Source organism: Cornus florida, unplaced genomic scaffold, assembly GCF_030987335.1.
Source record: "Cornus florida cultivar Cherokee Brave unplaced genomic scaffold, ASM3098733v1 CherokeeBrave_3.0.0_Hap2_Chr02, whole genome shotgun sequence".
In the NCBI taxonomy this organism is placed as follows: domain Eukaryota; kingdom Viridiplantae; phylum Streptophyta; class Magnoliopsida; order Cornales; family Cornaceae; genus Cornus; species Cornus florida.
In genome coordinates this window covers 59,032,390-59,104,478 of record NW_026775572.1, presented here as the reverse complement: position 1 = coordinate 59,104,478, position 72,089 = coordinate 59,032,390, and the positions used below count along the sequence as shown (strand labels likewise).

Sequence of the window (72,089 nt, the reverse complement as noted above, 5' to 3'; positions counted from 1 at the left end):
TAAGCAAACACAATTAAATAAAAAATAATTTAATAAACAATTACCAAAAACAATCTAAGCAAAATAATTACATAACATGACTAATTAAACGAATAAACCATTAAGCAAATAATTAAATAAAACTATTACGCAAATAAGCAAATAAAATGCAAATAAACCATAAATTAAATTCCAGGAATAGCCTTTTAAAATTAGGGGTATTACATACCCCTAACTTGGCGACACGAGTGCTGGCATAAATGATGTCGTCATACCTGCACTATTAGGTGACGCTGTCAACGCCGCAGATGGGGTCGGTTTTGAAGCAATGACAGGGCAGGAAGGTGGGGCTGCCACCATCACCACCGCCCACCACCACCATATATGTTAGACACCCTGATTTTTGGGTTTTTTGTGAGAAAATAAGGGAAATTGTTGTCCATGTTCACCAAACATTGTCCGGATATGAAAAAATTGGAGTCCGAAAGAAATGATTTTTTGGTTCATGAAGAAGGGAGGGAGGCAGCAGGTGGGTAACAATTGAGCAGCCAGGTCTTTCTCATTGGTGTCGTTGTCATTTGCTTCTTCCTCACAGGAAAACTCCATTACCGGTCGACGAACCAGAAGTAATCTTTTTGGTGGGTGGTGGTGATGTGGCGGATAGAAGGGGGGCTTGGGTGAGCTTGAGCCCTCCCCAAAAAATAAAATAAAAAATACAAATTAGTAATAGTATTAGCCCTCCAAATATTAACCCATCCAAACAAACCCAATATCTAAGTCACAATTTTAAAACAAAGGCCCAAACCAAAGCAAACAAGCCCTAAACAAATTTTTTCCAACTATTTCATCTTTCAATCCCCATTAAGATTCACTCAATTTATGTTAAAGATTCATCTTTCAAATATTTATCTAGATTATGTTATATATAAAAATAAATAAATAAATAAAAAATGCTTATGAAATTGCGTTATTAAATTTATGTTTAATATTAGCCCCATTGACAATTCATGGATTCGCCATGTTGGTGGGTGATTGGAGTGGTGGAGTTGAAGTTGGGGTTGGGTGGTTAGTGGCGGTAGTGGTGGTTGTAACGACCCGAACACAAGGGTCCGAATCACTAATTGGGTGCTTACCCGAACCCGATATCAACTAAGGGCACTACCGTCCTTTCTTATGTCAATACATAATATACGTGTCATTCCAGGGTTTATAAAAATGAATAAATAATAATAATAAAATGAGATCATAGCTACAAAGTATGTCAAAACAGTCGACTAACCCAGCAAAACCTATGGAGGAGCATCGTTCGCCACTTCCTTTTCGTATCCTGAAAAATGTTAATAATAAGGGGTGAGCAAAATTACTCAATAGGTGGTGCCTAAGACACACCTCTTGTGACCCCGTGAATCTAAACAATTAATAGAAATAAAGGCAACAGAATCATGCTATGCCGGGGAAAAATACGATACAAGTTCAAGTCATAATGAAACAAAATTCATGCCATGAGATGCAAAGCCATGTATGTCGCTCCCTATTTTTTTTTTTTCCAAAATCCAATCCACTACTTTTTAAACCGTTAACATAACCCGTCCCTCAGTGACTCCTCGGCGACATGAGACGATTGACTACTGTCCCTGACCCTTAGTACCCTGCAACGTCATTTAGGGCCAGATGACTCAACCACGCTAGGGTGATTTCCCTAGTTCCCTCTAGGTCATATTAACGCCATGGATCCTCGGTACCTCCTCGGCGTCTGGGTTTTCACAAAACCACTTACAAAAAAAAAATCTTTCCCAAAACCCCTTTTCATTTCAAAACAATTCTTTCCCATTTTTCCTTGCCCAATGCTATGCATGAATGCATCATGCTTTTCTATGTCATGTCAATGACCACTATCATACATCCAATTTAAGTTCAAGTAACATAGCATAATTTTACAAGAACTCCCAAAGGATATATCATGCTCTCACATCATGAAATTTGGCAAATTCTAAACGTAATAGGCATAGAATATTATCAATTAAGCATGTTTTTCATATAAATCAACTACTACACATAGTCATGAACTTCATATGCCACATTTAAATCATTTTAAGAATAATCAATATGAATTAAGCATGCTTGACAACAAATTACATAGAATTAATTCACAAAAGCACAAGAATACATGGATGATAGACCCCTACCTCTTAAGATGCAAAAACCCCCCAAAATGGGTCCTAAATTCGAAATCCCTAGAGTGCACCAAACAAGGAATTACTTATATCAACGCGTAGATCTCGCCGTGCTCTCTGATTTGCCACAAACAGCACCCAAAAATTCCAAGAATTGAAGAAATAATTGAAACTTGAAGTTTAAGATCAAAAGAAAAAGAAAAAGAGAAGAAAAATGAGAGGAAGATAGGGGTGCACACGGTTCTGGTTCTCACGGTTTCGACTGGAACTGGAACTGGAACCGTTCACGACGGTTCCTTGAAAACTGTATAGCATGGAACCGTTAACTCTCAGGCAAGCACGGAGCTTCAGATAGGTTAGGACCGTTAGGTTTCAACATCGGAAAGAGATGAGCTTGAGAGCTTCGTCGCCGATGCTCGTAGATCTACGATCACATTTCAGAGAGAGTTTAGTCACCGCATCGAACCTCGAAAACAGAAACGAAACCACCGAGAGCAGATCGGCTTGAGCGTTGAGAGAGAGACGGTGACGGCTCTGTCCCTCAATCAGAAACCACCGACGACAGACGAGAGAGCATCGTTTCTAATTACCGGAGCCAAGCAACTGGAATATACAAGCTAAGCACTCGTCGGGAAGGTTGGAGATGTAGTCGGGGAGATAAGGAGTGTCGGATAATGATGTCCTCAATTGACCAACATGCCGGCGTCGGTTAACTCTCGGCAAGCACAAAGCTTCAGACGGGTTAGGTTTCGACATCGGAAAGAGATGAGCTTGGTACATCTGTACTAAATTACTAATCCCAGCTTTTCATCTCTACTGCATAATCTTGAATCTTCCACCTCATTAAATGAAGGAGCCTCGCACCCAAGAGCTGATCTATCAGTATCATCTCTCAAACCACTAGATTTTGTAGTTTACAGACTTACAGTTGCAGAAAGAGAGAGGGCAAGTTCATAGTCGAGAGAATAGAGATAGAGATTAGAGGCGACTGGGGAGGCTGAGGCTCAAATTAGGGCAAAAAACTAAAAAAAAATAGGTATATATATATATACACACATACGTTTCCGGTTCTTACCGTTCCCACGGGCTGGAACCGGAACCGTATGTACACAGTTCCTAAAGTCGGAACCAGAACCGTGAAAACCGTGAAAAACGGTTCTGGTTCCAACGGTTCCGGTTCCGGTTCCACGGTTCCGGTTTTTTTGTGCACCCCTAGAGGAAGAGAGGGATTAAGTGGAGAGAGAAGAAATGAGACCAAATTGGTCTCTAAGCCACAAATAAATGTTAGTGGTGGGTCCCGCCACAAATAAATGTTAATCTTTTTCATTTAATTTTCTACCACAATTTATACATATATGCACACAACCATATAAAATAGCACATAACCACATTAAATATACACAAAATAATTATGCATGGCATGTAAATGACCTGAGACACAACTCCCGATAGCGGGTCTCACACGAGACCGTTCGGCCAAAAAATTGGAAAAATGCCGAAATGGCAACCGGTGCATTCCCAAGAATCCTGAACTTAAGGAAATATCCCGACTAACTCTCAGACACACCCAGCATATCTTACGGTGTCTAGTACGCAAAACGGAAAAAAACAAAAATGTCCTTACAAAAACGAAAAATTCCAGAAATTGGAATCATTACAGCGGTGGATGGTGGGGATGGAGGTGGGTGGAGGTGTGGTGGTGATGGTGGGTATTGGTGGCAGTGATGGAGGTGGGTGGTGGTGGTGGTGGTGATGATGGGTATTGGTGATGGTTGTAGTAGAAAGAGAAAGGGGATGGATGGAAAATTAAAAAGTAATGAGGGTAATTTGGACAAAAAAAAAAAAAAAAAAAGGTATAATTTCTTATTTGATAATTATTTTAGTTTAGTAGCTCTTACACGGATATAATATTTGAATACGATCATTTTTGTAAGTATAAGTAGTCATTATTTAAATTTCCCTTAACTATACGTTAAAGAACATGATTAATAGCAGTAACAAGTTATATTTCCCTTAACTATACGTTAAAGAACATGATTAATAGCAGTAACAAGTTATATTACTGTTTTTGAATTATGATAGGATTGCTTTAATAATAATAAATAAATAAAAAGGAGATGGATGGAAAATTAAAAAGTAATGAGGGTAATTTGGACAAAAAAAAAAGATATAATTTCTTATTTGATAATTATTTTAGTTTAGTAGCTCTTACACCGATATATTATTTGAATACGGTCATTTTTGTAAGTATAAGTAGTCATTATTTAAATTTCCCTTAACTATACATTAAAGAACTTGATTAATAGCAGTAACAAGCTATATTACTGTTTTTGAATTATGATAGGATTGCTTTAATAATAAAATATAAATAAATAAATAACCCCCCCTCCCCCACCCCAAAAAACAAGGTCTAGGTTATCAATGAGTAAACTATAGAACACAAAGTTGAGAGAACACTTAATAAATAAATAAATAAATGACTACGATAATCTGAAAGTTTTAAGTACATATTTCTTCTACATGTCATTAATTTTCAAAGAATAGCACTTTCAATAAAGAGTCAATTCACAACATTATAGACATTAGTTCAGATAGTATAATCTTTTTATTCAAAGAGAAAGTTGAGTGTTTGACACTTACTTTCAAAAAATAAATAAATAAAATAAAATAAAATTACAGGGGTTTGCCAAATTAGATCACAAGCACTCCTTTTGTTGAAGGCAGATAACTATGAAATCACAATGCATAAAAAAGCAACAGCTCACAAAGTTCACAAAAAAATGGTGTGAATTAATCACTCTAGTTCCTACATCAAACTTACAATTCCAGCCAACTCTAATAAATGAATGAACAATGCTCAAGCTGCATCAAAATAACCATTAAAAAAAAAAGAAAAAAAATAACCCTTATCTATATCTATTCAATACAATATATATATATAAATAAATATATATATATGTTATAGCAATCGGTGAAGTGGTTCAAATGTGATTTGGAACTGCTATTGAGCAGCATTAAGCAGGCCCAGGGAAAAATTTTAATCCCATTCTCAGGCCATGTCCGGACCACTAGGCAGCGATTCATAACCATCGTGGTGCTTGACAGTGTCTGTATGTTCAGAGGGCTTTCCAACGGGGATGCACTTGAGGATGACCGCGACAATTAAGCTTACAGCCCCAATTAGTATGCTGAGTAGCCACAACTCCCAGCTTAGCGGTACAGTATCTGCAAAAGCGCCCAAAAATTCGACTATTATGATTTGGAAAGCCACCGTGGAGATGATGATGAGCATGAATAAGCTGCTGCTGAACATCCCTCGAAATATATTTATCTTCTCCATATCGCGGCTGTTTATTTCGTTGAAAACCTGCCATATCAAAAACAATTCAAAGAAATCTTTAGTCGGTGTTTCAAAGCTATTATGGTTTTCAGACACTAAAGTTCATGCTCAAAAACATTGGTAATCTGAACCAACCTTAAAAAGATGTGTTTTTGGCTTTATGAACAATTGAACATGTTAATTTTTTTTACCACTTCCCTCCATTTTCTCGATTCAATGAATCTTTTTTTTTTTAAGTGTTTACACCATAATTATCAGCCACTTTTCAGTGGAAGGCTGCCCTGGTCGATTCCAATGGAAGAGGTACTACGACGTTCAGGGGGAAATCACTTTGACTAAAAATCAATCAAAGTTGGACACGTGGCTTAATAAAAGGGCCACAACTATAACTATTCAATGAATCGTTTTTTTAAGTATACATGAAAATATGAGGTAACGCGAATTGCTTTGGCAAATATCAGTTGTGGATTATTCAAAGCAATAGTAAGAAACAGTTTTATGCTATAAAAGAGAGAATTTAGCAGCAGTGAGTAGATGGTACCTGGCAAAACACGAAGGTATTGAATATGAATGTATTGAGAATAGAAGTAGCATCTGAACCGCTGAGCTTTAGAAGCCGCTTGCCGTCAAATTCGAAAACCCCTAGGACAGCCAATTGAAAAATACTCTGACCGATAATGTTCCTCCACATGACCTTAGTTATAAAATTAACATTCCTTCCAATAGGCGGCCTTTTCATCAGCCCATCATGTGGAGGTTCTGTAGCCAGTGCTAATGCACCGAGAGTGTCCATTATCATGTTCACCCAAAGCAACTGAACAGTCGTAAGAGGAGCAGACCCTGAAAATTTGCTTCCAAAGTTTGTTAGCCATCCAAAATAGAACAATGCAAGTCTTCGATTTTGTTTGAAACAGAGGACACAGCCTAATAGATGAATCTTTATAGTGGTGAGTCAGTCCATGAATGAACGTACCTGAGGAGCAGGCGGATACAAAATTGATCATGAGAGCAACGACGTTAACTGTCAACTGGAACTGCACAAACTTCTGAATGTTGATGTAAACTGAGCGACCCCATTTAGCAACATTCAATATGGTTGTGAAGTTATCATCCAATATGACGACATCAGCATTTTCTTTCGCGACCTGTAGGTAATATTTGACCATCATGACATTAAAAATGCATGAAGCAATGCCTCTCAATATGTATTCCACAACAAAAACAAGAATTATGTTTTAGTCTTGTGTCATGGAACCTTAAAACTAAAAAATTTCCTCCTTGCTTTTATTAGATGGATATTGACGCGAGTGTTGGCGTCAAACACAGATATATGAATGAAGAGCATATAAATATAGTATCAAACATGATTTTAAGCATCTTGAAAGAATTGCAGCCAATCAAGACTGAGAGATCAAACAGAATATAAGCAATCTGTCCATGGATGAAGAAAAGAGAGAGTCATAGATAGGAAAACAAAATATATTTTCGTCACTCCTAAGGTCATCTAATAGAACTCATGGGACATTTTCTTGAATCATGTTAGAGAGATCTCAATAGTGCCTTCTCATGGACATAACAGACAGAGAGCAGCAATTGAAGTATCGATTGTAAGGATTCTCAGGAATATATGACTAAAATGTAAAACAAACCTCTGTTCCTGCAATACCCATAGCTAGTCCAATATCTGCCTCATGCAAAGCAGGAGCATCATTGGTCCCATCACCAGTCACTGCCACGACTTCTTTAAACTCGTTTCTCAACAGGGTTACCAGCTTGTGTTTATCCAAAGGTAATGATCGAGCCATCACCTGCACGGTTCAAAGGTAATCCAAGCATTTAGAAACATACATCCAATCACCATTACAAATATACTTACGAAGGTATTGTTGAACCTGAAGTTTCGGTAAAATCTGTCCCATCTCATGGGTACTTTTGTTACGGAAGTCTGGCCCTTCTATGGCCAGACCATCATCGGTCAAGATGCCACATTCTTTAGCTATGGCTTTGGCAGTGTTAATATTGTCACCAGTGACCATCCGCACGATAATCCCAGCATCTAAACAAGTCTGAACAGCTTCCCTTACCCCAGGGCGAACCGGATCCTTAATTCCAACAACTGCTATTAGTGTGTACTTATCATCAGGAATACTATCTGCGTTAGAAGTATTTTCTATATCCTTGAAAGCCAGGCAGAGAGTTCTTAGAGCTTCACAGGCAAAACCATTTATGACATCTGTGATGTTTTTCCTCTGTTCGTCAGAGAGAGGCACGCATTCGCCATTGCTATTAACAATGTTGTCACACATACATAAAATGATTTCTGATGCGCCTTTGCAGAATGCTCGATGCCCACCACCTGGAACAGCCACGAGCACAGACATCTTTTTCTTGATCGAATTGAAAGGCTCCATTTTCACTATGTTAAAGTCCTTTGTGTGAGCACCAAAATCACCCCCAAAAAGCAATCCGAACTCTAATAATGCGGATTCAGTAGGAGTACCCAATATGTTAGTCTTTCCATCCTTACCTTTCACCACCTCGGAGCTAGTGTTTTGAAATATAGACTGCAAAAGTATGCTCAATACACTTTCTGAGATAGAAGACTTCAATGTATCTCCATTGTCGTTACCTTTTATCTCTTTAGCTTCTCCGGTGATCCATATTTTAGTGACAACCATATGATTTGTTGTCAGAGTTCCCGTCTTGTCTGTGCAAATGCAAGTAGCGGAACCCATTGTCTCACATGCAGAGAGATGTCTCACAAGTGCCTTATCGTTCATCAATTTCTTCATTGCAAACGCAAGACTTAGTGTCACGGCTAATGGTAGCCCTTCCGGTACTGCAACTACGAGTATAGTCACTGCAATGGCAAAGAAATTCAGAAGCCTCAGCGCATCACTTGTGGACCATATCGCAATCTCATTGTGAAGTGCCTTCACTACTAGAAACCGTGTAGTGAGTACCAAAAACGTCAGCACAGCGAAAGCCAAACCAATCTTCCCTATTATAGTTGCTACTCCGTTAAGCTTCACTTGCAGCGGTGTCTCATCTTCTCCTCCCTCGCTCAGAGTTACCATCAATCTTCCCCATTCGGTCCTCATTCCAACTGCTGTAACCAGCATTTTAGCAGAGCCATCTTGAACTTTGGTCCCTGATAAAAGAAAAGGTCTGTCTTTGTCTACATTCACCGGTTCACTCTCACCCGACAAGCTTGATTCATCAATTACTAAACTAAAACCCGATATGAATAGCCCATCTGCTGGAACTACATCTCCAATCGACAGGTGAACAATGTCTCCGACCACCAAATCATAAATGGACACCTTCTGCCTGCTCCCATCTCTAGTGACCTGAAGAATTATGTTTTTCTTTTCCTTGTCTAAATCCTTGAATTGCAAGGACTGCTTGTAGTCACTGATTGCAGTAACCATCACCACTAGGATAATACATAGTAATATTCCTAACCCATCATACATACCTTTTGGCCATCCTTCTGTGGCAAGTCCAACACCTACAGAGATCACACCGCATACGATGAGGACGATTAGAGTCAAGTCTTGTAAGGCGTCCCATATGAACATCCAAAAAGGTCTAGAAGGTTTCTCAGCGAATTGATTGAAGCCGTAGAGTTTCTGTCGAAGGGGTACATCACTCGAAAGAACACCATTTTCCAGTGCTACAGACACTTCTCTTGCATATCCTTCGACGCCTCCATGGCGTTGCAGGGTCTTGATATCATGAGAACGGACAACAGAGGCTAGATCATCCGGTTCAATGCTGAAACCAGCTCGCGTAACCTCCTGAGAGACCTTTTGCGGAACATGAGTACTGGCTGTACCGGCTGTACTAAATAAGAACATGAATTTGAGAAGGAAGACGAAGTTTAGATGAACAAATGGGGATGATTTAATGAAAAGTCTTACCGTCAATGAAATGAAATGCTGCTTTCTGAACATACAAAGCCACTCTTATTTTTTCCTGGACAACAATATAATGACAATGTCAGGCTAATCAAACTCATGTATTCAACAGACGGTAGCAGAATTGGGAGTTGTCAGAAGCATCAAGCTGACATTGCCATGACCAGGTAGCTGGGACCGGTGTCCTCTGAGTGGCTGACCATTTTATGATCAAATTGATTTTCATATTGTCATGCAATTTTTGATATACTTGAAAAAAAAAAAAAAAAAAAAAAAAAAAAATTACAATTTTGAAGGACAAAAACAAAACTGTATGCGAAGATAAAAAATAAAAAATAAAAATAAAAATAAAATAAAATAAAGGAATTGAAATGAAGAAATAGAAATTGAGAGATCAAACCAGTATGCAAGTTTTCATCTGGTCTTTATCAACTTCCAAAAGAACAAATCAATACAACTTGGATTGAAAATTTTAAAGTTCTATCTTTTCAATTTATGGTTCAAACAGTAATTTTACTAGGAACATGTAATATAGCAAGGGAAGCTGTTTGATCATGTGTATCATGTGTAAAAAGCACATCCGAGGTTCTAGATCTTTATCCTCTGGATCAATCGTGAGGCCAACACAAATTAGCTACCAACAAGGTACCCTTTTCATACACAATTTATGGTCATAACTATTAACTTTATAAATGAAAATAAATTAATATAAAGTACTCAGTTACAGTCCAAGGTAGTAAGTGCCTACTTGGTACAAGTGGTGTTTTTGGCGTTTTGATTTATTCCAGAACAAAACAAGTGTTTTGTTGTAGGGTGTTTTGGGTTGAAAACAGAAATATGTTTGGCAACACAAATTTGCAGTGAAAATTTTAGAAGTTGAAACATATATATAACATGTTTGGCAACGCTTCTCATTTCAAAAAATTTGAAAACAAAATATGTTTAGCAGAGTCCAACCGTTGTCAAGATTAGTTAAGAAAAAAAAAAAAAAAAACACTTTTGATAAAGAGTGTTTTTGTATTGTTATCCTGATTCTCTGGTAGCCCTTGATACTATTTTATAATCTTTATAATGATATTGAAGTCACCTTTCAGCTGGTTGAACCAACATGGAACATCAATCAAAATTAATCAAACAGCTGTCATACACAATAAAAACTCTGTGGTCTAACAACATTTCAAGAAAGTTTCTAATCTTAATGGTGAAATCAAATGTGTAATAATTTATAATTGACTCAGTAATTAAATTTTTGTCTACTTGCCAAAATTAGAAGAACTACAAGCCATTCCCTAACAAAACAATAAAAGATAAAGATTAAAGTGGAGAATGGATTTACTGATATCATTGGGCTCTGTTTGGTGCTATTTGACTTCTTTGATGCCTTCTTTCAAACACCATGAATGTGGTGAAATAATTCAATAATGGTGTCAGGCAGACACAAAAAAAAAAAACAGAATGATCAGAGGGAAATTATGCAACTGATTAGGTAGGTGGTCAATTGACTTCCTAATTGTGATGATCATAAAAAGTGACTTCTATAAAACATAGCAAAATTAAAGATAGGGACAACTGACCTCACTCAAAAGCAAAAGAAAGAAGAAAAGTAAAAATAAAATAAAAATAAAAATAAAAATGAAGAAGAAGAAGATAGATTTATGTAGAGGACAAGGCTTTGTGAATTGTGATATTTTACCACCATTCCTTTTTCATACTCACTAATCATCATCACATCTCCTTTCTCATCCAAATAATTGAACTGAAGTTTCAGCGAAGAAACTACGCATATGTACACGGGTATAAATATCAATAAATAAATAAATAAATAAGTAGTGATAAAAAATACGGATATATTTATAAATTATATGTTGTGTATATATGTTACAATTTATATTATAATTAATTGTGTTTGCATAGTAATTAATTGTGTAGATATCCCTTTTACTTTCTATTCAAATCTTAGTATATAGTTTGAATAAAAAGTAAGTATAATTATATAATTGAATTAATTTATTACAACATTTAAGAAAATATCTGGATACACCTGGTGAGACATAAAATTATTAACTTTCTAGTTGAAAGAGATAATAAAATAATAAGAAAAGTTACGAGTTATATCACCATAATTGTGTACGATATTCAAATTTCATAATTCTGTCTCTATGATATGTTAAAGGGCGATGAAAACTTTTTACAAAAACAGTAAGTATTTTTCACGGTGTATGATATGCAAAATGTTTAACATATGCATTACACGATTCTACTAAAAAGTACAAGTATTAATTGTTAAGTTTGAAATTTGTACAGCAAGTATTATTTATTTATACATATGTACATGTATTATACACGTATATCAAAATTGAACTTTGCCTCGAATCTATAGTCAATCACAGAGCAAAAACGCCACTGTAATTATAAGTACAAAATAATCAAACATCAAACTGTTTGAGTATTGGGGATCCCCCCATGTTTTATTCTTTTAATGATATTTTTGCAAAGCTTATGTCCCACCCATCTTCCTCTTATATCATCCACTCGTTCATATAAGAATGAGACCCATTATATATATATATTGAAAGGTATTGAGATTCATTATATTGTTGGTATCAAATACCAGCCTTTAGGTCCTCAATAAAGGGAAGTGGATTGTTTGGAGGGTCTTGCACGTCAAACTATGTCGTTTTGGTGTAAAAGCATAAAGCTCAACACGAATTCAGCGTTGAGGCTCCGTGTGAACCCAGTTTAGGCTCCCTATTATGCACCAAATCAACATAGTTTTAGTGCACAAAACCCCTCCAACAGGAGAGGATCCACTTCCTATTGGGGAGGGCCTCAAACACTGGTATTTGGTACTAAAAACATAATGAATCTCAACACCTTTCAAGAAACTATATATATAATGAGTCTTATTTCTATCAGCAAAGTCAAAGTTACTTTATGTTTTACTTCTACTTTCAACAAAACTATTAGTAGATTCTGTGATCCCACGTTCTTCATTTGCACTATTCACAATTTCTCACACACAAATAAATGAAATAGCTCTTTCTTTTTTTAACAATTTGTTGATGTGGTTCTTGGAAAAGTGTGAAGATCGTTTTACATGTGTCAAGAAAGATAAGATCAGTGTCTGAGTGGAGATCCGTGCTACACGAGCAATTTTCCCTTGAGAGACATTAAGAGAGAAAAGGCAGTTGCTTAGTACCCGGATAGCTCGAACTCTCGTGGGTTATTGCTTTCCTCTAATGGTCAATTACTGCTCCTATTTATACTACGTACCTTTCTAACTGGGTAAAGACCCTGGGTCACTGGGGTGCATTCCCTTTTAATGGATGGTTCCTCTAATGATCCTTTTTGGTAAATGGGACATCAGCAGATGGTCCAAGAAAAGCCTCGGACCTCTGATCGAGGTGGTGACGGTAGCCTGTATTTAATGCAAGTTTTGTCAATGGGTTGGTGCATTTACTGCACCATCCAAGGGCTAAACTAGCATAGGCCCGGGGGGCCCATGCCTCCCCTGGGCCCATGCTGCCCCATTAGTTTTAATTACAAAATAGCCTATAATTTATAAAAGTTTTCAAAATATCCCCCTAAAATAATTTTTTTCAAAAAAATTGGCCATTAATTTTTATTACACATAGGCCAATAATTTATAAAAAAGTGTAAAATGCCCCACTGAAATAATTATTTACCCTTAGGCCAATTAATTCTTATTACAAATAGGCCTATAATTTATAAAATTTTACAAAAATGCCCACTAAAATAATTATATTTTTTAAATATCTTTAATTTTTCCTTTCTTTTCATTCTTACTCCTCCTCTTCTTCTTCTTCTTCTTTATATTCTCTTAAAAAAAAAAAAAGTTGCATTCCTTTATTCAATTTTTTTTTTTTTTCTCTTCAAAGTTTAGTAATTAAATTTGTTACTAACAGGACTCTTAAGGTATATTTTATATTTTTATTTTTTTTAAATAATTATTTTTCAAATTATTAAATACTATTATTCTACCATTATTACTGTTCTATTTTTTGACTTATTGTCTTGCATTACTATTTGGTTGAAAAAAATATAATTTATCATCTTTACTAAGGCACCCCCTGAAACAAATTCCTGGCTCCGCCCCTGGCACCATCTAACCTTTCTATGGATGGAACTCAACCTTGGGTACTAAGCATTCCTCTCCCCCTTAGTATAGATCTCATGGCAGGGTAGTCCCTCGACTTTCCGTCGGGAATGAGCCTCGTCATTCATGGTGAGATGATTCCTCAAATCTCAGCCTCCCTTCTACTATTTCTCAGATTCCCATAATCCAGAAAGGAGGAGAAGGAATTGCTTATGACTTGCCTTCCTTAGTCCTAAGCCTCCCTCCTCCGCAGCTGCTCGAGCTCTCCCCTTCCAAGAGGTTGCTTGCGGGTGCATCAGTTATGATAGTCGTGATTTAGCCACGGTTATCCGTAGGGAGGAAGGCTCGATCGCAAGTGCACAGGAGGACCCATTCCACTGGAGCGGGGCACTCACGTGACTAACGAAGGAAGGAACGAGGAATTTTTAAAACAAGTTCTCGCAGTATGAGTTCCACAGCTTAATGAACATTTCGTGGGCTGCCACATGGGATATTGGCGTGGCTGGGCCACCCATAGCCACGTGTGCTTATTTATGGCAGGTCCATAACAGGTGGACCTCGACGAGGGTGACTAAACACAATTATATGATAATAAAAAGAAAAATCTAAATGCGATATGTTCACATCATTATTTTCACCTTTACTAATTCTATAATCCCACGCTTTCATTATTTTTTTTCCAGCTAAAGTTGAGAAATATTCAAAAATATTTTTAAATAATTATTCAATCGTCAAAAAAATTACCAAAAAAGATACAACAACAAAAGTTCAAAACTATTAATATAGAAGTCCCTACAAAAAAAAAAATTACAAAGGGTATTTATAATGTTTGCTATATTGACTAAAAGACAAGTATTAGGAATTTATGAGAAGTATAGTGAATTAAATGGAAAATAAAAAAAGAAGGGTTGTACAACCGAAGATTCATCCAAATGTATATCAAAATAAACTGAAATAGTTAAACAGATTGATAACTTAAATAGAGTCAAGTGTGACAAATTTAAAATTTCAAGCAAAATGCAATACTAAAAAGACATTGATCTCAAACTAAAAACTAAAAACTAAAAACAATACTACGGCTGCTCGTCACCCTCATTAGCTCAACAAAATCTTTAATACATGTTAAATTAGACTATAATTAGTCTAATAACGGCAATCCTACCACCTATAAAATATGTTTGAACAAATCACATGTGCATTCAATTAGTGATCTTGGTTCATTTGAAGAAAATGATTTAGAGTGAATATCAAATCATAATCCACATATGCCCCATAAAGAGGGAGAAAAAGGTTTTCTTTACAGAAAGTATATCACAAAGATGTTTTTCAATTTTGTGGTCCCAATGTACAATCTCATTCAAAGGCTGCTAGCTCTTTCAAACCTGAATGCCGTTATGGTACGTATTAATCTATCATTCGGGGCCTACATCGATTCTTCACCTGAATACCAAATATGGCTCGTTATAATCTATCATCCGGAGCATACAACGAGCGTTAATTTACCTATTTAAATATCTCCATCGCTACCCAAGATCCAAACATCACAATTCCATTTTTTGTCTAATTAGTAATTGTGATGTAAATGGACTTCTAAATATGGTATTTCCTTATTCACCCTTTGACCTTGACTTGTCAAATGAGTCTCAATTTCATATTTTCACATGTAATGATCTCTGTTTCACTAGCTATCATTTGTTGAAATGCAATATAAAAGGTGGACACGTAGTTTGAATCAGCTCCAAACGTGTATATCTATGATTTCATTTCCAAAATTAATATGATACTTTTAAAACTTCCCCATTATTCTGGTTCATGTCTCTAGCAGATAACTTCATGGCAATTGCCTCCAAAGACTTTCTAACCATTCCTGAGAAATGCCTCCCTCTCTACAAGTTATAAAGACTTTCTAACCATAACATTAGACATTCATGTGCATTCATATGGAAATATTAATGAACATTAAAAATTACATTTTGAGGAATTTTATGCTTTGATATTACCCAACTCATCTATGGGATAGAATTCTCTCAATTAGGACTTTCGGTTAGACTATTAGGCATCTCCTTATCCGAGGACAAATTCATCTATGGTATAGAATTATCTCAATTAGGGCTTTGGGTTAAACTATTAGGTCTAAATAACAAATTTTTGTATCTCGCCATACAAGGCTAACCAAAACAAATGTGTCAGCTTTATCTAAGCTTTATTCGAGACTAGAGTCTTGTTCTCTAGCTTGACAAAAACAACAACAAAAGAAAACAACTATAGACGTCATCAGATAAATATGAGTACATGCATGATTGATTAATCAAAAAAGTATGTGTGTATATATATATATATATATATATAAACCTGGAGTTTCCTATGCTTACGCACGGCTTCGGCGCGCTTGGCGAGGTCGGCGACCATGCGGAACCTCCGGCGAGGGTTCTTGACGAGCCAGACAGCAGATCTCCATCTCCTCAGAGTCTCTTCGGAGGGTCTCTTTGGTTCGACTTCGAAGTTGTTTTTCAGATACTTCTCCATATTCACTCAAGGCTTAAAGCTACAGGGACGAAGATTTGGCTTTTGAGTCTAGAGATTTTAGAGAGACAAAGACTTGGCTCCGACTGAGCGCTTTGTGTGATTCAGCTCACGGAAACTTTCAAAGGCTTCCCCTGTAAAACCGCCAAAACAAGTAAAAGACGAGAGATGCAGACCTCTCTTCCTTCTCAAAAATAACAAACTAATCATTTATATACATATAGGTTTCATACAGGGGTATTTTGGTAATTCGGATTTTTTTTTTTTTTTTCCTACTTTTCTTTTTGGGGTGGGGGTGAAAATTAATTCGGTTGATCTTTCCCATGAAGATAAATATACTGTGCACGGTAGTATTTACGGGACTCTATAAACATTTATTAATTTAAAAAATATAAGCATTTAAAAAATATAGGTGTCTTCGAGACTCCATAATTAATCACTAGATATCTATTAATTTTAAGAAGATGTGTGTCTTTACTTTTCAATACAACAATAGTTTACATAGGAGTCTAAACACGTGACAATTTTAAAGAGGAACACTTTTTATTCTTTTGAATCCCCATTTTTCACTCAATTTAAAAATAGTAAAAAGTTAAAACTAATACAATCTAATTTTCTTTTTTATTTGTGCTTGTGAATTAATTACTGCAACTTTATAATTCGTATTAAACTACGCATGCTAATGACTTAGGTATCAATTGCAGAAACACCACCCATGTGATTAGTCTCTCTGTATATATTTCGAAATTAATGATCACTTAATTTTTAATAATTTTAAAAAGGAAACAATTGCTTTTGCATCACCTAACTATTCAATTGATGACATTCTTGAAATGTTAATGATAGGAAAAATAAACATAACCTACTTTGATCAGCCGCCAGATTTCTTCGGTAATCAATGATAATATTTCATTATTAGAGGTAACGATTTACATGAATTAAAATAATGACAAATCTTATCAAGGATAAGATCTCCATGGGATAAGACCTCTATGGGATAAGTTCCATGTGATGATAAGGGAAGCGACGATAAATAAGACGACGACTCAGGAATAAGGTAAGACGAAAAAACTATTATTAAATCCCTACCTTCCTTTTTAGACCTTCGGTGACTAACTTGATCGTCGAAGAGCTCTTGGCAGGCACCACACCGGTGCTGTCAAGGTTAATCGATTTTCTCCTCTTTCCCTTGTAGGTAAACGGTGTCGTATCGGACCGTGCGGATTTCACCCTCAACAGTTGGCGCCGTCTGTGGGAACGACGATTCCCTTGAATCAATTAATTATTCGGTTGGGTATATATGTTTGCGGTTCGATATGGTTACCAAAGGAACACCGTCGCAGGGATCTGGTCAAAGGGTAGAGTCGGGTGAAAACCTAAACGTCCCAAACAACCAGACACGGTTTACAGCGTTAGAACTGCAGGTCCAAACTCTGAATCAGAGAATGGACCGGTTGATCCAGCAAAATGTAACGCTCCTGCAACATCTTGTTCCATCGGTTCAACAAAACTTGCCACGACAAGATCTCTCAAATTCAAACGGAAGGAATGGGAATCTTGCAAAGCAGGATAATCACCCCTCCCAAAATGAGACCGAAGTGGAACAAAGCCAGGTGGGAAACCGACATAGAGAGGTGGTACACCCATCTCTCTCACGAAATTCCCGACCTCAAGAAGGCACAGCTTTCTGTCTTAAGGAAAAAACAAATAAAGTTACCTATTTCGACCTGCAGGTCGAGGATCTCAAGGGGAAAATGGAGGGTGTAATGCAGGCTATGAAAAGGAAAGGTCTTACAGCCATAAATGACCTGGTACAAAGGACCCACTTGCCGTTCAGCCCTGCCGTTATGAAATGTCCACTGCCTAGCAAGTTCAGGATGCCCTCATTCGAAAGCTTCGATGGGACCAAAGATCCCCTCGATCACCTGAAAATCTTTCAAGCTCTTATGTATTTATACGCCGTACTAGAGGAAATTATGTGCCGAGCTTTTCCCACTACACTTAAGGGATCAGCAAAAGTTTGGTTCAACAAGCTAAAGCCAGGAACCATCAATACCTTCGAAGAACTGAGTAAGCAATTTGTGAGCCACTTCATTGCAGGTCAGAGGCATAGGAGGCCAGCCACCTACCTGCTTACCGTGAAGCAGCAGGAGGGCGAGTTGATACAGGAATACATCACCCGATTCAACACAGAGATGTTGCAGGCAGAAGAGGTGGACGACAAGGTGGCCTTGATCGCTTTCATAAGAGGACTCCAAACCTCTATATTCTTGTTTGCCCTATCCAAAGAACCTCCCACCAGCATGGCAGAGTTGTTGATCAGAGCGCAGAAACACATGAACGCTGAAGACGCTATGAATGCACAGAAAGGAAAGGAAGGAAAGGACAAGAAGAGGTCAGCCCCTCTCACCAGGGATGAGAAGGATACCAGTTATAAAAGGTCATTCTTCAGCCAAAGTGATAGGACATATAGTGAGGAGGACTCAGATAAGTATACCGATTAACAATTGCCTCATAGCTAGAATTAGCCTTATCAAGTTATTCAAAATAAAGACTGGGGGCATCTTAGTTCATCATTTCACATGTTTTTTTATTTTCCAATAAAGTCACCATCACCAATGAGGTGGATAACCCTCAATTTCTACGCAATAAAATATTATATTTTCAGTTCCCTACTACCTATGTGGTAATATTAAGCCCATGATAATCTATTTATCTCCTTAAAGGGCCAACTACATATTCTTCCCTTATTAAAGGGACAAGAAACCGACTACTCCTTATATACAGAAGGGTGAAATAATTAAAGCTTCCTTCATTTACTAGAGGGACGAGACGACTACTTCCCGTATTACAATGGACAGTAAATAAAGTTCTGTATTAAAAGGATCCGGGCTGAATGAATCCCGTAATCCATATCCCCGTACTATAAGGGATAGTAAATGAGTGTCATATATTACTAGGACCCGGACTGAATGAATCCCGTAATCAATATCCCCGTACTATAAGGGATAGTACATAAAGTCCTGTATTAAAAGGATCCGGGCTGAATGAATCCCGTAATCCATATCCCCGTACTATAAGGAATAGTAAATAAAGTTCTATATTAAAAGGATTCGGGCTGAATGAATCCCGTAGTCCATATCCCCGTACTATAAGGAATAGTAAATGAGTGTCCTGTATTACCAACACCAAGGCTGAATGAATCCCGTAATCAATATCCCCGTACTATAAGGGATAGTAAATAAAGTCATGTATTAAAAGGATCCGGGCTGAATGAATCCCGTAATCCATATCCCCGCACTATAACGGTTAGTAAATGAGTGTCTTGTATTACCAGAATCCGGGATGAATGAATCCCATAATTTATATCCCCATACTATAAGAGATAATAAATAAACATCCCTTATTAAAGGGACGAGTAAAACTCGTAAAGTTTAATTCCCTTATTAAAGGAGTGACGACCTGAGTGAAGCTCGTACAATTCAGGAGAAGATTACCCAGAGATATTCAAAAGAGTACCCCGGGGCAGAGTACCCAAGGATACCAAAAGTAGTACCCAGTGGCAGAGTACCCAAGGGTACCAAAAATAGTGCCAGGGGAAGAATACTCAAGGGAAGGATACCCGTGGCATTGTTCCCGGGAATACTACCGGGGGCAAAAAAAAAAAAAAAGTTTCATGTACTGTTCGTGTGAACAGTACCCGCGGGATACTATTCCAGGGCAAGGAAAAAAAAAAAAAAAAGTTTCATGTACTATTCATGTGAACAGTACCCGCAGGAGGGGTAATATTCCAGGGTAAGAAGAAAAAAAAAAAAAAAAAAAAAAAAAAAAAAAAAAAAAGTTTCATGTACTGTTCAAGGGCCAAAAAAAAAATATTATTATTATTATTATTACTACATTCCCAAAGTTAGACGAGCAAGCTTGGAAATGGAGGGCAACTGATAGGGAGAAATAAACCTAACCTACTTTGACCAGCCGCTAGACCTTTTGGGTAATCAATGATAATATTTCATTATTAGAGGTAACGATTTTCATGGATTAAAATAATGACAAAGCTTATCAAGGATAAGATATCCATGGGATAAGATCTCCATGGGATAAGTTCCATGGGATAAGGATGATGAAATTCCCTTATCAAGAATAAGGGAAGCGACGATAAATAAGACGGCAACTCGGGACGGTGCGGATTTCGCCCTCAACAGTTAACATTCCAATGGCGGTTGATTTTTGTTTTAGCTTGTTTGATTGCTCTTTTGTGTCTCCTTTTATTATGGTCTCTAATAGTTTGAACACTTTAAGCTTTATTTGGATAAAATGACTAGAAAATAAAAGAAAATATAACAATTTTTTACGAAAAGAAAAGAAAATATAGCAATAACATGAATTCATAGTTAAATAAAGTATGACAAATAATAATAATAATAATAATAATAATAATAGTATTTTTTAAAAATAATAATAATAATAACTAAATTACTATCATATTCTAACAAATGTAAAAAAATAATAATAATAACAAAATTACTATCATATTCTAACAAATGTATTCTTTTAATTTTTTAATTTAAAGGGGTTCTTATCCTTTAAATCTCTTCCAATGCTTTTTTTTTTCTCCTCTAAAAAAGTAACTCAAACACAAACCTTTCCTTTCCTTTCCTTTTCTTGCAAGTGAATCCACGTTTGTCGAGCCTCAAGTCAGGCCCCACTCAATATCTGCAAGATTTTATTAGGGGTTGATGAAAGTGACTTTCATGTAGTTGGTGAATAAAAAATTTCAATAGTTGTTGAGCCGACAACCGAACATGAGAAACCTGTTGATTTTCTGTCCCTTGGTTGGTTGCGGCATTTGAAAATTTAATAAGGGTAAATCTCTAAGACTTTTAGATGGTTTTATTCACGTAAAGTTAAGTTCACATACGCATATGTTATGTTTGGAAGTATCTAATTAATGTTTTAAATTTTGGATTGAAAAATTTTTAGTACAAAATTTGAATTACATTTCTTCCAATTTCAAATTCTGATTGCCTTATTTGTTGTTCCCAAACATAACAATATTCTATTTTATTTCTATCTATTTTATTTCTATCGGAACTCAAATACTTAACTATTTTATCCTTTAAAAATGAGAGTTCATGCCATTTAACCTTGTTATATTTAGTTTAGTAACTATCTAGCAAATAGAACTTTAATCTCTTGAAAAAATGTGTAATTACATGTTGGGCCTTAGCCCAAAGCCCATATGGCTGAAACAAGAACAAAGTCCATGGGAATCCCAAAACAAATAACGATAATTAACGGCTAAATTGTCGTTAATTGTGGTTGTCTGTTACACAATTCCGGTAGCAAACCCTAGTTATTAGGGAAAATTGATAAAACATGGTTTAGCCGAGAAATACGGAGAAACAATGGGTCTGCTTGTGTCAATTTTCTAAAAATAATTTTCTGTTTTTTTTTTAATTCAATTTTCTGTTTTTTGATAATTATAAATTAAATAATTGTATAGAAAGTTGTTTGCCGGTATTCCAGTATGTAAAGTACCTATTCTTCGTCGTTGACACGACCTAACCACTAATTTTTCATTTTCTTCAATGAAATTAGTTAACAGCGAAATGTTTTATGAAAATTCGGTTTACAAATATTTCTACCTTTAGATAATTATCTTTTATAATTATTTTAAAACGGTTTTTAGTTTTTTGAATTTTTAAGAATAATTATTTCAAAACTGTTTTTAATTTTCTGAATTTTTAAGAAATGTTTTGATGGGAATGACAAATCAAGCAGATCCAATTATTCAAATAATAATAATAATAATAATAATAAATTATTATTATTATTATAAGAAGGAAAAAAAAAAAAATAGACTAGCCAAAAAGGTTCTGACAGTGGATGAGGAAATAGCAATATTATTACTACGGTTGTGTAGAAAGAGAAACTTTTTGTTGTAAATAGTTAAGTGCCCTAAGCTGAGGGCATTTGTGTAAATAAAGTAAATGGAAAAAGAGATCGATCATGCGTAAATATATCATCTAGCAAGTATTTTTTGCTTAATATGAATGATATTGTGTAATTTGAGTTTGTAAATGTGAATAAAAGAATTTTCAAATTCAAAATTCTCGGTGGAAATTTGGCGCTCGACCGTGTCCCTCCTTATTAAGTATTAGTTATAATATTAATTAGTTAAATATATAATTATTTTTATTAAATTTATAATAGTTGTATTACTTATTTCTCTTTTACCATAGCAAGTAATATTACTATAATTACTTTTATATATTTAAATATGTACAGTATTAAATAACTTCTTACTTATATTTATATTACTAAACATAGTGATATCTTAATTATTTATAAGTATATAACTTATCAGAAATGATCTCTTACTTATTGGTAGTAATTAGTAAGAAGTTCATCGCACTATTGAGGAGGCCCCGGATGACATGGGCCAGATCCGACTCGCAAACATAGCATTCAGTCCGTACAGCTGGGCCAGCCCATAGAAGGACACTGCCATATGGGCCGAACGAGAGTAAGCCCATCAAAGGTGACCAAGGCTTACGAAGGAATAGGCCCAGATCCAGCAATTAGTAAATATCTTGTAAATATCTTGTAAATATCTATAAATAGGAGATGGAATGAAATGAAGGGGGATTTTTTTTGGGGTTGAGGTGTAAGAATTCTAGAGAGAGAAAGTGGAGAAGGAATTTCTTGCATCTTCAATTGGCGCCGTCTGTGGGAAACGCATGGAAGTTTGGTTGATCAATGAGGAATATCGAATGGATTCAAACCAATTCGGTTGATCGAGACTCGATCTTTGGGATTTGAATCCAGAGCTGAGCGATTGTGACCTGCTCTGGAGGAATTACAATTCTTGAAGCTTTGGAGTGACTTCAGATCTACGAGTTGTTTGATTGTGGCAGGATCTGACGGATTTAGAGTTCAGACAATTCAGATCTCGTAAACAGTGAGCATAATTCGGAGAATTAGAAGCCAGATCTAAAAAATTCCTACTCACGAAGCTCAGATCTACTCGCGAGCTTGAGATTAATGCCTTTACTCCGTTCGGGAATAATGATAGGTGAAAGCTCCAATCCGATGGAGGCTGTCCAGCAAACAAAGCTTGAAGAGTTGATGAACTTGATTGAAGCTCTCAGAAAAGAAAATGCAGAATTGAAAGCTGGACTACAACATCGGCAAATACCTGCGGTTTCGCATCCACCTCCGGTCGGAGAAGGAGGTGTTCAATCCAATATCGCGCATCAAGGCGATCAGAACGAGAACAATCAGTCAGCTCACCACCGTGATGAAAGGATGATGGACAATTTGCCGCCAAATGTTCGTCGAGTTGAAGATCACGAAGGATCGACTCACGTTGATCCGCAGCGGGAAAGGTTTGACCGAGAGGAAGTGATGGAGGTTGATCGCCGTCGAGTAGCGTCGCCTTGGCAAAGAGAGTTCATAGAGGAACGGTCGTTCGATCCGTCTTACCGGCCCTCCATGGTTACTGTCACTCATCACGGTTCGGAGGGCAAAACCGTAACTCACAGAGCTACCGCTGGACTCCAGAGAGAGAATGAAGCTCTCCGATCCGCAGCTCGGACGGTGGATTCACCATTCACCGACGAGATCTTGAATGCGCCGCATCCAAGGAAGTTTGCTATGCCAGTCTTTATTCTGTTTGACGGAACGACCGATCCGATCGATCATGTGTATCATATCCAGTTGAAAATGGCCCTGAATACGGAAAACGACTCTTTAATGTGCAAATGTTTCCCTACAAGCCTGGCCGGACCGGCGCTCAGCTGGTTCAAAAACTTGCCTAGGAGCTCCATTGGCAGTTTCAGGGACCTGTGCGATCGGTTCATAAGCCAGTACTATGGGAACAAACGCCCGCCGAAGGACATCTCGAGCCTGTTCACGATGCGGCAGCACAAGGATGAACGTCTCCAGGCCTTTCTTACCAGGTTTAATCTCACTAAGAGTATGGTGATCGAATGCCACCCTTCTACGGCAGTTCAAGCCTTCAAGTTAGCCATGACACGCGGAACTCCGTTTCACACCAGTCTGGTAGTGAACACGCCGGCTACCATGGATGAACTCAATGAGAGAGCCGATGGCTTTGTGCGCCTCGAAGAAGAGGAGGCAGCTAATGCTCGGACAACGTCGCTTGTGTCGACCGAGGAAAAGTCCAAGGCAAAGATCAGGCAGAAGCAGGCTCAGCCGCAACGTCAGACCACTTGGAAGGCCGAAAAAAGGTCCAGGGAGGAAGAGTTGATTACTCCGCTGAAGGTCACTCTGGCGAGGCTGTATCAGGAGAACAAGGACAAGTTTCATCCACCAATGCCAATTAGACAACCCCTCGAACAGAGGGATCAAACTAAACATTGTGCTTTTCATTCTGATTTCGGACATCAGACTAACGAATGCAGGAACCTGAGGAGGCAAGTGGAGATGTTGATAGCTAGAGGGGAGTTTGCGAGTTATGTTCAAGGCTCGGCGATGGAGCAGAATCGACCGGTGGAACAAATAAAAAGGAGTCATAAACAAAGCTCCCACAATTCGCAACCAGTTCGTATAATCAATGCTATCCATGGTCGACCCGAGCCTAGTGAAGAGTCAGATGAGCTGCTCCGGGTGCGCCTGCGGCAGGCGCAGATGAAGAAAAGGGTCGGCAATGTGACCACTCTACACCAGCAGAGCCCGTCAATGCAGATAAAGTTCGACTGGACAGACCTGCAGCGTGTTCAACTGCCTCATGACGACCCGTTGGTAGTCAGTTTGACAGTGGCAGATTGCTTGGTGCGCAGAGTTCTGATCGATCCTGGGAGCAGTGCGAATGTTATGCCGAGGGACACATTTGACAGGCTCGACATTAAACCAGAGAGGCTCAAGCCCACCGGAAATCCCTTATTAGGGTTCGATGGGAAGAGGGTGGAACCCGTCGGGATGGTGGAAGTAGAAGTTCAAGCTGCAGAACGAGCTCTTATGGAAACTTTTGTGGTTGTGGAAATTCACCCCTCGTATAATCTCCTGATGGGAAGAGGATGGATTCACAGAGTCCGAGGTGTACCCTCAACTCTGCATCAGGTCATGAGGTGCCTCGGGCCCGATGGAGATAAAGTAATAGACATTCGGGGGGATCAGGTCGCAGCCAAAGAGTGTTATTCCGTCACACTAAAGCATGCTGGGAAAGGAAAGGCGCCCGTCCGTTCGACAAGCCCCAGATAGCAATTACAGGAACCTCCGCTCGAGCAGAATAGGGTGGAGGAGTCAGCCGACTTGACCGAGGAGCCCCTTCTGGATGTGCAGATCGATCAGTCCAGGCCAGAACGAACTACCAGAGTAGGTATAAGACTGACCAGAGAAGAGCAGCAAGAGCTAGTGGATTTCTTGTCCCACAATGTCGACGTATTTGCATGGAGTCACCTAGACATGCCTGGAATTAGTCCTTCCGTATCCTGTCATTCCCTGAATGTCAATCCTAATTTCAAACCAGTGAAACAGAAGCAGTGAAGATTTGCTCCAGAACGTAATCAGATCATAGCGGAAGAAGTCGATAGGCTGCTTGATGCGGGATTTATCAGAGAAGTGCACTACCCTGAGTGGTTGTCCAACGTCGTTGTGGTGCAGAAGAAAAATGGGAAATGGCGAGTATGCATTGATTTCACCAATTTGAACAAAGCCTGTCCGAAGGACAGCTTCCCGTTGCCTAAGATTGATCAAATGGTGGATGCCACCACTGGGTATGAGCGTTTAACCTTTCTGGACGCATATTCAGGTTATAATCAGATTCCTATGGACCCCGCAGATGAAGAAAAAACTTCTTTTGTCACCGAGCGAGGAACATACTGCTACAAAGTTATGCCTTTCGGGCTAAAGAATGCGGGAGCAACTTATCAACGACTTGTTAGCAAAGTTTTTAAGAATCAAATGGGTAAGATTGTCGAAGCCTATATTGATGATATGGTGGTAAAGAGTAGGAAAAAGGATGATCATCTGAAGCATCTGCAAGAGGTATTTGATGTACTAAAGCGATATGGGATGAGGCTCAATCCGACCAAGTGCTCGTTCGGTGTAAGTTCCGGGCAGTTTCTGGGACACGTGGTCAACCGCAGGGGCATCGAAGTTAGCCCCGCTCAAGCAGAGGCTTTGATTAAGAATGCCGAGCCAAAGACGATCAGAGAGGTGCAAGCCCTAACAGGACGAATAGCTGCATTAAGTCGATTTATTTCAAAATTGTCAGACCACTGCAAACCATTCTTTGACACGATTCGGAGCCATGGAAGGCAGGTCTGGGGGGATGAGCAACGACAGGCATTGACTCATTTGAAGCAATATATGCAGAATCCACCAGTCCTGTCAGCCCCAGAACCGGAAGAAAAGTTATTTCTATATCTTGGAGTATCTGGTGTCGCGACGAGTGCCGTTCTGATTCGTTGCAAGGAAGGAGTGCAATACCCGGTATTTTATGTAAGCAAAACACTGATGGAGGCAGAAAAAAGATACTCAAAGGCCGAACGGGTGGTACTTGCACTTGTAAATGCAAAAAGAAAGTTGAGGCATTATTTCGAATCCCACCCCATAGCTGTTCTAACAACTTTCCCAATCAGAACGCTCATGCACAAACCAGAGCTCTCGGGCAGAATGACAAAGTGGGCCATAGAGTTGAGTTCATTTGACATAACGTATGAGCCGAGAACAGCTGTTAAAGGGCAAGCGGTAGCCGATTTCCTACTAGAATGTGATGCCGAAGATACGGAAGAGGACCTTAGAAGCGGCTCTTGGAAACTTTTTGTGGATGGCTCCTCTAACCAGATGGGGGCTGGGATTGGGATCAAACTGCAAACCCCAGAGGGTACTTCCTTGAGCCAAGCACTCAGACTTGAGTTCCGAGCCACCAATAATGAAGCGGAATACGAGGCGTTGCTAAATGGATTAAAGTTGGCCAGAGAGCTACAGATCAAAAGTTTGACAGTGTATAGTGACTCGCAGCTGATTGTTCGGCAGGTAAATGGCGAGTACGCAACCAAGGATGACATGATGGGGGCATATCGTTCTGCCGTTCTGCGTAGAGCCAAGGACTTTGCAAAGATTGAATTCATACAGTTGCCGAGGGAACAGAATGCAGATGCAGACCGTTTAGCATGCAGTGCTTCGAGTTGCGGTGAAACATTGGCGAGGGTGATTCCAGTAGGAATAGTGACCCAGCCATCCATTTTCGAAGAACCGATGGACTCTGACCCTTGGCAAGTCAACGTCATACCGTATGAACCGAGTTGGATTGACCCAATCATTACCTATATTCGAGATGGCGTTTTGCCTATGCAAAGGGATGAAACTAGGAAACTCAAAAAGAATGCTGCCAAGTACGCCATCGTGCGGAACCAGCTGTACAGAAGGTCCTATTCTGGCCCGTACTTGAAATGTGTCACCCCCGCGGAGTCGCAGCAGGTATTGCGAGCTATTCATGAGGGTGTGTGTGGCAATCATTCTGGGGGAAGATCGTTAGCGCATAAAGCAATGACACAAGGGTATTTCTGGCCAAACATGTCAAGAGATGCGGAGGAGTTCTCTCGAAGGTGCGATAAGTGCCAACGATATGGACCATTGATCCACCAACCACCTGAGGAATTGCACGTAATGGCCTCGCCGTGGCCTTTCGCGCAATGGGGGATGGATGTGGTCGGTCCTCTGCCAACTGCAAGAGCTCAGAACAAGTATGTGTTACTGGCCACGGATTATTTCACTAAATGGGTGGAGGCAGAACCGTATCCTAGCGTGACTCAGACTCAGGTGAGACGATTTATCTGGAACAACATTATCTGCCGCTTCGGTGTTCCCAGAACAATAGTCATGGACAATGGCACAAACCTCGACAGCAGGCAAGTAAGAAAGCTGCTGGAGGAGTATGGAATCAACTAGAAGTTGGCTGCAGTAAGTCATCCTCAGGCCAACGGACAAGCAGAAATCACAAACAGAACCATTTTCGCCTGCATTAAGAAGAAGCTGGAAGATCATAAGGGGAAGTGGTTGGATGAACTCCCGAATGTTCTATGGGCTTACAGAACCACCCCAAGGCGGCCGACTGGGGAGAGCCCGTTCGCAATGGCGTATGGTACCGAAGCAGTTATACCGGTTGAGCATTTAGTCCCCACTATCAGAAGCTTAGCATGGAGTCGGGATCAGAACGACGAGATGTTAAGATTGAACCTCGACATGATAGACGAAAGGAGAGACGCAGCGGCTATAAGGCTAGCATCGTATCAGCAAGTGCTGGCGAATAGTCACAACAAGAGAGTAAAACACAGGGATTTTGCCCCTGGCGATCTGGTTCTGAAAAGAAAGGTGGGGATGGTCAAAAAAATGATGCCACCCTGGGAAGGCCCATACAGAATTGCGGAAGTCATTGGCAAGGGGACATATACGTTGGAAACCATGGCGGGAAGGTTGGTCAGCAAGCCCTGGAACGCCACGTCTCTGAAGAGGTACTACCAATAAAAGCTAAGTTCTGGCTTTAATTGGATGTTATTTGTTGTCAATCAAATACGTATGAATGAGCAAGTTACTGAAATTTACAAAAAAAGAATTTTCTTTTCCAACGGTCTACTATAAAAACTTAAAACCAAGTGGCAAGTGGCACTCTAGCCGAGCGCCAGGCACTTAAGCAAGATAAGTGGCAGCTGGCACTATAAGCCGAACGCCAGACACTTGCTAAAAATTTAAAGCCAAGTGGCAAGTGGCATTCTAGCCGAGCGCCAGGCACTTAAGCAAGATAAGTGGCAGCTGGCACTATAAGCCGAACGCCAGACACTTGCTAAAAATTTAAAGCCAAGTGGCAAGTGGCATTCTAGCCGAGCGCCAGGCACTTAAGCAAGATAAGTGGCAGCTGGCACTATAAGCCGAACGCCAGACACTTGCTAAAAATTTAAAGCCAAGTGGCAAGTGGCATTCTAGCCGAGCGCCAGGCACTTAAGCAAGATAAGTGGCAGCTGGCACTATAAGCCGAACGCCAGACACTTGCCAAAAATTTAAAGCCAAGTGACAAGTGGCATTCTAGCCGAGCGCCAGGCACTTAAGCAAGATAAGTGGCAGCTGGCACTATAAGCCGAACGCCAGACACTTGCTAAAAATTTAAAGCCAAGTGGCAAGTGGCATTCTAGCCGAGCGCCAGGCACTTAAGCAAGATAAGTGGCAGCTGGCACTATAAGCCGAACGCCAGACACTTGCTAAAAATTTAAAGCCAAGTGGCAAGTGGCATTCTAGCCGAGCGCCAGGCACTTAAGCAAGATAAGTGGCAGCTGGCACTATAAGCCGAACGCCAGACACTTGCTAAAAATTTAAAGCCAAGTGGCAAGTGGCATTCTAGCCGAGCGCCAGACACTTAAGCAAGATAAGTGGCAGCTGGCACTATAAGCCGAACGCCAGACACTTGCTAAAAATTTAAAGCCAAGTGGCAAGTGGCATTCTAGCCGAGCGCCAGGCACTTAAGCAAGATAAGTGGCAGCTGGCACTATAAGCCGAACGCCAGACACTTGCTAAAAATTTAAAGCCAAGTGGCAAGTGGCATTCTAGCCGAGCGCCAGGCACTTAAGCAAGATAAGTGGCAGCTGGCACTATAAGCCGAACGCCAGACACTTGCCAAAAATTTAAAGCCAAGTGGCAAGTGGCATTCTAGCCGAGCGCCAGGCACTTAAGCAAGATAAGTGGCAGCTGGCACTATAAGCCGAACGCCAGACACTTGCTAAAAATTTAAAGCCAAGTGGCAAGTGGCATTCTAGCCGAGCGCCAGGCACTTAAGCAAGATAAGTGGCAGCTGGCACTATAAGCCGAACGCCAGACACTTGCTAAAAATTTAAAGCCAAGTGGCAAGTGGCATTCTAGCCGAGCGCCAGGCACTTGCCGTAAACAAACACACGGCAAAGCTAATATAAAAGAAAAAGAGAGAAAAGATATGTATGTACTGAAGATAAGTTGAATAGAGCACAACACATAGGGAAAAAGAGTTCTGTCATTTCATTAATATTGAACATTGAGTTTACAAAAGAGAGATGTCCATCATTACAAGAAGATATGAAATAGAAGAATTCGAAGGAGCCCTAGCTAGACGCCTCAGTACCAACAGCATCCTGGTCGCGCCGACTCGCCTCCTCGGCCCCATCAGCCGCCTCACCTTCATGAGGTGGGGAATCAAGGTGAATGACTGAATCGTTCGGCTGGGGTTCAGCGTCAGCAGTGGCTATAGAAGGAACCACGGTTGACGATTGGGGAGCGGTCAGTGGCAGAGCGGTAGGAGGAGCTGTGATGATCCTTGAGGATGCGATGTCCTGGCACTCATCAAATATACGTTCCGCTTCGGTGGGTTCTGGGTCGACATAGACCCCCAGAGGTTCGATCCCCAGATCCTTGTCTACCTCATCCGGAGTGGAGCTGGTCTGTCCCTCATCCGGAACCCGGTCGGCGAAACCTTCCCGGAATCCTTGAGCATACCGAAGAGCACCGACCCTGGAGAACCAAGCGTGAAGGGCCAGCATCCCACCACCCACTCTGCTGATCGCGTCGATCAGAGCGGTACGCTCGTCCAGAGCTCTTTTTTCAAAAGCCATCCGAGCAGACTGTTCATCAGCTAGAAGGCGCTGGAGTTCTGCCTTCTCTTCTCTAATTGATTCCCGCTCAGTCTGCCAGACGCTCTTCTCAAGCTGGAGGGCGTCCTTCTCATCCTGAAGGGAATCATTCTCCTTCTTCAGGACATCTCTCTCTTGCTCGGCTTTGTCAAGCCGAACCAGCACCTCGGTATTCTTCATGGCAAGGAGGTCGTTTTCTTTATTAGCCACCTCCAGGCTGTCAGAATACTTTCGGGCCCTGGCGTTCCCCATCTCCACCTGCTTCTGCATGGCCATCATCCCGAACAATGTCTGCATAGGTGCACAATAAAAACGGTTAAACCAATAGTCAGAACGGGCGAAGGCAAGACCAAGTAATATAAGAGAATTCATGAGTTGGAAAATAAAAGTCACCTCCATAGCAGATTGGGGAAAGCGACTGAACACGTCCTTCTGGGAAAGGCCCTTTGCCGCCTCAAGGTCCTTCGGAGTCCACATGCTCCTGTAGTAGGCCATAGCGGTCTGGCCATCCTTCAGCATGGTCTCGTTCGGTTTCACGAACGTCCCATCCGTTCGGGTGTACCGAGGGGCCCATGGCGGTAAGCTGGGGATAGAAGGGGGGCCTGAAGCAGAAGCAGAGCCACCAGCTGCAGGAGGCCCAGAGGGAGAAGGAGCTCTGATCGCTCGGTGCAAGAGAGTACCCGGCCCAGAGACCCGGGTCCTTCTAATGAGAGGCTCCTCCTCAGGATCGATTTCACTGTCAGGATGAGGCCTTTTGCCTCGTTCTTTGTCCCGACCGCCCCCCGCAGCAGCAGGAGTTATGGTAGCTGGGGAGGGCGCGTTCTGGTTGGCAGCAGGGGCGCTGGCAACAGGGTTAGTAGCCACTGCGCTCGGGACAGTGTCAGATATGGTGGCTGAGGAAGAAGCTGACGCTGGAGAGGAGGTTGCCCTAGCAGCAGGAGTGGCTGGGGGAGTATTTTTCCTCCTGCCAAAAAAGGGAATCTGAAGTCTGCTCATGTTGTAGCCGAGTGATGAGAGCGCAAAGAGGTTGTCTGAAGTGAGGAGATCTGAGCAGGAAGGAATATCGTTCAGAACGTATCTCTTCAAGTAGTTACTCCTATCCCTGCAAACACTATAGCTCAAGTCATCACAAGGTATTCCCAAGGAGCGGCATAAGTAAGTGCAAAAACGAGGAACGCATGTTTCACAGGGGCAGTCATGTTTATGGGATTTGAATTTTTTATAGGAGGAGACAGAGCAGACACCAAAGGCGCTCGGGATTGGGTAACCCTCTGCAGCCGGCGAAGACCAAGCCCCACTAATGCCCACTATGCTATCCCTCCAACCCTTTTCAGATTTTATTGTGTCAGTACATATGGACATCTTCTCGAACGGGTAGAGGTGGTAGAAGGGCTCGTTAATACGGATCTTACTCACCTTATAGCACAGAAGGAGGTCTATGAGGTCGAGGTCCAGATTTTTGTCACGCATCAACAAGAGCATAACAGATATGATTCTAAAGAAGTTGGGGTTGACCTGCAGAGGGGATATCCCCAATCTATTGAAGACATAACTAAAGAAAGGGTGCAGAGGGAACCTAACAACATTCAATTGAAGGTTCGTGAATAAGACTTCGCCGGGCAGGAGGCCGGCGCCGGTCGTAATGTTAACGTCTTGGGGGCAAACCCTAACTTCGATGTTGTCAGGAAGTCTAAGTCTCATACGAAGAACATCCAGATCTACAACCATGGTGGAAGTGATAGAAGAATCTACAAGAGGGTAAATGGAAGCCTGCCGAAAGTAAAAAGAACGAAACTAACCTCGGAGGACTGCAAGATCGCTGGAAGAATGACTCTTGAAGAATTTCACCAAGGAAAGCTTAGCACTGTTCTAGAAAAGAGAGAGACTTGGCTGATGATGGAGACGGTAAAGGGAAGTGAAGTGGAATTCTAGAGCATTATAAAGGCGAGGGGGCCCGAGGGCCGAAGCGTCGGGAAGGCCAGAAATCCCTCGAGCCCCGGAACATTGATGCTGGATCTGACCGTCCACTCCCCCACGTGGTTATCTCGAGCCGTCAACATCATGATGAGACGCCATCAATAATTACCCCTTATTAAATAAGGGGCAATTATGGGGGCAGTTGAGGAGGCCCCGGATGACATGGGCCAGATCCGACTCGCAAACATAGCATTCAGTCCGTACAGCTGGGCCAGCCCATAGAAGGACACTGCCATATGGGCCGAACGAGAGTAAGCCCATCAAAGGTGACCAAGGCTTACGAAGGAATAGGCCCAGATCCAGCAATTAGTAAATATCTTGTAAATATCTTGTAAATATCTATAAATAGGAGATGGAATGAAATGAAGGGGGATTTTTTTTGGGGTTGAGGTGTAAGAATTCTAGAGAGAGAAAGTGGAGAAGGAATTTCTTGCATCTTCAACTATGTATATTAATATTGAACGTAATTATTATATTATTTTAGTAATTACATTTTTACCATCCAACAATTACCATATATATATTGTGCAAACTACAAGAGTGTTTTTTCACTTCACCCTTTATATATATTGTGCTAGCAAATAATTCACACATCTATCCACTTTGTTTATCATGCAATTTTACTGTATTTTTAATTTTAAAGAACATAATTCTACAAATTAAAAATAGAGAAAATTTAATTTTAAATTTTAAATTTTTTTTTTTTTTTAAATTCAATTCCATTAAACTAATTCCACAAAGACTAAAATATCCCTTAAATAATAATTTTCTAATTAACAATCACGAATTCACGATGGAAGTGGAAGCGGAACATTCCACATTCATTGGATTCAGTGAAGGATTCAATTAAGTGCAATGATTTTTTTTGTTTTCTTTTTCTTTTTTTTTGTCTTTTCTGTCAACAATGATTTTCTAATTGACAAGCACGACCGAAATGAGAGGCGAACATTTCGCATTCAATAAAGTGCAACATAATTGACAGTCACAACAAAAATGGGAATTGAACATTCCGCAATCATTGGATCCAAAGGATTCAATATAGTGCGCTAAACCATCTCTAATTGGCTATGTAATAGGACACGGGATACGGACGGAACGTTAACATGTTAAAATTTTAAAAAATAAGACATGAATATAACCTGAATACGATTATATATAAATATAAATTTTTATTTTTATACATCTATTCAGTAATAGTATTATAAAATTTTAAAAAATGATATTATGTCATCATTGTAATAATTTTTATATCATATATATCATTATTTCATTGTTTTGTCACGATAATTCATATTATTTTTAATATTAGTGGATAGACTTGTATTTAAAATATCCGAGAATTGTTTAAAAAATGTCAAGAAAGTATTAAAAATAATAAAAGTAATTTTTATTTATGAACACGTATATAAAATGTCGAATATATATTCAACAAGTGTCTACAAAATGTCAATACGATAAAAAATAATAATAATAATAATAATAATAATAAAAATGAGAGATAGGAACATTTTACGTTGAGTAGATTTAATAAAGTGAGACCTGCACGGGTCCCAACCTCATTAAATCAAATCAAGTGAACGTCAAATCAAATAATTATTAAACCTAAGGGTGCACACGGTTCCGGTTCTCACGGTTTCGGCCGGAATTGGAACCATTCACAACGGTTCCTAAAAAATGGAATCGGAACAGGAACCGTATAGTGTGGAACTGAACCGGAACCGAATCGTAGAATTGGTTCGGTTCCGGTTCGGTTCCCATGGAACCGTTAACCGTTGGTTTTTGCCTTTTTACAGTGTTGTAAGTATGGAAGAAATAAATTAGTTGAGGAAATGGTACCTGTTTGTGCCTGGGAATAAAAGACCGGACAAATGTGAAATTCACAGATTTTAATACTCTAAATTTGAAATTCACAGATTTAATAGAGAATATGTGAAATTCACAGATTTTAATACTCTAAATTTGTGGAAATAATCAGTAATTCTAGATTAATTGACAGTTAGCTCAAACTCATCGCGGAGTATTCGAAAGAATTCAATTACAGAGTGGTGATACTGAAGAGTGCAACTTGTGAATTGGGCAAAACAAACAAGGAGGAAGAGTGGGATGCAAACAGGTTCATGGTCTCTTTCCTCACCCTAGTACAGACAACGTTGCAAGCAATAGAGAAGCAAAGAATTGAGAAATTTCTCACCCTATTACAGACAACGTGGTCTACAGAAAAAGCAGAGTCAATAGAATTTAGCAACACTTTCTCAAAAATAAAATTACGGTTCTTTTAATTTGTATATATAAACAAATGAATATACAAATGTCCCAAATACAAAGGACGCTAGAAGAATTTGTAGACTCTTAATAAACAAAAACTGAGGTTTTTTTGGGGTAATTAAGTATCAAATACTGAGTTTGTGTTCGCGAATTCTGTACCTAATTAATTAAAAAGTTTTATGGAAGATTGCTTTGCCAAGTATACATACACAATTGTAGATGCGCAAGTATGTTAAAACCTAGTTGAGGAGATTTCCCATTCTCCTTCACCAACCTCTAATGCCTCTAAATCTAGTCGTCTTCGAAACGTTGTTGGTGCCTGGCAAATGCTTCAGCGTAAACTCCCCTCTGCCGCCGCACATCGGACTTGAGAGGAGGCGAGGGCGATGAGGACTGAGGAGATGAGAGGAGGTGACTCAGGCGAGGGCTATGAGAGGTTAGAGTTCAGAGGATGCGAGGGTTAGCTTAAGGTTCGTCACTTCGTCAAACCCTAAGATGAGATATTGAGAGGAGGCAGGGAGTGAGGACTGAGAGTTTGAGAGGCTGAGAGTGAGAGCGACGAGCGTGAGAGATTTAGGGCAACAAACTATTAAACTAATAGGGTTTTTTTCACGTGTCTACTGTCTAAGGTCCAGGCTTGAGGCTCCAGCGACTTATCTTTAGTTCTTTACTTTTTTATTATAAAATTATATATATACGGTTCCGGTTCTTACCAGTTCCCACGGGTTGGAACCGGAACCGTATGTCAACGGTTCCTAAATTTGGAACCGGAACCGAAACCGTGAGAACCGGTAAAAACGGTTCCGGTTCTCACGGTTCCGATTCCGGTTCCGGTTCCGCGGTTCCGGTTCTTTTGTGCACCCCTAATTAAACCTGTCAGTTGTCACTTGTACATCGAGAGTTCTTTTTTCCTGAGTCGTACATTGAATTAATTGTCTTATTTTCTTTTTTCTTTCTAAAAATTTCTATTATAAACAACGAATGAATTGGTTTTTTTAGTTTGCATTTTCTCGACCCAACAAGTAAAAAACTTATTTTTATCAAGTATTCAACACATCTGTGACAGGAGAACAGAACAGCATATCTTTAATAATAGATTACGAGAAAACAAAAAAAAAAAAAAAAATCAATTCATTGCCATAGAATGTACAAGCCACTCGGCTCTATCATTTGTCCGGACAAAAGGAAAATTCAATTCATGGCCGCAATATGTACGACCGACTACTCACATGCATGTGGGGTCCACACTGTGAGTACTTAATACCTATTGTCTTTGTACTTTATCCTAAAAATAAAAACAAGTTTTTAATTCACAGTCATGGACACTGAGCAGGCATAAGATTCAACCGTTCATTAATATGCAGGTGTATTACGCCAACGGTTCAGACGTGGATGTAAAATATTTTTTTTCTCTTAATCTGGCCTAGCGAGCCACAATTGAGGCTTAAAATCTGATATTGCGTGCTTAACGGATCTAATAACAGTTCAACCTATTAACCACAATGGGCTGGGGTGTGATGATGAGCCGTGGACCCGAGGCCAATTCACAGGCTGAGCCTAGCGAGCTTGGATTGGATCAAAGCCTGGTCTATTGGACCAAAGCCTGGTTGGGCCTTTGGGCTTTTGGAGACTCCTAAATTCATGCTAGGTCTCTTACTGTGCACTTGGAGTAGAAAAGTAACTTGGTAAGAAAGAAAATATAATGGTAACCTCTCCCTTCAAACACTTTGAATCCGAAAGCCTATGCTCGTGAACACATATAAGCCTACACCAGTTTAGTGTTCACAGCCTACACAAATCGAGGCTAGCAATATTTGGCATCAACTTATTTACTAAACGAGCTCAAATATCAATCTAAAGTTTGGATCGTTCATTTAATGAACAAGCCCGAGTCGAGCTTTAAACGAGTCAATCCCTAGTTATTCATGTGCATTTGCAGTCCGCCTAAAAATTAGCTGTATTTTTAAATCCATCATCATTGTTAGTCATGTGGTAATTCCTAGTAGGGTTAATACCATATAAACTGCCAAATTTATCCAGAAACATCTCTGATGGTACCAAATGTCTTCATGCATACTGAGGACATTGAAAAATCACTTTGTACTGGCAAAGCTTCATGCTTGTATTTTGAGAGTGAGAAGTCTGAAACTGCATAGAAAATAATTAGGAAAACTGGCACAAACAACTCATGCAATTGCTTCTTGTTTAGCAGAATTGATGCCTGGCAAAAATCAAACAATGCATAATGAAAAGAAATGGCTTGCAACATGAATAGGATATATAAATAAAAAAACAAAAACAAAAAATGTTTAAATGCTTTTAGTTTTTCGTGTACGCAAAGCATTTCATAAAAAGCTTAACACCTCTCATTCTTATTACTTTTTCAATATGAAAAAGAAAAAAATTCAAAATGAAAAAGGTTATCTTATTCAAAACCCCAATTATGATATCCCTTCTCTCCCACTTCACACCTTGAAACACACCGTTCTTATAGAAAGAAAAGCGCTTTCACATCTTCTTAACCTGAAATGGCTGGGGAGAGCAAAGGTTCCTTTTCTTGAGGGTACATACTCCAGGGAACAGATCCACTGGAGACGGGGTGGGACCTGTAGCTCAGAGGATTAGAGCACGTTATGAACCACGATGTCGGGGGTTCGAATCCTTCCTCGCCCACAACCGAACCAAAAGAGGACTTTTTCCTCTGGGGGTGATCGGGATAGCGGGGGAAGCATGTAAAGCCCAATGACACAAAATTTACTTTTTCTCATTTTCACTCTGTATTAGGGAGTAATGCAACCATATAACTTGTGCATATAGTTCCTTATCTATTTATATACTTCGCCTTACTAACCAAAATTACGAGATTAAGGCAAGAGATTAAGGCAAGGATGATGATGATGACGACGATGACCTGACTAACCAAACTATAAAATAAGATGACAAACTTGCACTGCCTCAATTCTAAAACTCATCTTAATAAAGTCCAACATACCCAGAAAGAAATATTACCACCCCGTGTATTTTAATTGTCTTCGTAATCAGTATTGACAGTGATGCATCACAAACACACCAGAGTGCAGTATCAAGAAATATAGTCTATTTTATCACTTGATCAAACCCGACCAATGCCAGGTTATGATTTCTGTTATCAAGAAATATAGTGAATATTATTAATTGGCCGGGAGTACTACATATATAATAGGTACCCCGGGGTATTCAATATTTTTCCCCATGACAGAGTCTTTACTATATGGGTTACAAGTATGCAGCAACAAAATTTTCAAAAATTTCTAGTGTGATAGAATATTGTTTTACCAACCTACGAAAAAAAAGAAAAAAAAATTTATTTACATGCTAGACTCATACAAGCTATTTAGAGAGAAGAAATTTGTTTCCATATGCCACCAAGGGTACAGATTTATTTGTGCTAAACATGTACTGCAACATATATAAGCATCTTATGACATTCACTTTCTCACCAAATCCCACCATATACAAATTATTGTATCAAAGTACCATTACTATCTTCTGAAGTTAAACAAGTATTAGCGCAGTAAAAAAGAAGGATTTGAGGAACTTACAAATGAGACCTTCCCCTATAGTTAATCAGCTTGAGATGCAGAAGACACCAAGGCTTCCACTGCATCAAAGGAGTATCCTTCAGCACTTGCTATGTCATTTGCATTAGCTCGACAATCAATTATTGTCGGCCGACAATTTCCTTCCCGCCAAGAAGCCACCACCATTTTCCCACCTCCACCAATAGCCTCAATTGATGTCCCCATCTGAGGATGGAAGCATAGTGTATCCTTCTCACACCTTTGTCGGCCCATTCCCGCGCCATTTGCAGTGCCATTAGACTGCAATATCCCACAGTCGCCTTCCTTAAAACTCGTGGTAGTATTATTACACTGCTTTTGGAAGGACAAAACACCCAATTCATTATCAATCTTCCCTCTCAGATCCATCAACAACCCTCTAAGCCTCAAAACCTCGGCTTCGAGCATAGACTGACCCTGCAATTTCCTAACCAAATGCTGGTTCAAAACCCTCAATTTCTTCACCTCCTCCTCCAAAAATGCCGTGTGCGCCTTCTTCTTCTCCCTATACTTCCGAACCGCTTCTTTGTTCCCCGAAGCCCTCCTAGGTTTTGACACTACAGGTTCTCTATCGTTCGTCCCATCATCCTCCTCGGATTGAAAAACTTGGGTGTGGGTGTGGTAGCATGTGTGTGTGTGCGCCGCGTCAGGGCCAGGAGGATTGCAAGTGTGTGTGTGGGTGCATGTTTTGGTGTTTTTCAAGAATTCATCAAGAAATGAGTCCATTGATGTTGATACCTGAGTATTAGAAGAGGTGGAATTGGAATTTTGCAGTAAACCATAGTCCGAAAGCTCTATCTCTCCACCATCCATGTTGAATTCTCTTTTGTTCTTCCAAATTAAAACCTTGTGCAGTCATATAGTACTAGAAATGAGTATTTCTAAGAACCCCTATTCTCATCTTCTAGAGATTCTAAAAATTTGACCTAATTTATATGAAAATTTTGACCCAATTTACGAAGTTATCAACCAAAAGTAGAGCTCATGACTACTATTGATATAATTTATTCAAGAATATATGCAAAGAAGCAAGACCATGAGAACATAATCAATTAATTGCCCACAAAATAAATTCCCACAATCAACAAATTAAATCCACTAACCCCACTAAATTTCATGACCTATGAACATATAAAAACTACAAAATTAACAAATAATCATATGAAAAAGGTGATGTTCTTAATATACAGAAAGCAGCTTTTTTGAGGAATCAGAGAAAACCCCATACGGAGATTCTTCTCCAAAAGATAAAAAAAATAAAGCATAAAGACAAAGAATTTGATATTGAAACTGTTCAAGTGGTCAAGAGAATCAGAATACAAACACAACACAAGTGGGCGAGGTAAGAGAGAAAGGAAAATGACTCACTTTCTTGAGAAACAAACAAAGATGTGTTTGATCGAATTGGTAGGCAGAAGATATTTGATTTCTTTGTCACCAGCAGAGTGCATTTACCTGAGTTTTAATTATAATCTATATATGATCTATATTGTTTCATATATGTACCTGCACTTTAATCTTGGAAGCTTTTTAAGTGTACTGTGTATGTGAAGTACTTTTCCATTTTTATCTGTTTTAAGGAACATTTTTCAACCACACGTAGTGTTCCTCCTATTAGAAAACTTGTTGACTTCCATTTGTGCCCATCGACCAACTAAAAACTACCAATATGCTCCCTCTTTTCCAATTAAGCTTCAACTATTTTCATTTTATGTTTTTTGGGGTAATGTGCAAAAGAACCCATGTTATATAAATATGGTGCACAAAACGCCCCACTTGGTTTTTGTTTTTGGTTTTTTTTTTTTTTTTTTTGGCAAAAATATTATATTAAAACTTAGAAGTGCAGGCGTTCAAAGCCAAACTCCCAAAGTTAATGGAGAACAATCCAACTGCTAGATTATGAAGGCTTTCGCCCCCTTATATTTATTTTGATTGTTAATTTTGACTAATTTTTTTAATAAAATTTCCAAAGTATCTTTTTTATTTTTTCAGATAGTTTTTTATTTTTTATTTTAAATTTGTCTTAAGGGTATTTTAGATATTTTAGTCTTTAAATTGAAAAAATATTCTCATTTACTTAATTTAAAAAATGCAGAGTTTTTTTTTAACAAGAAGGAAATTTTCGTATATCTTGTATATTATAGGAGATTTTCTTTATTTTTGAAGTACTCCTGACTTTCTCAATTTAATTGTTCCATTGGAAGGTGAAGAAATATATAATTTTCATAAATACAGTCGCTTAAAAGCTTTTTCAACTTAACAATATATATGTTTAAACTTGAAATGATAACAAAGGAGTTTTAAAAGGAACAATATATTAATGCTGCATGAAAAGATAAAAGTCAAAAGAATCTCAAAAAGAGAATTAAATTAAAAAATACTGTACATGTGGGGCCTACAAGCAAAACCTAGAAGCATTGATGTACGTGTATAATTGGTGGATTGAGTTGACAAAAATGGGTTGAATAGATAGGTGTGCTTCCGTGTGTAAATAGAGCTTGGAAGTTACGGAGAGAGAGTCTTTACGGGCAAAAATGGTCTCCATGGCACCCGAGGTTGTCCATTGAGATCCTACGGCTACGATGAAGTCACTTCTTCTTCACTTGTCTTGTCATTATTTACTACGCGCCAAGAAACAAATGGTCAATTTGGTGCAATGGAAAAAGGTGAAAAGGAAAGGAAAAGTGACGAAGGTGAATTAAAAATTTATGTTTGGCAAAAATTATTGAAAAGATAGAGAAGAGTTTGAAAGGTTATGTCAAAGCTTCAATGGTGTTTTTATTATCCTCTCAAAAATGGGAGGAAATGGAAGGAAAGGGAAGGCAATGGTTGATGGAAGAGTTGTAATATCAATTTTACCCTCAAGATTATACAAGTTTGTAAAACAATATACATACAAGTTAGCAGTTACAGAGAGAGTGAGAGACGGCGGGCCGGTGATTGAAGCTTGCGAACAACAATCTCGTCCTGGAACAGCGGCGATGGAAACTGAAAGATATGGGTTTTGATTTTCTGAACAATTGAAATGATATACGGATACGGGTTTTGAACTTTTGATTCTTGCAAACAAATAGATAAACTGAAATATATGGGTTTTGAACTTCTGATTCTTATAATGGAGAGAGAGAAAGAGAGAGAGAGAAAGAAGGCAAGTTCAGAGTTGAGAACGAGAATAGAGATGGGGAGAGATTGGGGAGGCTGAAATGATTTGCCCAAAATTATTTTTTTCTTTTCTTGTGGCCCATCATGAGACTATATATATATACCCCAATCTCGCCTCCATCTCTCTCTCTCTCTCTCCATATATATATATATATATATATATATATATATATCTTTTAAAATATAAAATAATATAATAGTCAATTTATTAAAATAATTCCCTTTCTTTTTCCAAACATGATTATTATTCTTCCTTTTCTTTTTCTTCATTAACCAACTAAACATGATAAGGGGTTAAAATTATTATTCCCTTCCCTTTCCCTCATAACTAATATTATCCTCCTCCTTCAAACTCACCGTACCAAACATAGCCAAAGTTATTGAACTAAATTTTTTTTTTACTATGTACAAATACCATATACATAAGTAATACTCCGTATATAATATTATTTTATTCACTTATATTTATAGGTGGAGCCCAATTCACATTTACCTTTTATCAAAATCACATTTCTTTTAACTCGTTCATCTTCCTTATCTTTTTCATTTTTCCTCATCTGATTCTTGTTCTTTTTTCTTTTTCTCTTTAAATTCGTATCGTCCCTTTTTGAAACCAAAAGTCTAAAATCATTTTCCCCCCCAAAATTCTTCTCTCTCTCTCTCTATATATATATATATATGGAAATACGAAAATTCAATTGGCATTATAAGAAATTGGGTAAAGAGGACTTTGGATGGTCGAACCAGATCTGAGTTGACTCCGGTGGGATTATTGGCAAATTCATTTTAAAAACCTTTAGTTGGATGGCATCAAAATAAATGGTCCTTAAAGTATGCGTTGTTTGTGATGGATTGAAGATTTAGACAATAAATTTTTCTGTTTACTTGGACCGTGGGACTTAAGGAAAAAACATAAAAGAAAAAAATATATGTATAAAGAACAGAAAAACAAAGTTTCTGGTCATTGAGGCCTACTCTGAAAAAACTCCATACATTTCGGCAATAAGCTAAATCTTTTTATCATTTTAAGTGATTGATTGTGATTTAGAATTTCTTATAATTTTATTCGAAATGATAACCAAAGTTTATCTTATTTTACGCCAACCTAGGACTGGCATTTGGTAACCAAAATATTTGGGATGCATAATGCATCTATAAATTTTTTTGAGTAATGATAGGGGAACCGAAAAGGAATTCCTGAATTAACATTGAATTTGACATGATCGGTCATTCTTATCACATGTTAAACAATTATTTTTTGGAAACTATTTAATAAGATGATGTGGACAAAAACACGTCAGATTCGGTACTTATTCAAGGTTAATTCTTCGATCTCCCTATCATTATTCAATTTTTTTTCTTCATAATTGATATTTGTATTAAGAAAAAAAAATAATTACAAAAACTATAGTACATAATAAAGTGGAATGCAAAATGGTAAGGAGCAATATTCAAGTAAGTGTTGTCCAAAATATAGTCTAAGTATACCATATACTATAGTATTATTTATTTAAATATTATGTAAAAATATAATGTTTATATATATATATATATATATATATATATATATATATATATATATATTATAAAATAATAATCTATATATATAATTACTTATAATATATAGTTTAATAAAATAAAATAAAAATTATAAATAAAGGAACCTGATTAAAAGTCGAGGCTAGAATTTGATTCTATGTCCTTAAGACAGATTCGCCCCGCTATGGTACTAACGGATTCAGTGGCGTCTATCTCCCAGGATACAACGACTTGTCTTCCTTCAGTAGTAATACTGCAAACCAAAGAAATAGGCGAACCGGCTCGGTGTAGTATTCTCTGACTCGAACTCGGACTCGAAGTGACTGACTAAGGCTTGAACCCAAATACTAAGGTTCGAACCCACTGACTAAAGAGAGAAGGACGAAGAAGAAAATTCTAAAGAAGAGAAGAATTATCTGAATTTTGGTGTGATTTGGAATGAACCCAATGAGGGGTATTTATAGGCTAGATGGTGCCTTTTCTGAATGGGTGCAACCATTGGTTCACAATGGTTCAGGAAAAACTGCAGGTGGTTTATTTTGCAAAAAGGTGCAACCATTGGTTCATAATGGTTCATAAAAAAACTGTTTTATGGTTTTAATTTAAATTAAATACCAAATCCATTATGAAGCCCAGTAAACAGGCCCAATTCGGCCATCTTAATAAGCCCAGTAAAAATAAAATTAAAATCCAATCACACAAACCCAATTTCGTTTAATAAAAAATTAAACATATTTCACAATCAAGCCCTGCCCCGGCCCAAGCCCAGACCGGACCAGGTCGGGTCGGGAGGGTGGCGCGCGCGTGTGTAGTAGTTGGTTCGAACCCAAGCTTGCCTAGGTCCTCCCTCTCTTAAAAACTTAGGTGTCATTGGGCCCAAACCCAAATCTCATACTAGGCTTATTTAAACTTAAATTGGTTTTAATAATTTTCCGATGTGGGACAAACATTTCCCACATTTTGCAAACCCATTGAGGTTTTATCAAACACCTTACTTTGGAATTAATTTTTTATTCACCCGGAAACGGATTTAAGAAAGTAAATATACCACGTTCATCTCCTTGCAGAGAGGAACGCGTTTGTCTATAGATCCGCAATAAATTCTTAGCGGAATCTATTCAAAATCTCTTTCAAAGTTTATGTTTTTAATGCCCCTGTTTCCAACTATCCCCCACATGAATGGAAATTTGCGTAAATTGCAAATGAAAAAGATACAAACATCAGAGAGAGTACTATTGGAAAGCAACTGCATCAGGATAAGTAGTTTTTGGCCTTGAACCTTCCCTAATGTATTACTATCGGATTTACTGGCTAACCAGTGAACATGATGTCTTGAACTATTCAGCCGTTGATGCAAACCAAGATAATAGCAAACACACAATTCTTTCCCACACAAAGTCGGTTCTCATGGTTGTGTTCATATGGCCCTGAACAACTCCTGGTATTTTATGAGTGCTCTAGAAAACTTAGCCTTAGAAGTTCTCATAGAAGCGGCCCTACTTCACACTCATATAGGTGACTTCTTATTTAGAATATCCTACTATACCCCACTTGAATTTTCAAGGTATAAGAGTCATTAAAAGCATAGCTTATCTTACTCATCGCTGTAGGTAGCACTGTCTCATCATAGAAATGGGTAGAAGATTAAATCTTCCCAGTGCTTCTGGTAAGCCATTCAGAATTTCTGTTGTCCCTTTGAACCTAGATCTTGGGTTCTCCAGTCAACTAGGTTGGGTTTCCATTAAGATGACTCGTTATCTTTCGGCTTTAATACCATTCCCCTCAATGAACTATACACTTGCTCTCTTGTCAAACATTTTGTAAACGGATCCGCTAAATTATCTTTTTACCTGATATAATCTATTGAGATTATCCCACTTGAGAGCAATTGTCTAACGGTATTATGTCGTCGACGTATATATCGAGACTTACCGTTATACGTATTACTTTGTGCCCTTCCAATTGCTGATTGACTATCACAATGTATACATATAGCAGGCACAGGTTTAGGCCAATTTGGAATATCTTCTAAGAAATTACGAAGCCACTCAGCTTCTTCATCAGCTTTATCCAAAGCAATATATTCAGATTCCATAATGGATCTGGCAATACAAGTTTGTTTTGAAGATTTTCAAGATATGACACCTCCTCCAATAGTAAAGATGTAGCCACTTATGGATTTAGAATCCTTCATATCTGATATCCAATTAGCATCACTGTATCCTTCAAGTACCGCTGGATATCTAGAATAATGTAATCCATAACTTATGGTATATCTTAAATACCTTAGAACCCTGATTATTGTAGTCCAACGGTTATTTTCTGGATTACTTGTATATCTACTCAATTTATTAACTGAGTATGATATGTCTGGTCGTGTGCAATTCATTAAACACATTAAGCTTCCTATAATGCGAGAATACTCAAGTTATGATATGTTAGGATCAGTATTTTTCGATAAATGAAGATTTACATCAACAGGAGTCTTTACAAGACTACTATCTTCCTTATTAAACTTTTCTAATATTTTCTAAATATAGTGAGATTGAGATAATACTAGACCATCTAATGTTCTAGAAATCTTGATTCCTAGTATGACATCAGCTATACCTAAATCTTTCATATCGAAATTTTTAGTCAACATCTTTTTAGTAGTTTTGATTATAACATCATTACTACCCATTATTAGCATATCATCCACATATAGGTACACAATGACATATCCATTTTGAGTATTTTTCACATAAACACATTTATCACACTCATTAATTTTAAAACCATTTGACAACATTACTTTGTCAAATTTTTCATGCCATTGTTTAGGTGCTTGTTTCAATCCATATAAGGATTTTACAAGCTTACACACTTTATTTTCTTTTCCTGGAACTATAAAACCTTCAGGTTGTTCCATATAGATTTCTTCCTCTAATTCATCATTTAAGAAGGCAGTCTTAACATCCATTTGATGTATTTCTAAATTTTGTAATGCTGCAATAGCTAGTAACAATCTAATGGATGTTATTCTTGTGACTGGTGAATATGTATCAAAATAATCCAAGCCTTCTTTTTGCCTGTATCCCTTAGCAACAAGTCAGACTTTATATTTATCAATTGAACCACCAGGCTTCATCTTACTCTTGAAAATCCACTTATACCCTAAAGGTTTAATACCAGGATGTAATACCCCTAATTTTAAAAATGATAGTCTCGGCATTTTTTTTAACATATATAAAACTTTATTTTATTATCTTTATCGCATTTTTATTTAATTGGTTATTTGAACTTTGACTTAAATTGTTTTATGTGATTATTTGGTTTAGTTGTTGTTTACCTATGTGTCATCATGTGTTTTAAATTGAATTAAGTGTTTTTAATTATTTAATTGGGTTTTTAATTGAAATTAATTAGTTAAGTGGATTTAATTATGTAATTGTTTTTTCATTTAATTCTGCTTTAAGTTACAGTTAACTTTGGGGTTGGAAATTTCACGCCGTAACAAAAGTAGTTTCATGGGCCGACTAGGTTTAGAATTAGGGCTCTGTCTCTGATTAAACACGGATTAGGGTTTATGTTTTTACGCCTATATATATATGGTTACTCTGTATCAAGGGTTGGAAAAACAAAACCCTATTCACGTACCCAAGATACAGAGAGGGAAACAGAGAGCAGTTGTGGGGAAAACAGAGTGACGCTTAAGAGGAAGTGTACAGAGAGGACCAAGGAGGTTGAGTAAGGATTAGAGACAGAGTTATAGGAAGCTTGGCGGCGTTCAGAATTGCCAGAAAACTTAGAAACGACACAGAGATTTCATAATTGAAATCACAGGCAAGTTCTTCTCTTTCTCCTTCCCTTTGGCTCGTGTTCTGTGCACCTAGATAGTCTCTAGGGATTAACTAATTAGTAAATGAAACTTATGTGTTCAATGTATGCTTGTTGATGATTTGTTTGCATCGAATCCAAATCTGTTTATAGTTCGTGTATTGTTTGCTTCCTGTTCTGTTCATTAAAGCATATTAAAAATCTGTTGCGTGTTGGTTATGATTCTTGCCTCTATCTTCTGTAAACGAACCCTAGGGATGTTAGTGGGATGTTATAAGACTCCTAAGATCAGTTTGTGAAGAGAAACAGAGAGGTTGGAATAGAATTATGATTTCAGTTTTGTTCCTAACGCAGGTTAGTTCGGTAGCAAATTTAGTCTCTGTAATTGTTTTAATTGTTGTTATCAAGCCATTGGGATGCTACTGGGTATTAATAGGACACCTAAGTTTGGTTTTAAAAACTAACAGAGGGTTAGGAATAAGCCGGAGAAGGAGCACAAGAGCTGAAACACGCACCGGGGACGAAGGCTCACACAGGAGGTGAGAGCCGGCTCCATGGAAGTGGGAGCCAGCTCCCACAACAAAGTGGAGCCAGCTCTAGGAAGTCCTAGAGCCGGCTCTAGGCTGGAAAAGAGCCTGCTCCAAATTCTGGAGCAGGCTCCCTTGTTATTTTTAATTTCTTTTACGATTTTTTTTTTATTTTCTACATACTATGTTCACTGTTGGAGCATGGAGACTGTTTGAATGAATTTGGAACTTTACAGAGGGATCAAGGAATGAATTTTGAGTGTTATTAAGACCCTAAATTGAGTAAAGTTTAATTCTAAGTTGTTGGGACAAACAGTGTAAAAATTAAGGCACTTAACACATGGAAGTTGAATAAATTGTTGAATTAAAATTCAGCAATTTGATGGAACATAATGTGTTTATAAAACTTGTTTTAGAATGCATTCAAGTGCATGATAAGATCATTTAATTATTAATTTTGATCTATGCATGCTTAGGAGGCTAGTTGCTGAATTATTAATTTGTTTACTGCAACTATATGGTTGATGCTTGGATTTAAACTGCTGAAATATTTAAACAATCTTCTGAATTGTTTTAGCAATTTAGTGGTTAATAATAGGATTATTTAACCTATTCACATGCATGATGGAGTCCCTGACATATTAAATTTGGTTTATGCATGCTCTGGATGTTAGTTGTTGATTTGTTAAATCGTCTCCTGCAACTATATGGTTAAATGCTTGGAGTTAAATTGCTGAAGTTTTAAATAGTTTTCTGCAATTGTTTGGATGGTAGTTTTTGGTTTGTAAATTATTGAACTGTTATATATGTTGTAATTTACATGGATATGGAGGATGGTACGTACCGGTATGGGACGGTGACATACTAGGGACGGTTTAGCTCAAAACGCATAAACCTAACCTAATGGATTAATGGAATGGATTGAAAGATATCGAATCCTAATTGTGACTAAGTCAGATCAGCTGTAAACAAGTTGGATGACTTCCTAGATTAACGGATGGTAGTTAAGTCATATCAACTGAATAAGTTGAATGACTAACTAGTTGGTTTATTGTATGACAGTTTAATAAATAGTTGAACTGCATACCCTGGATTTGGACGGACTTTATATATATGGTTATGGTACCACGAGTTGAGCTTGAGTCTCAGACTCGTTGGTTAGGGTGCGTATATGCAGTGGATGCGTAGCTGGTTATAATAGGTTGAGGTGTACCCTATTAGGTCTAGGTACTCATGCCCACCTTTGGGTGCGTATTCGCATGTTGCCTTCTATTCAGGTTGAGACCCCTATTATAGACTAGTGAATGTCCCTTAGTGTGGATATATTTATATGTATCGACTAGATAGATATTGTGAGGTGTCTACGGTGTATCTGCGTATCGGGTCACTGTATGGATTGCAGTTAGATTAGAACTTGCTCGTGGGTCTGACCCACTCCTTTATTATTCTTTTCAGGTACAGGACGGTTCTAGCCTTAGAGCTTGATCGTGCTTGTCGAGGACAGTCTCACTTTCATCTGAATACGTAGGACTTCTCTCGATGTTTCTAGCATTATCTATTTTCAGTTTTCAGTTTCAGTTGAACTTTTGGTTAGGGGTCCATCAGTGGATTCCCAAGTTGTAACCTTGAAGTTTTGGAGGATTGGATTTTTAACTTTCAGTTATACATGGAGGATTTTATAATTAATGTTACTTTCAGTTTTATTCCATCACTTTTGTTTCATTTTGTCATCTGTGTTCGCTTTAAAATACTTTAATTGTTTGATATTCCCTCGGGTTTGGGCCTGGGCCTGATCAACCCGTGTCTCGGATCCGAGGGGTATCACACAGGAGGAAGATCCACCAGCTCCCAAGTATGATTTTGCATGATGGATTCAATTTCACTATTTATGGCTTCTTTCCATAAAGGAGCTTTAGGAGAAGACATAGCTTCCTTATAGCTTTGTGGCTCATTCTCCAATATATATGTCACAAAATCAGGACCAAATGACTTACACGTTCTACCTCTTTTGCTACGTCTAGGTTCTTCCTTATTTTCATCATCTATCGACTATTGGTCTATATTCTCTTATATATTGCTATTAACAATATCATGATTTCTTTTAAGAGGATTTTTACAAGGAAATATATCCTTAAAGAAACAAGCATTCATTGACTCAATAATTGTATTGACATGGATGTCAGGAATGTCTAATTTATGCATAAGGAAACGATATGCACTACTATTCTGTGCATAACCTATGAAAATACCATCAAAGGTTTTTGGTCCTATCTTAACTTTCTTAGGAGTAGGAACCGCAACATTAGCTAAACACCCCCACACTTTTAAGAATTTATAGGAAGGTTTTTAACCTTTCCATAACTCATAAGGTGTTACATTTGTTTTCTTTTAAGGTATTTTGTTGAGAACATAATTAGCAGAAAGCAAAGCTTCCCCCACAAATTCTGGGTTAACCAAAACTTATCAACATAATTTCTTTTAAGGTACGGTTTTTGCGTTTAACAACATCGTTCTGTTAAGGTGAATAAGAAGCGGTAGTTTGGTGAATAATACCATGTTCTAAGCAAATATCAGCGAGTGGTGCTTCATATTTACCACCTCTATCGCTTCTAAACACCTTTATCTTTTTACCAAGTTGATTCTTAACCTCATTCTTGTAATGTTTAAACATTTCCAAGGCGTCATTTTTACTTCTTAACAAGTATACATAACAGTATCTTGTGCAATCATCAATAAAAGTAATAAAATACTTTTTCCCACCTCTAGTTGGCACAGATTTAAAGTCACAGATATCACTGTGAATTAATGCTAGAGGTTCAGTACTTCGCTCTATAGAGTGACATAAGGTTCTAGTTAATTTTGCTTCTACACATGTTTGACAACTTTGATTTAAATCAATACAAATTTAGGTATAGACTCCATGTTAATTAATCTACGAATCGTATCATAATTAACATGTCCTAACCTACCATGCCACACATCAGATAATTCAATCATATAAGTAGAAGAAGTATTAGCTTTATTATTATTATTAATAGCTTTGGGTACAACAGTCATTACATTGAATTAAAATAGTCCATTACTTAGATACCCTTTGCCCATATACACCCCATTCTTAGTCAGCACAAACTTGTTAGATACAAAGACCAGCTTGAACCCATTCTTGCTTAGAAGTGACCCAGAGACCAAGTTCTTCCTGATGTCTGGTACATGCAGTACATTATTAAGAGTGGGTTCTTTCCCTAAGGTCATTAGTAGCTTGATCTTTCCCTGTCCTTCAACTTTTACAATAGAAGAGTTCTCCATGTAGAGTTGTTCTTCATTATCTATAGCTTTATAGGTAGTGAACATCCTCTTTTCAGAGCAAACATGAAGAACAGCTCCTGTGTCCACCCACCATTCTTTATTGTTGCTCACCAGGTTGATTTCAGAAATCACAGCTGAAAGATTTAGCTCTGACATATCAGCTGTCAACTTATCTTCCTCAGCAATGTGCACCTAAGTGGTCTTTTTCTTGGGGTTGTGTTGTGCTTTGCGGCTACAACAGTCTTTAGCTCGGTGTCCTAATTTGTCGCATATGAAGCACTTCCCAGTGAACCTCTTGTAGTTGCCTTGGCTGGGACCTTCGCTAGAGTACTTCCTCTTCTTATTCTTCTGTCTAGCTTCCATTACATTTGCCTTTGGCACCATTGAAGAATTCCCGGCTTTCTTTTCAGATGTGTGGTTATTTTCTTCAGTTCTTAACCTGACAATCAGGTCTTCGATCCCCATTTCCATGCACTTATGCTTCAAGTAGTTTTTGAAATCTTTCCAAGTAGGTGACAGCTTTTCAATGATTGAAGCTACTTGAAAGGATTCACTCAATGTCATCTTCTCAGCATGTATCTTATATAGGATCAGCTGGAGCTCCTGCACTTGGCTCATGACTGTTTTGGAGTTTATCATTTTGAAGTCCAAAAATCGTCCAACCACGAACTTCTTCAAGCCAGCATCCTCTGTTTTATACTTTTTGTCTAGTGACTCCCAGAGCTCTTTAGCAGTATTTATTGGACTGTACACATTCTATAAAGTGTTGTCCAATCCATTGAGGATGTAGTTCTTGCATAGGAAGTCTCCATGCTTCCATGTATCAAGAGCTCCTAGCTTGGTAATGTCAGTCTCACCCTCATCTAGCATTGGGGGAGTCTCAGTTAGATACTTACTTAGATTCAGAGTTGTAAGGTAGAACATCATTTTCTGTTGCCACTTTTTAAACTCTGCCCCATTAAATTTTTCGGGCTTCTCCCCATGACTGACGGGAACATTAGGCATAGTAGTACTCGTACTTGCCATTTGTCTGGTATATATTAAATATACAGACCAAATTTACAGAAATAAAATAACAACAATATTTAAATAATTAAATTATAGTATAAGCAAAATCTGTCTTAAGATTGTTGTCCAAAATATAGTCTAAGTATACCATATACTATAGTACTATTTATTTAAATATTATGTAAAAATATAATGTTTATATATATATATATATAATTATTATAAAATAATAATCTATATATATAATTACTTATAATATATAGTTTAATAAAATAAAAAAAAATTATAAATAAAGGAACCTAATTAAAAGTAGAGTTTAGAATTTGATTCTATATCCTTAAGACAGATTCGCCCCGCTATGGTGCTAACGGACTCAGTGGCGTCTATCTCCCAGGATACAACGACTTGTCTTCCTTCGGTAGTAGTACTACAAACCAAAGGAATAGGCGAACCGGCTCGGTGCAATACTCTCTGACTCGACCTCGGACTCGAAGTGACTAACTATGGCTCGAACCCAAATACTAAGGCTCGAACCCACAGACTAAAGAGAGAAGGAGGAAGAAGAAAATTCAGAAGAAGAGAAGAATTATCTGAATTTTGGTGTGATTTGGAATGAACCCAAGGAGGGGTATTTATAGGCTAGATGGTGCCTTTTCCAAATAGGTGCAACCATTGGTTCACAATGATTCAGGAAAACTGCAGGTGGTTTATTATGCAAAAGGGTGCAACCATTGGTTCATAATGGTTCATAAAAAAACTGTTTTATGGTTTTAATTTAAATTAAATATCAAATCCATTATGAAGCCCAACAAACAGGCCCAATTCGGCCATCTTAATAAGCCCAGCAAAAATAAAATTAAAATCCAATCACACAAGCCCAATTTCGTTTAATAAAAAATTAAACATATTTCACAATCAAGCCCCGCCCTGGCCCAAGCCTGGGTGGGCGGCGCACGCGTGTGTGGTAGTTGGTTCGGACCCAAGCTTGCCTAGGTCCTCCCCTTCTTAAAAACTTGGGTGCCCTTGGGCGCAAACCAAAATCTCATACTAGGCTTATTTAAACTTAAATTGGTTTAAATAATTTTCTGATGTGGGACAAACATTTCTCACATTTTGCGAACCCATTTAGGCTTTATCAAACACCTTACTTTGGAGCTAATTTCTCATTTACCCGGAAACGGATTTGAGAAAGTAAATATACCACGTTCATCTCTTTGCATAGAGGAACGCGTTCGTCTATAGATCCGCAATAAATTCTTAGTGGAATCTATTCAAAACTTCTTCCAAAGTTTATGTTTTTAATGACCCTGTTTCCAACAGTAAAAACACGACACAACATTCTGAACTTGAAGCACCTCCTGACCTCCAATAACATGGTTCTAGCAACATTTTCATGTGAACTTTGATCACCACTATGAAGTCTGACATTTCTGTTCTTCCATATAACCAGCAGCAAAAGAACTCCTTAGAGTTTTTAAATCAAGATACAACTGCCGCAAACTAATTTGTAACCACTCAAATTTGAGAGTCCGAATTGTTAATCGGGTTTTTATTCGAATCCAAAGTCATCCAAGAACAAAAAGGTCAATCTATATCATTAAGTTCCTTATGAGGTTAATTATAGTTCATTAAGTTGTTAAAGTCATTAAATAGTATTAGGTGACATAATCAATATAGAATTTCAAATGACAAAATATATATAATAATAATAATAGAATTTCATAAACGAAATTTCAAGTAGGGGTGAAAAACAAAAACAAAAAAAAAAAGGTTGAGGGTTCGGTAATTCCAAAAATATGAAACCATTATTTTATGGTTCTGACTGGAATTTTTAGAACCGAACTGAATGGACAAGTATGTGGATATATAATAAAATAATTTACCATACCCTCACAGTTAACACCACATCCTCCTCTCTCTCTCTGACTCTCTTCTTCACCGTCGCCACCGTCGATCCTCACCGTTGCCACCGTTGATCCTTACCCTCCCCCCTCTCTAGACCTAAGTACTGCCATGGTGTTTTTATATGGAGGATGTTGTTGCCTGTTGAAGGCTTGGTGCGTAATTTTTTTGAACCTCTATATATGCACATGTATATAAATCTTTATTACTCTCTTGTATATACATCTGCATTGCTTTTGTAATTTTTTTCCCTTAATTTTGTACAACTGTGTTCATATTTTGTTCTCTTCCTTATTATTTTTCTTCATTCAATAATTTTTCAAAAAAACGATTCCATTTCATTAATCTTCAACTCTTCACGATTAGTTTTTATTTAGACTTTTTGATTTCAAAGTATTTTCAAATGCATCCAATTCTAGTGTTGTGCACCTCTTTTTTTTTTCCTCCACTGTGCACCCTAATTTCAAGCAAGTGTTTAGGTAATTTTTCTAGTCACGGCACATTTTTTATAGGTCGGAGAAGATTCCGGGTCGGGGCTTGTTTTCCTTATCGGGCTGGTGAAATGGTCGGTAGAAGAGTGAGCCGATTAAAAACCCGAACATCCCAAATGGTGTGCTGCGAAATAATTTCACTGATAAATAGTGAGGCTCGCTTAGGGCTCGAAATTTGAATCGCATTGGCGCCTTTGATTTATTCTGGTCCTCGCGTTGTCTTGGCTCCTCCGTCTTCTCATAGATCTCTTAATTCTTCTCTCTCTCTATCCTGTAAGCCGCCCTGACTCTCTCTCTCTCCACACACACACACACACACACACACACAACACACATATGTATGCATTAATGGTTCGAAATCACAAGAGCGAGATCTGTTGATTCTTTAGTTTCTTTAATCTCTCTGCATTCTCTTTAGATTCTTCTTTTTTTTCTTTCTTGCTTCGCAATTTGAATTCCGTTATGATAGCCTTTCCTGTTGTTAGTGATATATATTTGTTAATATATGTATATAATTTCAGTGTATTAAAATTCGATATATGATTATAATGTTATATATCATGCTCTGCTATTTTTCTTTTTAATTTCATGAAATAAATGCATGTAGGGGGTTTGTACTTTGAAATTTTGGATATTGTTTTTACCCAGTGAGACTAGTTCATCTATTAGCTTTCTTAGAGGAATGATTTTATCATTTTGATGAATTGCTATAAAAATTTACATAGAGGATGGTCAAAATTAATTGCACTGTTTGACACTTCAGAAGAATATCCGACTTGATATGGCTTTAGAAAAAAAAATTTGACAATTTTTTATGTTATACCCTGATCAATTAACTCAATTAGTTACCCTATAGTTTATATAATTGTGTCATATTGCTTATATAATAGGGTAAATTGCAAAAAATCCCCTCAAACTATCATGGTTTTACAAACAAAAAAAAATCTCTGAACTATTAATTTGGTAAAAGAACCCCCAAATTATTTAAACGATATGCAATGTCCCTCTTGCTGTTATATTTCCATAAAAAATGTAATGGAAGTGGCTTTTATGACCATTATGTCCCTCACCCAGTCGTAATGCTACAATATTATAAAAGAAAAAAAAAAAAAAAAATCCTGAACTATTAAGTTTTTGCAAATACCCCCTGACATTGCAAACAAAATCCCTAAACTATCAATTTTTTCGCAAATAGTCCTTTTTTGTTACCTGTAATGCTAAATTATTGATTTACCCATATAATTAAATTGTCATTTTGCTTAGTTTTCTTTGCAAATGAGTTACCCATTAATTTCATATATACACATTTTCATTTGTACACACATTTATATGTATGTGTATTGCAAATCTTTTGCAGAGTTTAGGGGTTTCTTTTACCAAATTAATAGTTCAGGTGGTTCATTTTTTTTTTTTTTTGCAAAACTATGATAGTTCAGGAGAGTGTTGCATTTTGATGGGTGTTCTTGTTTTTCTTTCTATGAGAGCACTTGGGTAATTTTACAGTGCCTTTAACAGCGGACTATTTGCAAATGTTGGATAGATCAAGAGTTCTTTTTTGTTGTTCAGAGCTTTTTATTTCCCCTCCCCCTTTTTTTTTTGGTGCAAAACTTTGATAGTTCAGGTTTTCTTCTTTTTGCATTTTAAGCTATAAAATGGGGGACATGATTCCCGCAGAGCCTGTTTGGATTGATGGAAATTAGAGGAAATAAAGGGAAGAATTTGAAGGGAATATATATATATATATATACACACACTTTTTGATGAGGCAGTGTTAACTGTTAACAATCAATACTTTTTTTGTCTTGCTAACAGTTGATTGTCAGTACCTTCATTTTTGGGGGCGCAGCTCATGTGGGGAGCTGACAGTTGATATATAGGGTTGGTTAAGAATACATTATCTGCTTCAGTAAGCTGTACTGGAGAATTCTATAAGAGCAACATACAGTTTTTTCTTTCTTCTTCCCAGAATGGCACAATATTATGACATTGATGATATTTTAGCCGAAGATGAGGTTAATACCTGTTCCTTCTCATTTTGGATTGTCTTACTTCCATTTTTTATTTTTTTATTTTTTCTGAACTTCTCCTGTTACTATTTAGCTCTGTTTTTTCTCTTACTTGCAGCTTGTGCCAGCCATATTCCAAGAGGCAGCAAATGGAGTTGGGCTCTTTTATTCCAGTGATGATACCAACAAGGTAAATTCTGATGGAAGCTTCAGTAAAAGGGGATGGTCACTGGCTCTGCTCTGATGGACATGTTTCTCATTCTCAGGTGGAACAAGGTTCAAAGGTAGAGCTGCCTCTCTGGCTTGCTCGTGAGTTGCACCTTAGACAAGCAGCAGCAATCAATGTTCCCCACTGTTTCAATAAAAAGTAATTTTCTTAATAACTCTTGCTGATGCTTTTATGCCCGTTAAAAATAGTACAAAAGGAGTTTTTACTGGCTTGATTACCTAATATGGCCTTATTTACATACATTATGTCATATAAAGCCTTTGCAACTGGATGCGAACCTCTGATGTATTCTTTAAGACCAGGGAACAATGATTTTGTACTCCAATATCTGAATTATTGATTGTTTCCTGTCTCGTTTCAATTTTTTTTTTTCCCTTTTTGTATTGTCTGGACACCCGAGAGAATATGGTGCACTGGGATTTCATTTGGTCAAATAATTCAGTATTAACACTCTTTGGAATCCCTTCATGCCTCTACTATGCACTGTAGATGCATGGCAAAGTGCTTGTTTGTGTACAAGTTTCATTTGAAACATGGTGCGTTAATTTTATTAATCATCTGTCCCTTACAAAGCTCTCTTTTTTGTAGAACAAGGGACGAAATTGAGGCTGATGGTGCACATGTGGATCTAAGGAATCGTTGCCAATACTTCTATGAATTAGGATACAAAATAGCACCACTGTGAGTCTCTTTTCCCCCTCTCCCTCTGGTAATTTGTTCTATGCAAATCTTAACCCATCAAACGTGGTCTATCTTTAACTATGTTTAAACTGGCCTGTTAAGCGAGATGTTACATCAGGAATTATTATCACATTAGAACACTTACAATATCAGTTTTAAAAAATCCGCGAAATGGTGAAAGATTAAAAATCTACGATTCAAATTTTAGGTTATGTCCAAAAAGGTCTTAGGAGGAGCATTAGTGTTTTGCTACCAAATATAATCTTTAAATCATTATGGCCTATGGAAACCAATTCTTCAAGGTGCTAATTGAGTCTCTCTTCATGTCACTTTGGTTTAGAGAACATGAGATTATGTTGAAGGTTGAATTGTGTTACATGGCCCTCCTATTTCCTTTAACATATCATTGTCGTCACGACTCCACACAATTTTAAACCCAAACCTGACAACCTTATCTTCATGAGATTTAAGAAGAATCTTTTGATGGGGAGGAGTCTCCCATAGGAACTTTGAAATTCCGTATTATTAGCTTCATTTTTTGTTGGGGTATGGGCAGATATTGTACATCTATAGAGGATATTGTTGATTTCTTGGCCTCTTTGGGTCCTTAGGATCCCTCTTTTGGCTTTGGCTTCGGCCTCTGTGTATTCTTGGGATGCGTTCCCCTTTTAAACGCTTTCTATACTACTTCACTTATCAAAAAAAAAAAAAATTTGAGAGAAGAAGTATCTCAAATTTCATAGCAGAGAAGGGTTTCTTACTCCAAGGTATATGGAAACTCATCTTTTCACCATATCCTTTTAATTTAAATGCTAAGCATAAATATTTTAAAAAACTGATATGTTAGACTATTTTATATTATAATGTAGTTAAATGTCTAGGACTTGTTCTACGTACCGGTGCCTACCTTTCGGACACATTTAAGTCCTCGTACCCTAAGACTTGATATTATTCAAAGAGTTCCGGGACTTAGACGCTTACCCGCTGTCCAAGTCCATATAACATAACACTTACATACAAGGCATTTTTTTTTTTGTTTTTCAATTATAATCATGCAGGGGTGAGGGTGAGCCTTGGCGCAACGGTAAGGTTGCTCCATTGTGACCTGGAGGCAGGAAACAACCTCTCTTCATGTGGAGGTAAGTCTATGTATATCTGTCCCTCCCTAGACCCCACATTGGCGGAAACCTCGTGCATTGGGCTAGCCCTTTTATAATTATGCAGCCATGCAGGGTAGACCCAAGAATTTTCACTAGGGGTCTTGAACTAGTAGTGAGAATATCAAAATTTATAAACATCAAATTTTTAATTTTTTTTATAATTGATGTTTTCATATATTTTAATAATACAAAGATATCCAAGAAGATTATTTATAAACCATAAGTACTTCGTAATCCATTAAATGCATGAAATGAGATGAAGAGGAGGACTACTGGTTATATTTAGATTTTCTAACTTCGTGCTCAAACATGGGCTTCTGAAAGTAAGGAAAAAGAAGGCCCAAATTCAGGATTTCTATAGGTTTTAGGAGTATCACACGTTAAATCTTTTAACATTTTTGAAACTCACCATTCATGTGGAAAAAGAGGGGGGGGGGGGGGGGGGGGGGGGGGTCATGCAGTTCCATCCCTACAATTATATTAGCCTATTAGGTTTTACATGGGGGGGGGCTTCATGCAGTTCCATCCCTACAATTATATTAGCCTATTAGGTTTTACATGGTTGCTATGTTTGATTATCATTGCCATTGGAATCAATATGGAGATTTTTAGTTATTGTCTTATTTTTATTTTGAATCAGAGGATCGGTTTTAGGTTATATTATAGAATTTAGGCGTATTTCCCAGACAATATCTTGTGCCCTGTGCTTTTGGGTTTCATGTCTAGGAATGCACTAAATCGAACACCTTGTTAGTCTTCTAATAACATATTGTGCGAAATAAAAAAGAACAACTAAATCAGAGAAACATTTATAGGAAATTGAGAAAATATGCCTTTGGGCTTTTTTCTTTCTTACACGGTCACCTCTAGTTTGTCCTCCCTTATTTGCATAGATTTTTTGGTGGATTTGAATCTATGGTTGTTAAATGAGTTTGTAATTTACCTGTTTGTGTATCAAATACAATACAGCCCTTCCTGATTACCTATTAGGGTATATTTTGAACCTAAGCTCCACTTATCAGGTTGTGTAAGGTCAATGGGGTGTTTGTTTGTTAAAAAGAGAAAAAAAAGGGGGGGTGTTTGTCATTCTTGAGCAGGTGCTATTTAGTTGAGTACATCTGCATGGACTACAGCATATTTGATGCAATTATCTAAATGTAGATAAATGGGCTGTTTGCCATTCTTTGATGGAATTGGGTTAATTAATAAGCTGTATTGGTTGCAAATTTTTTTGTTAATTCTGCTTTCTTTTGCTAGCCATATTTTTTTAAGGTCAATAAAATATTGCTTTCGTGCTGACCTTGTTTTCTTCTGATACAGGGTTAGTGACAAAACCATTGGATCCTTCCTCTTATTTGCATTTCAGACCAGGTACAAGGAAGTCCTGATTAAGGCACACACTGCAGCTTTGTCAGTGGCTTCCAAATTCTTGTCAATTCTGACAAAAGAAGAAGCAAAACGTGAGGCTTTACTTGACATGTTTAATTACGTCTTCTAATCTTACCTTCTATTATGAAATGATGAACATTTGATCTCATTGTTGTGCTTTTTGAAGTGTACGAGGCTGCTCAATCCTCAATGACAGCGTTTAAAAAGTGGCGAATGGGTGGCCCCAGATTTCAGAAAGCTTCTGTTCTTGGGAGGAAGAGAAAACCAATCGAATAGATGCTATCTCTGATAATCCGGTATCATTCACGAAGTCATTGCAAATAGATGACTAGTTGGGACCTTGTTTGTTGGTACGAGTAAAGACTTAATCAAGCTTTCTGGTATCTGTATCCAAGTAGAAGGCAATCTGTTTCTGCCATTGGATAGTTGCGACTTTGAGCAGAGATGGCGAGTTTCTTATTCGAAAGATCTTCTGAATGAATCTTGAAACTCCACTGCTCTTTCATTTGTGTCCTTGATGACCATAAATTTTTTGCTAATGTATTGCCATCAAATGGATATTACCTAAACCAACATATAACATCCCTTTTTTCCTTGTATACTTTCCTTTGGGAAGATTGGATCTTCTGAGTGACACAGCTTACTGGACCAACAACTTAAAAAGCTTTTAGTAACGTCTTTCAATAAGATCAAGATCTGTGATTTAGTGGTATTTCTACTTTGAGACTTAGTGATATCTTTATTTGTCTTTAAAGTGAATGGTTGGGGGTTTAAATCTTCTCAAGATTTGTGAGTTCTTTTCGAGGACATAAAAATAAAATAAATTGATAATATATTACTCGTATTTTTGTACAATTAATGAATTATAGCTTAAAAGTATGCATTAAAAATGGATATCTGTGATATTGATATAAAAGTTATGTTAGTTATATAACACAATGAACCGTTTGGGCCATTTAAAAGCCCAACCTTTAGACTATTTTATGTTAACACAATGAACGGTTTGGGCCATTTAAAAGCCCAACCTTTAAACTATTTTATGTCGAGGCAAGATGTGCCGTGGGCGGATGTGGATTGTAATGACCTTGCAGGCGGGTACACCGTGGGCGGGTGCGAGAGACATTGTTAGGCTATCACGCTGGTGGGTTACGGGTGCACAAGTCCCACATCGCCTGGGTAGAGGAAAGGTGAAGTGCTTATATGTAAGTGTGTCATCTCTAATTGGTATGAGGCCTTTTGGGATGAAACCAAAGATCAAAACAGTGCCGGCTCAGGCCCAAAGCGAATAATATCATACCATGTAGTGGAGTAGGTCATTACAAATAGTATCAGAGCCTAACCTAGCCGGAAGTGTGCCGACGGGAACGTCGGGCCTCCAAGGGGGGTAGCTTAGTTGGTAGGGCATGTGGTACTTGTGGCCAAAGGCCCAAGTTCTCTATTTCCATTCTGTCAATATGTCAGTTGGTGTGGTGCTAGGGTCTTTGACGATTAATTTAGTTCTTTACATTTTTTAAAAAAATATTTTTTTATTTTATGATGTTTGGTTGTCGTAAAATATTTACGAAAAAAAAAAAGATTAAAATTTAACAAAAATAACTTATTCATCAATTTTCGACAAGTTATTTTACATACCTTGCCCGATGAACTCTACTTCAACCTCGACGTAAATGTTTGCCTAACACTGACAAAGTAAAAATAAAAAAATATTTTACTTAAAATAAAAAAATTTTACAAAAAAGAATATTTTATATCGAAACACACTGAGCCTAAATAAAAAAAAGAAAACACACTGGAGTAGGAAATTGTCTTGTACCTTGGTAGGTTGACTGTCCTTCAGTTACATTTTAATTACTCCTCATTTTCGTGTTTGGGTATCGAACTTAAGGAATGAAGCAAATTTTTTTTTTTTTTTTTGCTGGACAAAAGTATGTCGAGTGGTGTCCACCCCACACATGCCCCGTGAATAGTTGCGTTTTCGATTGCCCTTGATTATAATTTTTTCCATGTAAAAGCCCCAATAAGAAGTGATGATGTTGGAGGTTTTTTCATTTTTTTTTTTTTTTTTTTTTTTTTTTGACGACGTGAGAACCCCACGCAACTACTCGCACTTTGGATTTATAGTTATCAGATAAACCCTCGGTTTCCCATTCCGATCCTACAATGTGAGTAACAGGTAAATTAGAAACTTGTAACGTTGGAGGAAAATCGAACCCACACTTAAATGCTAGATACGATCTTCTAACATTTAGAAACTTCCCCTCCCACCAACTCTGCTGACGCCTACGGGGGTAGTTTTATGTCCTCTTGCTTGTGCTAACATCACTATTTGATTCATTAAAAAAGGTCCATATTATGATGACTGATCTGTGGTCTTTCAGCTCTTGGTCTCTGTCCCTTATAAGAGTAAATAATGGTCTTAGATGCTTCAAAATAAAAAGCGCGTTTTGCATCACTATTTGTTTCTTGACTGCTTTAATTGATGTGAATTGTTGACAATTAACAACACTAAATTTAGGAGTGTTGACTTGGGCAGCCACGGATCTAATGTATAGTGAGGGTGGGCGATTGTTATTTTAGCGGGGACCGTAAAATGTATGTATAAATATATGCATGAAAAGTGGGATCAAAAGCATAAGTAGAAGAAATTAAAAATGATAAGCAAAGCTTCTCCGACCACTTCTTCTGTCATATGCTGCTTGTTCATGATTTGGATTATCATGGTTTCACCTCTACTCTCCGCGCCAAAATTATCCACCACTCCCAGTAGCTGTAAGTACACTCTGTCTCTGCGTGTTGTGTGTGTGTGTGTGTGTGATATGTCTGTCTCTCTCATTAATTCATGCTGTTGTCACGAGTTTTGCAGACGAAGATAGTAAAATTGGATCATACCAAAACGATTTTCATCACTCCGGATCTTCAAATACCAATCCTCGCACTCCTCCCAGTATTGAATTTCAGTACTCCATGCCTCCCGAAGTTGCAATCGCTGATAAACCATAGTCAGTAAAACTGAAACCAGAAAAGCAGCTCCTCACATATATGTGGTGGGATTAATATTAGTGAACTGTAACAAATCTAAGATCCATTTATTGAGATGTGAGAGCTTGTATTATGCATGGTTATATATATATATAGTTATCTGAACTAATAATGTGTCCAATATACGTGACTATGTTCTTCAACTCAATTTGAATTATCCTTTAATTCTTATGTCAAGAACTGTGATAATAAATTGTTAAGTGATTTATCTGAAGAACCCTATCCACTCTCATGGAGCCCGGAAGAATTTTTGAAGGTATAGGCGGCCTTGAACAACAAAAAGATAAAAGAAATTCTTCACATGGTTTAAGTTTTTGTTTTCGTATGTGATAAATTACTGGATTTGTGAGATTTACGTTCAAAACTAGTATGGTGGAAATAAATATATGAATATTTATTTCTACCACACTATATATCTATTAGTGTTATTCGAGAGGTTAAATTAGTTGTTTGTTAAATATAGTCTATTACAGAACATATAACAGTACAAATAAATAGAATCGAACCTCTTTCATTTCTTTGTATTGCCGCTTAGATGGGTTCTTTATTCATTCCTACTTGACTTTCTTGAATTAATCACGTTTGATGGAAAATCCCAGTATGAAGCCGACACTAAAGATATTGTATTGAGAATTTGAGGCCATTAAATACTAAACATATGTTTGATAACTCAATTTGGTACTTAATTCTAAACAGATTAAGCGTTAAAAGTTCTTTATTCATTCCTACATGACTTTCTTGAATTAATCACGTTTGATGGAAAATCCCAGTATGAAGCCGACACTAAAGATATTGTATTGAGAATTTGAGGCCATTAAATACTAAACATATGTTTGATAACTCAATTTGGTACTTAATTCTAAACAGATTAAGCGTTAAAAAGTAGTCCTACTTAAAATAGGATAAAATTTTAACGTACAGAGTATCACTTGTTACTCTGGACGCTAACATATTTTTTTTAAATAGTAAAAAATATTTATATTTTAATTATCACTTAAAATTTTCCGTACTTGTTTTTTAGTTTTATCAAAGAGCAAGCAACAAATAAGTTCAAATCATTCTTATTGCTTTAAAATTAATGTAGGATAAACTTTATCAAACAACAAGCGAGTTCAAATCATTCTTATTACTTTAAAATTAATGTAGGATAAACTAAACCTTTTAACATTTGGAAGAAATCAAATTGGTTAAAATTACCAATTTTATGGTAAAATTGGAGCCATTAAACAAAATAGGAGTCCCATAAACTCTCCAGATTAGATGGAGATTGGAGAGAGTTCGTCGTCAGTTAACTGCTATTATTGCTGAGTGGGATACCCAAAAAAATGTATTTATTTTCACGTTAGTCGATAGAGCAGCAGAAAATACTAGTGGTATTTCAGAAATGTAGGGTTGGTAAGGTTGTTCAACGACAAGGTGGTTGTATTTTTAGCTGGAGATCAAGGTTTGATATAGGAATCTTCTCCCCGCATGCAAAAGTAAGACTACGTATATTTAATTCTTTTTAAACTCTATAATAAGAGGCGGAGCAAGGATTTTAATTTAGAGGGGGCGCAGTATAAAAAATATATATATAATTTAAATAAGAACAAAAAACAATATATATATATGCATACTATATATTGAAATATATATTATATATCATAGCAACGATCCTAGATCCCCCTTTTTTTTTTTTTTTTTTTTTTTTTTTTTTTTTTTTTTTTTTTACTGATTACAGAAAGCAGTGAAGGAGAAGACCAATAAAATCTAATCCGTTTCTCATTTAGATCTTTCTTTGTTTTCCTTTTTCGATCAACCACGCGCTTCCAAGCAACGTCCCACACCGTCACGTGCTGACGCTCTTGCGAAGTAGATTTAACTTGCACTACACGTGCCCACGCAGTCCTTTTTCATCGATGGTAGTCAACGCTACGAAGCGTTGTTCCGACTATTTTCCAGTATTGTTCCGACCACTTCCCCGGCGTTGTTCCGGCCACTTCCCCGGCGTTGTTCCGGCATTTCTCGTCTTTGTTTCGACTATTCCCAGGCTTTGTTCCGGCCTTTTACCGGCTTTGTTCCGGATCTTTTTTATTTCTCAAAAGGATTAGCCGGATGTCTCCCAGTGTTGCTCCGGCCCATTTATCGGCTTTGTTCCGACCCATTTCCCTGGCGTTATTCCGGCCCTTCGGATGCTTTTTGCTCTACCACCGTTTTCAAGATTTCATCTCCAAACTCAAGTTGGCTTTGAGAAATCTGTAATGACCCGGTCATTTTTCTTTCTTTCATTTTTTTCAAATTTCACGGATTTTTTTTCCGTTGATTTTTCTTTTTCCGAGTTCGATCTCTCGTTGAGTTGGTGTCATTTCGAATGCTCGAGAATGGTTTCCGAGACTCCTTTCTGTGGATTGACAACTTCTTTTTAGGACCGCGTCATTTCCACATTTTCATTTTTTCAGCACTATTCACTTTTCGCCTTTTTCTCTGTTTGTCACTTGTTGGCATAACCTCACTTTTCATGTTTGGAATTTATTTTTGACTTCAAGAGTTTTCATTCCAGTTGATTTCTTCATAACTCGTAACTTTATTTCTGGAGAAAAGCTCGCCGGTGGTTTCTTTTTCTCACAGGAGCGTGGATGAAATGATTATTTAGAACCATTTATGTTTCTTAGGGTGTTTTTCATATATATCTTTTGGAGATATTTGATTTGGGGTTTTTAAGAAAATATCTTTTGGAAGATATTTTCATTCTGCCCAGTTTTGTAGTTATTATTTCTTGGAGGGGCCATTGTGCAATTAACAAAAATTATTACAAAATGCCTCATTTTGAGCTGGATCCTTTTACGGGATTCATTTTTATATTTCGTCAAGTCGTGTACTCTTAGAATTTCCTTCCGATCGTTTTCCCCAATTTTAGGATTTTCGGCCCTAGTTGCCGCCGAACTTGTTCGGGGCATATCTCTCTACACAAGACTCGATTTTTGACGCCATTTCTTCCGTTATTCATTTTTTCTCATTTCGGTTCTTTTTTGTTCATGGTGTTTTACCGTTTGAGTGCATCTGTGCAGATTCTACTTTTCCAGACCCAGTGGGACCCGTTAAGGGCACTTTTTGGGATTTTTCTACAAATAGGGGGTTTGAAAAATTAAATCATTTCATTTCTTCTTCTTCTACACTACTACAAATCTGATTCTTCAGCCCTTCCATGGCTGCCACCCTTTTTTTTATACACCAAATTAACCTTTTTTCCTTAGGTATTTTGCCGTAATGCCTTAGGGTTTATCGTAGGCCTTGGCGAGGCAGTCCTTTTCCCCTTATTAGAAGCCGGTTTCGACCATTTTTGAGTTCAGATTTTGAGTTCGGGTTTGAATTTTGGTGGTGCCTCAAATGTGATAGTTGTTTCCTCGTTATCCCCGACATAACCCCGAAGTATCGTCGGATTCGGAACGGTTTCTTTTAGGTGGCTTTTGAGATTTTTATCTCAAATGGAGATAGGGGATGTTTTAGGTTTATACATGTGTTTTATTGAATGTTTTTCATGCTTATACAACTTGTATGCATGCCTTTGTATTAATTCTAGAATTTAATTTAATTATTTTCTATATATAAGATTTAATTCTCATGGTTGTATATAGCTTGGAATTAAATTGTGGCGTGCTATTAAATTAGGCATTGATATGTTCATTGACATATATTAAATTAGGAGTATTTGAATAAGTATTGAAACTTTTATTTAATTATTTTCTTGAATGAAAATTTAATTCACATGGTTGTAACTAGTATGAAATCAACTTGTAATGTGATATTAAAATAGGCATTGGTATGTTCTTTAACATTTATAAATTTGAGGACATTTGAAATTGTTTTAAAATATAGAGAAAATTAATTAATTAGATTAATTAATATATTTTAAGTGTTCATTTCACTTAATTAGATTTTTGACTTGATATTGTTGTTGAGCTTGGCATATTTTATCACATACATTAAATAGAGAATACTTGGATAAGTTTTGAGACTTTTATTTAATTATTTTTTTTGTATGGAATTTAATTCACATGGTTGTATCTAGTATGGAATGAACTTGTAATGTGATATTAAATTAGGCCTTGACATGACCCTTGACATATCTTATTTGTAGAATTTTTGGGGTTGCTTTGTAATCTTGGGAATTTAATTATTTAAGTTAATTAAATTCCCTTTTATGCTTCCATTGAGGTAATTATGCATTGATGTTGAATTCTTACCTAATTTATAATTTGGAACTTGTTATATGATTACATGATAGTATTCCATGAGTTGAAGTTATGATTTAACTTGTTAGTATACACATTTACTTATATGACATTTAATATGCCATTGTAACTTGAATGCCTAAAACATCTTTTGTGTGTATTCCATGACTTAGTTGTTCATGGTGATTGATTTTGTGCATTGTGTATATGTGATATACTTGTTGCACAACTTGATGATTTTAGGAAAGCTTGTATGGACATTGGATTATGTTATGGCTAGTGCATGGCTCTAGTACGGGGGGTGAGAGTTCCCTCTATAACATATAGTGCGCACTAGGTGGTACCTTGAGGGATAGTAACTCCAAAACACCAATATAACGGTTTTATTCCGGGTTTAGTGCGCACTAGGTAGTACCTTGCGGGCTAGTAATCCGGAATCACTTGCTTGGTCATTGAGATCTTATGTCCTTTGTCTTTCCGCCATTTGTTGATTTCGCATTCAATTCTAAGTTATTAATCGTTGATTACTTTTAGCTTGTGATTTGGTGCATGATATTTCACTTTTATTTAGTATACTTGAGGTTGTATACTTGTACTTCATATATGTTTATATTGCTTAGTATACTTATGAATGTATACTTGTATATATGTTACATTTCCATTTCAATATTGTTTAGCGTACTTGATGTGTATACTTGTATATTGATGATTTAATAAGATAGATAATCTAGTATACTTCTGATTTGTATACTTGTTTTACATGCATTTCAATATTAACTGTATACTTGTGTATGTATACTTGTATATTGAATATCTTGTTGCATTGCACCGCATGCTCCTATGTTGTTTAAATTGCATGAATGATGTGGTTTATGCTAGAAATGTTTTAAGGTAGCTTAGGATGCTCCCTGAGTCTCACCTTTGACATAGACGCTAGGTGGCATGGATCGTATGTATTAATTTATATCAATTTAATGAACAGTAAAATGTTAGGTCGATGCATGCTCATCTCCTACGAATAGCTTTATGTTACTCACCCACGTAGTGGGGATATTTTTCAGGTACAGGGACTATGATTTGGTATGCACACTATGCCTTAGATGTTTCGTAGATTTGAAGTATTTGATTCATGCAAATGTTAGCATAAAATGTTATTTTTGGTTTAAAATGTCAAAACTTGTATATTTGGTTTTAAATATGTAATGTGTACGTAAGTATACCTTTTGAGATATATTTGACATGTATGTAATGAGGCCATGGGCCAAGTACTTTTATTTTGTATCATAAGTACTTTTACTTCCAAGCTTTATTGTTGAAAAATAGAAAAATAGCATGCTTTAACTTCATTGCATTTGCATGGGTGGTGGGAAGTGGGCTTTAACACTTCCACAGGGTCTCTTCACTTATGTATGAAGTGTGGCCAAGGGCCAAACGGTCTTTTGAAACCATTTTATATTTTTAAGTTTCAAAATTTCTTTTAAAAGTCCATTTTAGGTATTTTTGAGGTTTGGATAGGTCGTATTTTGCATTGGCCATTTTTGAGAGCCGCGGACCATTCCCATGCGCTTAAAATTATTAATTACGTTTGCGTGCATAATCGTTTTAGCGTAGAAATGCGTTTAGGGTCAAATGAACACTTGGTGCAAAGTTGTATTTTCATCTTTTTTGACCTCAACTGATTTAGGGATATACTGGGCATTTCACAGCGCATTTTAAAGTTTTATTTCGACATGGTCGAATAGAAAATTTGATTTTAAGGGGGGTTTCTTTTTTGTGTTTTTGCAAAAAAAAAAAATAGTTTAAAGGTCCAAAACGGCTCTCAGTTCTGGAAAATCTGTCAAAAACCCTTGCTGTTAGCTGAGTGCCATGGCCGGGCACTGGTGGGAGCGTGCGCGCTCGCGCGTGGGTGCATGGCCTGACATTCATTGGGTCGCCGCGACTCTGATTTTGTTTTTGACCTTTATCCCTCGTCTGGATTCCAAATCAAATGAATTTTTTTTTTAAACTTCGTTAATTTTTCGCTGTCTATCCAATGGTGTGCTCAGTTGCACTTGGATGTTTTCAGAAATTACCATTTGGCCCTTGGGGCTAAACTTGTCCGGATTCCTTTTTTAAATTGCTTCCGCTTGCCTTCTTTTGGATTCCGTGACTTCATGGGAAGTCACAGTTGTGTCTTGGGAATGATGTACATTTCTAAAGATGTTGCTTCCATGTAAAAAGACCATTTGCCCTTGGGGGTTTATTTGGGTCTTTTTCTGATCTTTTTTATCCGCATTGTTCTCGTTGAGTTCCGTGGCCTCATGGAAGGTCACTTTGGTGTCTTAGAGATGCATTGCATCTCTTAAGACTTGGTTTTTGTTTTCACTTCCGCATTCGGATCCGTTATCGGGTCAAACTTCGGTTCATCACAGGACGCACTGACTTAAAAAATCAGGCCGTCACAAAACCCATCTTAAGTTTGCAGGAGACTATTGAAATATATATTATATTCTATTTCCTTTCTTTCCTCATTGATTTATTCCTTCTGTCAACTTTATTTCATATATATTGTATATGAATATAATGTAAACATATCAAGAAATATATTAAGAAATGTAGCCTAAGTGGCTCTTGATCCATTGATGCAGGCCTTAGTGCTGAACCATGTATATATTGTGTTCTCTATCTTTCTCCCTTCTATCTTCTTATTTTACATCTTATATTTTCTCATCCTAAATTTAACACTATATACATCATTTTTTAAGTGCAAAAAGAAGAATGTTAAGAAGTAGGGGGCTAAAAAAAAATTTAATAAGATGAAGAAGAAAAAGGGAAGAAAAATGTGAAATTTGCAAAGGAAAAAATAATTAGAGTTTGAGTAAAGAAGGAAAATTTAGCTTCTTTTTTTTTTTTTTTTTTTTTTTTTTTTTTTTTTTTTTTTCATAAAGGAAATTTAAGGAATATTAAGAGCAAAAGACAATTTTAGAAATTTAAAATTTTAGGTAGGGGGGGGGGGGGGGGGCTGTAAAGTTTCTGTTTTGCGTCATTTTCCATTTTTTTCGAAATTTTTTAATTTTTCAAGGGTATTTTTATCTTTCTTGTTTTACGTGCTGGGCACCGTGGGCTGTGCTAGGTGTGTCTAAGAGTTAGGTGGAACATTTCCTTGGGTTTAGGACTCTTGAAAATGCATTGTTTGCCATTTCATCATTTTTCCGTTTTCGGGCCGAAAGGTCTAGAGACCTGCTACCGGGACTTGCTACCGGGGTTGTTGTGTACGGGGACTACGTTTTGGGTCCATAGCATTTAATGCATAATTGTTTTGTGTATAATTTCATTGTTGTAAGTTAGGTTGTGTGGTTGTAAATTAGTTTGTAAATATACATTTATTTTAAAAGAAAAATATGAGATATTTATAAAGTGAGTGGAACCCACCATTTATTTCATTTTAATGGCCTTAAGGCCACTTATCAGTTCATTTCTCTCTAGGTTTTCTCTCTCCCTCTCTTTTGTTTTGTTTTTTTTTTCTTTTTCTACCAAGCTTCAAGCTCTTCAACCATTGAGAAATTGTTATTACCATTTAAGGCAAAGTTAGAGAGCACGTTGAGATCTCCGATTTGATAGGAGCCAAGTCCCATTTGGCCAACCTTGGATTTTTGAAAATTTGGGGCTTTTAGGGCTTTCTTCAATCGGTTGAGGTAGGGGTTTCTAATATACAACATCTTTGATTCTTTGTGAGTTAATCCCTCCTAAATTGTTGTATAGCATGCTTAATTTGTGTAGAATTGTTGCAAAATGGCCTATTTGTTGTACATGAAGTATGTGACTATGTGTTAGTTGCCATAATATGAGAAAGCATGCATTAAGTGATTATATTCTATGCCATGTGTATTTAAACTACCGTAGATATAGTAAGAAAGCATGATATATGTGTTATATAATTTCTTCCAATGGTGTTTTATGGTTAAGATTCAAATGTTGGAGAATTATGACATTTAAAAAGCATAGTGCATTTATGCATGACATTGGGCAATGAAATGAGGAAATTTGATTTGAAATGGAAAGAAAATGGTTTTGGGAAAAGTTTGCAAAAATCCAGTCGCCTAGGAGTTGCCTAGGGTCCATGACGTTAGTGCAACCTAGAGGGAACTAGGGAGACTGCCCTAGCGTGGTTGAGTTACATTGGCCCCAAATGACGTCATGGAGTTGCAATGGGTCAGGGACAGTTAGCCAATCCTTCTTTCGTGCCGCCATGGAGTTGCCATGGGACAAGTTACACTAACGGTTTGAAAATGATGACGGAAAAAGGTTTTGGAAATGGGGAGCGACATTACATGACATTGCATCCCATAGTACGACATAGTTCATTTACGATTTGGATTATTGTTGTTGATATTGTGTTTATATTTTCCCGGAAGTGGCATTACCCCAATTTTTTTTTTCCCTATTCATTGTTTAGATTCACGGGGTCATAAGAGGTATATCTTGGGCACCTCATACTGAGCGGTTGGCTCACCCCTTATATTATCAATTTCAAGACACGAAAAAGAGGTGGCGGATGACGATCCACCACAAGCATGAAGGGACTAAAAGTGTGTTTTGTAACCTTTTGTATTTTGAGCTCATTCTTTTGTAAAGTATCATCTTGAAAATGTATTAAGTTTGTATAGCATGGCCTTGTAATGTGACTATGAGCCTTTGACTGTATTTTGATGTAAATTGGGCTAATTGTAAAGACTATGTTGTTATCTCTAATTTGAATGGGAAAAATGATGTTACATTGTGATAAATCATTGATGTTTATAACCATAAGATGTGGTGTCATGTTTGAGATGTGTTGGAACAAGTTATTGAACCAGTTTCAAGGTCTCTACTGAGACTATCATTCCCCCTTAAGTTCATAGTAGCTCAATTGCATTTTTTCATCTCGCAGGGTCATTTTGGACGACCGGTTGAGACGTTGGACAATTCGAGTAGCTATGTGATTTTCAGAACCACAACCGGTTGGGTTCACTTCGGACGACCGGATAGCTAGACCTTTCATTGCCCTTGTTCCACCATTTTCAGAGCTATTCCTTTACCTTGCAACAGTTCTTTAGTGCATGTAATAAGCTGTAATTGTGAGTTAAAGG

General features: G+C 37.4%; 4 protein-coding genes across 4 annotated transcripts; 1 reads left to right on the top strand and 3 right to left on the bottom strand.

The window, feature by feature from the left end:
- Positions 1-4,640: 4,640 nt before the first annotated feature.
- Positions 4,641-16,497, bottom strand: LOC132295091 (calcium-transporting ATPase 4, plasma membrane-type-like). The gene is made up of 7 exons (XM_059793169.1): positions 15,883-16,497; positions 9,417-9,471; positions 7,386-9,325; positions 7,143-7,301; positions 6,467-6,638; positions 6,035-6,333; positions 4,641-5,520 (listed from the first exon to the last, which is right to left on the bottom strand). Exons 1-7 carry the CDS (start codon positions 16,054-16,056, stop codon positions 5,203-5,205), a joined length of 3,117 nt encoding a protein of 1,038 aa, XP_059649152.1. The 5' UTR covers positions 16,057-16,497; the 3' UTR covers positions 4,641-5,202.
- Positions 16,498-29,829: 13,332 nt separating this feature from the next.
- Positions 29,830-31,574, bottom strand: LOC132287145 (uncharacterized). Its single transcript, XM_059789665.1, has 2 exons — positions 31,065-31,574; positions 29,830-30,962 (listed from the first exon to the last, which is right to left on the bottom strand). The coding sequence occupies exons 1-2, from the start codon at positions 31,188-31,190 to the stop codon at positions 30,147-30,149; spliced, it is 942 nt and encodes a 313-aa protein (XP_059645648.1). The 5' UTR covers positions 31,191-31,574; the 3' UTR covers positions 29,830-30,146.
- A 6,663-nt stretch (positions 31,575-38,237) lies between these two features.
- LOC132295090 (basic leucine zipper 24-like) lies at positions 38,238-40,060 on the bottom strand. Its single transcript, XM_059793167.1, has 2 exons — positions 39,881-40,060; positions 38,238-39,358 (listed from the first exon to the last, which is right to left on the bottom strand). Exon 2 carries the CDS (start codon positions 39,323-39,325, stop codon positions 38,516-38,518), a length of 810 nt encoding a protein of 269 aa, XP_059649150.1. The 5' UTR covers positions 39,326-39,358; positions 39,881-40,060; the 3' UTR covers positions 38,238-38,515.
- Positions 40,061-54,311: 14,251 nt separating this feature from the next.
- On the top strand, positions 54,312-60,475 carry LOC132295089 (DNA replication complex GINS protein PSF3-like). Its single transcript, XM_059793166.1, has 7 exons — positions 54,312-54,539; positions 56,079-56,278; positions 56,391-56,462; positions 56,539-56,639; positions 57,090-57,182; positions 59,663-59,802; positions 59,898-60,475. The coding sequence occupies exons 2-7, from the start codon at positions 56,234-56,236 to the stop codon at positions 60,005-60,007; spliced, it is 561 nt and encodes a 186-aa protein (XP_059649149.1). The 5' UTR covers positions 54,312-54,539; positions 56,079-56,233; the 3' UTR covers positions 60,008-60,475.
- Positions 60,476-72,089: the final 11,614 nt, after the last annotated feature.

Coding starts and splice junctions, on each gene's coding strand:
- LOC132295089 (XM_059793166.1), top strand. CDS start 56,234: ATGGCACAATATTATGACATTGATGATATTTTAGCCGAAGATGAG. Junction 56,279..56,390: donor ATATTTTAGCCGAAGATGAG/GTTAATACCTGT, acceptor TCTTACTTGCAG/CTTGTGCCAGCCATATTCCA. Junction 56,463..56,538: donor CCAGTGATGATACCAACAAG/GTAAATTCTGAT, acceptor TCTCATTCTCAG/GTGGAACAAGGTTCAAAGGT.
- LOC132295091 (XM_059793169.1), bottom strand. CDS start 16,056: ATGGAGAAGTATCTGAAAAACAACTTCGAAGTCGAACCAAAGAGACCC. Junction 9,326..9,416: donor AGCATTTCATTTCATTGACG/GTAAGACTTTTC, acceptor CAGCCGGTACAG/CCAGTACTCATGTTCCGCAA. Junction 7,302..7,385: donor AGATTTTACCGAAACTTCAG/GTTCAACAATAC, acceptor TGAACCGTGCAG/GTGATGGCTCGATCATTACC.
- LOC132287145 (XM_059789665.1), bottom strand. CDS start 31,190: ATGCTGAAGGATGGCCAGACCGCTATGGCCTACTACAGGAGCATGTGG. Junction 30,963..31,064: donor TTCCCCAATCTGCTATGGAG/GTGACTTTTATT, acceptor GCACCTATGCAG/ACATTGTTCGGGATGATGGC.
- LOC132295090 (XM_059793167.1), bottom strand. CDS start 39,325: ATGGATGGTGGAGAGATAGAGCTTTCGGACTATGGTTTACTGCAAAAT.